Here is a 72089-nt window from a genome sequence, read left to right as displayed (position 1 = left end):
CTGACCTGATCTAAAAGGAATTCAGTTCTGTGTCAGTGGAGGTGACAAGTGTTGATCTTGGGGGCAGAAAATCCCACTTAAATCTTCCTTTTCTACCAGCCATCAGACCCAAGTCTCTACTGTGTCTACTAGCTTCATTGGTATATTATCAAGCTACATCGTTTAGCCAGGATGAAGATGTAATGTATTAACTGTGCTTTTTTACCATCATTTTGGAGACTTTACTTATTCAGTTTCTCTGACTAGCTTTTGAACCTTTCTCCATTGTGCACTGTTGTATAGGCTATGGCTATGATGGGCGCAAGCAAGAAGTCCCACAAATTTCTTCTTGCCTTTCTCGCTGCGTTCTCAATTTTCTATTTCCTCCAGTGTGAATTGTGTTCCTGCTAGCAAAACGAACAATGCTCTCTCAAATGATTTCAAGGCCAGTTTCTTTGTAATGACATGTAATAAGCTGAGCTATATCTCTCCAACTTCATCAAGACTGCTGGACTTTCAGTCAACATCCTTGGTTCATCTCTCCTTGTTGCTCCTCAGTGGACAAGTTGAAACAAATCCAGGTCCGCATACAAATGGTTCAGAACGAGTTTATCCATGTGCTATCTGCGGAGATTGTGTACGTGACAGTGACCCAGCGATTCTGTGTGACACATGCAACTCCTGGTGTCACATCTCCTGTGTTGGAATCTCAGCACGAAGTTATGATCAGCTTCTTGCAAAGTCTAGAAGTTTTGCCTGGAATTGTTTCCAGTGTGGATCCATAAACATCGGATCTAGCTCTTCTCTCCAAGGCCTTGATTTCACAGATACGAATAGTTTCTCTCCTCTCGATGACAGCCAGCTCGACTCTTCAACTTGTGATAGCTTTCCTGTTACATCTACACCAACTCGTAGCTATGATAGTCCCTCATCAGCTCGTCCTCACTTCTCATCCCCACAACCTCGCTTATCGAAGAGAAAACAGAAGGCTTTCAAGGTCATGACTTTAAATTGTAATGGCCTTAAAGGGAGTTCAAAAAGGTCAAGTTTTCATGCAGCAATCACTCAACACTCCCCGGACATTATATTAGGCTGTGAATCAAAGCTCAACACTGACATCCCAACTTACTCCATCTTTCCTAGGAACTACATAGTGTTCCGCAAAGACCGAAATCAGCATGGGGGAGGAGTTTTTATCTCTGTCCGTGATGATATTACAGTCAGCAAATGCCCACATCTTAATACAGACTGTGAACTTTTGTGGTGCACTATTGAGTTAACAAATACCAAAAAGCTTTTTCTGGGGTCTTACCACTGCCCACCTAATGACCGCCAAGCTAGCCTTACTGGATTGGAAAACTCCCTTGCTTCGTTGATGGGAAACCGACGCGCTCATCCTAACATCCTGATTGCAGGTGATTTTAATCATCCTGACATCGACTGGGATGAACAGACTACGACCAATCCTAGCTCTTCAGTTACTCATCAAAATCTACTCGACATCTTACTCACAAATTCCCTATTTCAGGTAGTGCGTGAAGTCACCCGACCGTCATCTGGAAATATTCTTGATCTGATATGCACTTCAAATCCTGGTCTTGTGGACAATGTTGAGGTGCTGCCCGGAATCTCCGATCACCATCTGCTGACTTACATCGTTAAATCATGTCCCAAGCTCCAACCAAAGCCACCACGGAAGATTCATCAATTCAACAAGGCAGATATCTTTCAACTTAAACAAGCTGCATGAGACTTCTCTGATGCGTTTCTCCTCTCAGATCCTGAAAAACGTTCTGTAGAAACAAATTGGATGATGATCTCCAATTTCCTCAGTAAATGTTTGACTGAGCTTGTCCCGTCAAAGATGAGCACAGGTAGAAGAAATCTCCCATGGATTACACAGGACATTAAACAGAAAATGAGAAAAAGAGACCGACTGTACAAGAAAGCTTGCCATCAGAATACTGTAGCTGAATGGGAAGTCTTCAGAAGGTTTAGAAACCAAGTAGCCAAGACTGTCAATAAAGCTCATGATGATTACATCAATAACATCATAGGAGCCAGCTTGAGTGATAATCCAAAAGCCTTTTGGTCTTACATCAAAAGCTGCCGCACTGAACAGATTGGAATACCTCCCCTGCGCACAGCTTCAAAACTGTGTTCCGTAGCTGCAGACAAGGCTGAGGCATTGAACAACTTTTTCCACACCATGTTCACTCAAGAAAATACTCAGAGTCTACCATCAAAGGGCCAGTCTCCTTACCCATCTATTGGCCATCTACACATTGACAGGAGAGGATTAGAAAAGCAGTTAAAGCAACTCAACCCGTCCAAAGCTAGCGGGCCTGATGAAATACCACCCAAGCTTCTTAAGCTTATAGCCTGTGAGATTGCCCCTGTCTGTGTTTGCCTTTTTATTTCAACAAAGTTATAATATAGGTACTATACCATCACAATGGAAAAAGGCTCTCGTTTCACCAATTCACAAGTCGGGCGACAAGAGTGACCCATCAAACTTCCGGCCAATATCCCTCACCTGTATTGCCTGTAAGATAATGGAGCACATAGTCCTCAGCCATGTTTCCAAACATCTTGCATCCAATAAGATTTTTAGTGATGCCCAGCATGGCTTCCGCCAGGGACTATCAACTACCACCCAACTGTCGTTAGCCGTTCATGACTGGTCTTTCATTTTACAGAAACGCAGTCAAGTTGATACTATCTTCTTAGACTTCCAAAAGGCCTTTGATAGAGTGCCCCATGGACGTCTTGGCATCAAGCTCCATGCAGCATTACGGCATCAAAGGTGACACTTTCAACTGGATAATGGCTTTTCTTTCAGACAGGAAGCAGTCTGCAGTTGTTAACGGCAAACAGTCTTCATGGAGGGATGTCTCCTCTGGTGTCCCCCAAGGCTCGGTCATCGGTACGACTCTCTTCCTTCTCTTCATTAACGACATCCAAGATAACATCAAATCCTCTCTTCGGCTGTTTGCTGACGACTGTGTCGTCTACAGAGAGATCGTGACTGATGAAGACTTTCACATCCTGCAGCAAGATCTACTACAGCTGTCATCCTGGTCTGCTACATGGCAAATGAAATTTAATGTCAAGAAAATGTGCTGTACTTTCCATCACACGTAAACGCTCTCCTCGCACCTATGATTATTTTCTTGACTCCGATGCGATACCTAGAGCCAACAACTACAAATACCTGGGGGTGACAGTGACTACAGATCTGCGTTGGAATCTTCACTGCCAGGACATCAGGAGAAAGGCCAGTCGTACACTGGGCCTCATCCGCAGAACTCTATCACCGTGTTCCAAAAAAGTTAAGGCCAGGGCATATACTGCGTTAGTCCGTCCTCAACTGGAGTACGCTTCTCAGGCATGGAATCCGCACACTGTTACAGCTGTTGAATCACTGGAACAAGTACAAAGATCTGCGGCCCGATTCGTTCACTGTGACTTCAGGAGAACAACATCCTCATCAGCCTTGGTCTCCAACCTTGGATGGAACAGCCTCCACACTCGTCGGCTCTTAGCACAATGCTCCCTTTTCCACCGGATGCACCATCAACTGGTTCGCGTGCCTTTGCCACAGGTCATTTCTCCAGCAACCTACTTTGGTAGGCACGACCATATAGCTAAATATGCCATACCCAAAGCTACAATAGACACATACAAATATGCAATGTTCCCTAGGACAGTACGGATATGGAACAGATTACCAGGACATGTCATTCTCCATGGAAACCCAACTACGTTCAGAGAGGCTGCACTACCTATCATAAGCATGATGCAGCCTCCTGTTGGGTCCCACATGCTATAAATGGCCCAATGCATGTTTTTACTCGCACCCCTGCATGCTCATTTATGTGAGCCAACCCGAATCCTGCACCTTGTCGCCTCCATTGGCACATGACATTATTGACATCCCAGTAAAGCTTCCAAGGAGCTGCGTTTTGGGATTATTGCGACAAGTAACAAGTAAAAGGGACATGTTAAGGGATTCATGCAGTTAGCCGTGAAGACAATACATGTTTCAACCAAGGGCGGTGAAACGTATTTTCCCTTTTTCTAGGGAGGAGCCAAAAAAGTGCACTGATATGCCAAAAAGTTCAAACGAATATTTTCAACATGATGTAATCATCTGTGTAAAGAAGTTGAGTGTTTTGTAGTAATTAAGTTGAGCAAAGTTTTTTTAATTGATTTCTGATTGATAATTGATTATCTTATTTCTATGCTTCATAATCTCTATACAAATGCTGACAAACAAAAAAACATCTCAACTATGGTGTTGACAGATTTTTCTAAGGCTTTTGATCGAATTGATCATAATATTCTTATTCACAAATTAATATGCTTGAACGTACGACCATGTGTAATCTCATTAGTCATTGATTTCTTGTACTGCAGACAACAGTCTGTAAAATATAATGGTCACATTTCTGATGTCAAGGACTGTAATGCGGGCGTTCCGCAAGGGACAAAGCTCGGCCCTGTGTTGTTCTTGATTATGGTAAATGATGCTTGTAACAATTGTCCCCTACCTTTCTATAAGTATGTGGATGATTTAACAATTGTAGAAGCTAGAAATCAAAACAAACCTTCTCAGATGCAAAGAGAGATTGACTCTTTGCTTGCTTGGTCTTTGGCTAATAACATGAAACTCAATCCTAGTAAATGTGTTTTTATGACTATTTCATTCATGAAACAGCCGATACACCAAAATTTCAATATCGACCAAATACCAATGAATGAGACCAGTATTGTTAAAATTTTGGGTGTTTTATTTCAACAAAACCTAAAATGGGACTCTCAAGTTAATGAAATGATAAAAAAATGCAATAGACGACTGTTCATGTTGCGTAAACTTAAACGGTTCAATTTACCCATGTATGATCTTATTACTGTGTATACTGGATACATTAGACCCATTGTGGAATATTGTGCTCCTCTGTTCCACTCCAATCTTACTAAAAATCAAACTGAAAACATAGAAAAAATACAAAAACGTGCAATTAAAATCATACTTGGTTCCAGGTACATTGCTTATGAGGAATCACTAGAAATGTGCAATTTATCAACTTTGGAACAGAGGAGGGTTAAGTTATGTTTAGACTTTGCTTTGAATTTAGAGAAACATCCTAGGTACTCATCTTGGTTACCTGTTGCTAGGAATATTGATTTTAACCTAAGACATGTAAAAAAATACTCACAATTACATTGTAAAACTGATAGATTTCAGAAGAGTGCAATTCCATATTTTATTAATATCCTGAATGAATATCATTCCAAAAACTCTTAATCTGTCCAGTTTTAAGTGATTCCTTTGTTCATATGACCAAGAATTCCTTCACTTTGGAATGGAGTGTGAAATGTACACTGCCCATGCAAATTCTTTAGGGCAGCAGTTTGATTTATATTGTGCAATAACAACTTACACTGTCAGGGAATACCAGTGTGTATGTATAGTTCACATCTCATTCATACATGTATGTCAATTGACATTATGCCATGACTTTGCAGGGATAGGTGTCGTGTGGGCGGTACCGGAGCGGCGGACGCGACATCGGGACTGGCCCCTATGGTTTCGGAGTGCTGCAGTTTGGGGTGTGTGGTTCCGGACGGCTGTTGCTTGGTTGGACGGGCGCATTAGACTTATGGTCGCATATCCGATCGGGTTGGGTGGCTGGGAGGAGTGTGTTTCCCTGGGAGTGATGGGTGTGACAAGCTTGTGCCATGCCCATTGCTCCCGGTGGATACATTTCTCTCGGCGCCTTTCTCGTCGTGTGTGCGACTGGTGGTTTTTTTGCGCCTGTCCAGCTAGGAAGTGGCTGTTTGGGACCGAGCATTTCTGGGCTGTAGCGCTTCGGGGGTGTAGGGGTATGTCTCGGAGTCGCGTCCGTTGCTCTGGTGTTGCCCATTTCCAGACCTGTCCTCAATTTTAATTCTGATTTTAATTTGCATTATATATTTATGAGTTATAATTTTATTATTCTAACTGAATTGGTTTGGAGGCTTATGTATGTCTGTATCTTTATGATTTTTGTATATTGATAGTTTACTTTGAAATTTTCATGTTGTTCAAAATGGTCTTTGTATATATCTTATCTTACATGTATATGTAACAAGATCTTTACAATGTAAAACAATGTAAATTTAGCCTTTGGGCTACCATGAATTGTTTTTTTTTAATAAAACCATTTATCTATCTATCTATCTAACATATATATTTAGGATTTATTTTTCGCGAGAAAGCGTAGCGAGCAAGCGGTTTGAAAAAAAATCAAATCTGAAGTTGTAAAACTCGCTTTTTGGTCAATTATGGACTTTAACATTTGTATTATTTACCAAGGGAAGCCACCTCATTTCTGAAAAATGTTCTCCCAGTGGGCCCTACTATTATTATTACCCCGGCTTTAGCTGGGCTGTCTAGGCACCCAAAGGAAAGCATTTGATTAATTTCTTTATACTCCATGGGTACCCATTTACCTCACCCGGGCTGAGTGCAGCACAGTGTGGATATATTTCTTGTTGAAGGAATTTACGCAATGGCTGGGATTCGAACCTACGACCCTCCGTTTTATAGTCAGATGACCAATCCACCGGGCCACAACACCCCACAAAAAAGTTAACATTCCGAGCATTTTTTGTAATAATAAAAAACGGATTAACATTGTTAACACTATAGGAAAACATCAATAAAATTTTATATTTATATTCTTTATCACCATTTTTGTATTATGATCATCGTTTGCAATTATTATGATCATCATTAGTATTATTTTTATTTTTATTACCAGCAGAAGCTGTTATCAAGAATGACATCCCCCCAATACAAATCCTATTATCTGGAGGTTACTCGCAAACGACCAACACACTTAATCCCCTGCATCTTGAAACCATTTGCTCAGATAAAATCGAAATTAAGCGTATGTTTGATCCGGGAGCATATTCTTAAATCAATACATGATTTGGCCACAACACACACACATATCATCGTTCGATATAGTGTATCATTGCATAATATCCTGTTATCTTGCAAGAACAGCACCGTTGTTGTTACCAAAATGAATTAATTTCATTTTCGGAAAATCGAACCTTATATAATTTTCGGATTAACGAAACTTATTTCGTTTTCGGATTTACGAACCTTCGGATTAACGAATCTTATTTCGTTTTCGGACTAACGAACCTTCGGAGTTATGAACCTTATTTCGTTTACGGATTAACGAACCTTCGGAATAACGAAGCTTCGGAATTACGAATTTCTAACAGTGTAAAAAATGGTGGAGTTGTAAATGGCAAAGGTAAAGATGGCAGAGGCAAAAATGAAAGAGATATGGGGTGCTGGTTTGTTAAAAAGCCGAGAGAAAAAAGTTTTTACTCCAAAATGAAAGGGGATATGGTTAATGGGGAAAATGACGCAAACAATTATTTCAACTAAATGAAGTTCTTTTGGGTCAGAAAAAGAATTACAAAAATAATAAGAATCAGATAATAAACAATGTTTTTTTTCTTCTGTTTGAACTTTTTTTGTATCAAATTTCTATATTTTAGCATACTAAGCTAATTACCAAGAGGGTGCTGCTCATGGTGTACAAAATACCCAACAGCACTTCAGCTCCCAAGGGTTATGACCATCATGGTGTTTATATCATAATGAATTGGATGTAGTGGTAGAGGTTCAGGGTCTTCTTTAATGCAAAGAATCTGAACCAGACGGTCTCCCTCGATCGACCCAAAATTGGTTTACAAGTCAAAACAAGATTATTATTGATTTTCATAATCAGTTACATATTCATTGCCAAGCCTATGAACGCATGCTTTTTGTCATTCAAATATTTGAAAAGAATAGTACAGACGACATTACAAATAAGGACATAATATTTAACCAGTATCATTCGTGACAATTTCAACGTCTAAGCTATGTTCTCTATGTTTTTCCCGCACCTAACCCTCTCTGTCTCTCCATCTCTCTTATGTCTACTCTTCCTCCTTTTTGTAACGGTAAACCTGGCAAAATTTAAGATATAAAAAAAAACAGCCAGAAAAAAAGGAATGTTATAAAATGATAAATGAGAATAGTGCAGTTTCAGTTTGGTCCTGATAAATTGAATGAAAAAATATCTGTCGTTTGATTTCTTTTTAAAAAGCTTTCACGGTACACCCCCAACGAATTCGTAAACAGCATTGTCAGGCCGATGAAGACATAATGATATCATGAAAAGCCTAACCGTGAAATGCACTTCTAATTTAATCTATGTACACGCGGGGGCGTTTTGACAATTCATTGCATGGGGGTTTAAGACTGGCCTTATTTTACCTAGAGCTGTCATTTTTACCTCTCCCATTATAACCACTGCCATTTTACCTCTGCCATTATTACCTCTGTCATTTTTACCTCTGCCATTTTTACCTCTGTCATATTACTTCTGCATTTTTACCTCTGCCATTTTTACACCGAACCTAAATTTTAGTCCCCATCTATCCCCTTTTCTTTGCTGTTCACCAATCTCGGTGCCGCCATTGCTCGGGGGCTCTCGTTATTTAGGAGAGAAACGAAAACAGGTTGTCAATACAAAATAAAGTAAGTAAATAAAGTAAAATATTGTAATGCCCGGTTATTATTTTAAATATTTATTTTTAAGAAAAACATACACAGATTTTTTTCTGTGAGGAGGGGATGCGGCAATGTGAAAAACGAATTTAAAGTGATATAAAATGACTTCGTGCACATTTTAGTGAGGTAAACTGTTCAGTAAGAAAAGAAGGTTTTAACTTTTTTTCCAAAATTAATGCCCCCTCCCGCTACGTACCTACATGTTATATTTATCACATGCTTCCCTTTCCCCCACGGGAGATTTGTATAGGACCTATTGCTTTGAAATTATTGTTCATAAGGTATATTCTGAGTTACACTTTCTTAAAATGTCATAAAAAACAATAAAATATCAAATTCTTAAAAAGTGACAAATCTTATGAATTCAATACTGCCCCCCCCCCCGTATTCGCTCCTGTCCCACCAAACACACTTTCAAAAACTTTCAGATGACAGAGATTGACTGCATGATTACTGAGTAATAACATATCTTATATCTTATCCGCAACTTGTTTCCTGAATAAAATACCGAGCGCTGCGACATTACGCGTTAAGACTTGTGACATTATGCTTTAGTAATTTGAGCTACGGCATTATTCGTTATACCAAAATCATCCAACGCATAATGTCACAGTCAACGCGACATTATGCGTCGCTGCGACATTCCCGCCCTTTCGTTGGAAGAACGCGAACGCTTATTTACGACGTTATTTGATTTTGGATGAGACTTTTGGGCCCGTCGTCATGGTCGTAAACTCTGTCCTGCAGTGCAAATCGTGTGACATGAGATTTTTTTTTTCGTTTCGCATCTGGAACGGAAACATTCAATTTGCGTTTCGTTTGCAAAATTCTGGTTGCTAATATGGTAACAGCGATATATCCGATTTAGGACGACTTGCCAAATCCTCATTTTGTTCCTCCTAGAGCTCGAGAGGCCGCCCGGTGATCCACTTCCATTGAAGAGTGGATACCAGGCGCAACCACGCGAAAAAAGGGGAAAGAGTGGGTAAGTACGTTACATATAGGCCTATATAAAGTTATAAAGGTGTCAAAAACGATGAATAAAATACTGAAAAGGGGATTTCCAATACTTGTAGTGTTTCACAAACCAAATACTTATTAAAAGATGCATTTTCATAATCTGGAAAAAACTTGCTTCCCCTGTTTAGGGTGCTTTTCGAAACCCCATGGTCGCGCCTGGTATCCACTCGTCAATGAAAGTGGTCCCCCAGGAATTTGGATCTGATCCCCCATTTCGGGGGAAAGTAAAACATAATGCCAATCACATTGATGTTTCTGTGCCCTATTGTGTTTTGTTCGCTGACGTGATAACATGCTTTCAGGGTTCAAAGTCACTATCTTTGTTCATCGAAGAGGTTATTTGTTTCGTCGGCCAACAAAAATAGCCTTATAGCTGCGACAGTGGCGTACAGTGGCTACAGTCATGACAGTCACGGCATAATGTGTGCTAGATGGCTTACTGTTTGTGAAGGAGGAGAAAGCAAAAGAAAACAAATGCAAATTCGGGTGGTTTTCAGATGGATAGGCCCATTACTTATGCTATATGTACATATCAACGCATGCGAAATGGTTTAGCTGCAGAGGTAATCTGATCCATGGAATAAATTGCCAGTGATCCATCAATAATCCACATTAGATGCAACATCGATTCGATGGACTGTAATGATTTATATCTAAGCCTGAATTCAGTAAGTTTTTCCTCACTCAATAAAAAAAACTTTCTTATCCATGTCAAAATCTACGATTCGCATATCTCCAGCTAGCTGCCAAAGTACTGGCACGCCTTGGGCTCAGGCGGGCATATTATGCTATGATGACCAGTCGTACATGCATGAAACTGGCGCCACTGGGATTCTACTGAACTTTATCTGGTGCATGTAAAGGGGGTCCCGGGGGGGGGGGGCACTTACATTGACGAGTGGATACCATGCGCGACCAAAAAAACACGTAAAAAGGATGTCTTTTTCACGATAGGGCACGTTACGTACGTAACGTGATAAGGGTGTCAAAAACACAACAATAATGAAAAAAGGGTATCTATTTCGCTAGAAAAATTACGCGTTTAGGGTCGACTTTGGGGGATGATAAAACAAAATTAAAATGTTTTATAAAGGATGTTCTTTTTGCCCCAACACTACGTGTCAGAATCCGATTTGCGCGAGGTTTAGAAGGTGGGGTCGTACTAAACCAAAGAAGGTAAAGCCGACGACCGAAGGACCCGTAACAATAAAGCATTCCTGCACTTGTTTAGGGGTTAATTTCAAGGAATATTGGCCAGTATCGTTTTGTTTCCAATACTTGTTAAGGGAAGGGTTTCACACGCCAATACTTGTTAAGGGGTTCATTTTCAGAATATGGAAATTACGTGTTTAGGGTGCTTTTCGAGACCCCATGGTCGCGCGTAGTATCCACTCGTGAATGGAAGTGCCCCCCCCCCTATAACGCGTAAGCACCCGGGATGGGAACTGAATCAGGAAAGTCATATCATCTGGTTTATCCCCAGCGAAGTTAGATTAAAGGAACTAATATTGTACTCGACCAATTCTACGGCCGCACCCCGGTTGAAGACTAACTGAACCATTTTCCCCAAGCTTTTTCCCCGGGATCATATGGGTCATATTCTGGCGACAACTAGGGGCCAAAATGTGTATATAAACCCGCGAAAAAAAAATCGTTTAGGGGGTGTTTGGAAATAATTTGGCCACGCGTGTGTACAGCTATACATTTGATTGCCCCCCCCCCTCCCGATGATTTTTTTCCTTGGGGCTTCGCCCCCCCCCCCGAAAGGTAGTAATACCAGTCCAACCTCGGATAAATAATTCCCGTTATAAGCCTGGGGGCGTTTCATGAAAGGACTTGTCGGACATTTTATCCGACAAATACCAGTTTATCCGACAGTTACCATAAGAACATTGCCTCTCAGCCAATCAGAATCAAGGAAAGACTAAGATCTCACAACTTGTCGGATGAAAATATTGATGACACTCCCCAGGTTTGTATTATTATTATGTGCATTTTTGTACTCTTCACCTAGAAAATATCACAGTTCACAGCCATACGCATATTCTTTTGTTCGCATGTTGAATAGTTTCTCTGGAATATCAGAACATAAAAGCAATAAGTCATGGTAATGATTTCGTTGCTGCATTATTTATACAGTGCGTATAAAAAAAGTTTACACTTAGAAAAAATCCTGTAAAATTACACATTTGTAATATCTTGAAGGTTTTTCCACACTTTAACATTGGTACATATCCATTTAAAGGGGTGGTCCAGGCTAAAAAATCTCTATAGCTTAATACACAGAGTAGAACTCACTGAGCAAAACGCTGAAAGTTTCATCAAAATCGGATAACAAATAATAAAGTTATTGAAGTTTAAAGTTTAGCAATATTTTGTGAAAACAGTCGTCATGAATATTCATTAAGCGAGCTGATGATGTCACATCTCCACTTTCCGTTTTCTTATGTTATTACATAAAATCATATTTTTTTCATTATTTCATACTTGTGTGAATAAAATGTCTCCCTTATGATGAAATAAGTTACAGCAATAAATATCTAATGCACGAAACCAGTTGTCAATCCAATTTTTTTAGTTCTTGGAGGAAAAAATTTGAATAAACCTAATTTCATATAATACAATACAAAAGAACAAGTGGAGACGTGACATCATCAGCCCACCTAATGAATATTCATGACGACTATTTTTACAAACTATTACTAAACTTTGACATTCAATAACTTTTTGCTATTTGTTGTCCGATTTTGACGAAATTTTCGGCATTTTGCTTAGTGAATTCTACTCTATTTATTAACCTATAAGTACTTTCAGCCTGTACCATCCCTTTAAGCAAATGACGATATAACTGTCAAAAAAGTATCTCTGCTTGAGTGAGCACCACCTACTTTTGGAAAGTTAGTGAAAAATGATTTTCGCAGAACTTTGAAATAGTTACTCGACAAAAGTAGACCTTAATCATGAATGGAATTCAGCTACTAAAATAGATTTCAGATATCTTTTCCCTTTTTAATTTGTTCCCTTGCCCAAAACACTTTGAAGAGTGCATTGCACCCCACCCCACTCCCCACATACCGAGGCTATCGTGACGATATTTGCTTTACACTGAGCTGTGATTTACATGAAATGGCTTAGGCTTGATTTTCATTTCGTTTATAATTTTCAAGCTTGGAAAAAGTGTGGAGAAACAGGTATTAATTGAAAATGAAATGTAAACCCACTTTAAATGATAAAAACTTAGTGAAAAAATGCAGGAGATGTCTGATTAAAACTTTTGTTCATATTCAGTTATGTCCTCAGATCCAGCTGGCACAAAAGGGGTAAAGGTTGTGCTTACTAAGTGTTGAAATTTCAAATTTGGGTGGCAAAATTGTTACAAAATGCTTGAATGTATCCGTTTCATTTCAATTGACTAAAAGTTCAAGGGAAATGTATGACAAATGTTTCGCAGGGTAAGTTTGATTTCGCCCTTTCCCCTTGACACATCGTAAAAAAGAGCATTTCTGCGCAATGAGATCTCTGCGAGCTTTACAAAAAATGGACAGTGCTTACTCAATTGTAACATTCTGTCAAAACTTACTTTCATTGGATAGATGAGACCCAAACCCAAGATTATATTTCCAAAAAATACCCACAAGTTGTATATTTTTAATTCCCAGGGCCTTTTCCAAGTGTAAACTGTTTTGATATGCACTGTATTAATTATTATTTATCTGGCAAAATGGAAATAACCTAAAGAAAAAAGATAAGATTCATGGATCAAAGAATGAACAATATGAATAGAAATTCACTTGAATGCCAGGAGCAGAAATAGTTAACTGAATAATTGTGGCAATACGCCTTCTGACCCACTCCCAGGGTTATAAATATATGTAATCAGATTTGGTTTATACAGTGCGTCCCACAAAATACAAAACCGCGAGATTTAGCGATGATTTATCATAACTTGATCACAGAGGCGTCGATTATGGGGGGGCAGGGGGGGCGATCGCCCCACCAATGAAAATATTGGGGGGGCAAACATATCATTTTGCCCCCCCAATAATTCCGCATGTGCTAAAAATAAAATAAGATTGTAATGTTACACAGAAATCAGCAAGCGAGATTGAGATACACAAATCGTTCTTCGTCTAAAATCGTGCTCAAAATGTCCACTTTTCAGATTGGAATATCAAAAAATTTCAGCTCGCGCTTCGCGCTCGCATCATTTTTGTAACAAAAACCCATACTTTCCATGATTAAATAGGTGAATATGGTCCCGTTGTTAGTTCTAAACCTCAAAAGAACTCCCACTTCGATTTGCAATAATCTTTTGTTGGATATATATATCTTGTTCTTTATTAAAAACGTCCATTAAACTCAATTTTTTTTTCAGATCGAAATATCAAAATTTTCAGCTCGCGCTTCGCGCTCGCATTAATCTGCTGATGATATATATATGTGTGTGTGTGTATATATATATACATATATATATGTACACATATATATAGGCATATGTGTGTGTTCGTGAGATCGAGCGCCTTTGGAAAATTGATTCATGATTTTGCCCCCCCAATCTGAAAAATGGATCGACGCCCCTGCTTGATCATGAGTGCAATAGAATATCATTGTAAAGCTAATCTCGTCCAATATATAGAACATTTCTCATTCTGGCATGAAATGAGTAAAACAAATTTCAAGAAATGATACCAAAAAGCCATTTGGCGGGAGGGGGGGGATCGGAATTTCAAAAAGAGAATCACATGCTTACAAATTTTAATATCTGCTCTTTATTTTAATGCCTCAATAAGAGGGAATGGTAAGGAAATAACAAGGTTCTGTTCCTTCGAAATAATGTTTGTATTGCCATAATTTCCTTAAACAAACGTCATTTTATCAATTTCCAAGTACGGTGGTAAACAAAGAATTTATGCATGGCTGATCGTCACAAAACGGAGTATATCCTCTTCGTTTTATGAAATTGTTTAAATTCAAGACATATTTCAAACAAACAGAAGTTTGTTATTCCTTGACCATTTTCTGTGATTGAGGTATTAAATTGAAGTGCAGCTTCTGAACGGTTAAAAAAAAGTAATTTTCTTTTTGAAACCCATATACAGCCCGCCAAATGATTTTTTAGTATCCTTTATTCAAGTTGTTTTTGCTCACTCATGCGTGAATATGAAATCTCCTTTGTTAAACCAGATGAAAGGAAGGGACTCTAAGCTTTACAATGATAGGCCATTTGTCTATTGTATTTATGATTAAGTTATGACAAGTCATCGCTAAATCTCGGTTTCTTTTTTTTTTTGGTGGGACGCACTGTATTGCGCCATTGTATGATGTGTTATCGCGCCGCCTTGTGACGCGACGCTAGCTAGATCATTGCCAAAATATTATTCTCGTCACTTTCGGCGCCGTGTTGTGAAAGACAATGCTTCCTCAATATATGGTAGGCACAAATGTAATTATTGTGATCGTAATTGTGTTATCCGTATTGTCGCAGTATCATTTCCAGTATGAGTCGTTTCTTTGAAGACAAAGAGGTTGCTATCAACTATCTCCAATATCGACCACATTATTCCACGGAGGTTGCTGAAACAATCGTGAACTACCTCGCTGAATATGTGAGTACAGTTAATTTTGGCTAAAGGTAACTACCATGCCTACAGGGTAGTATTTTCTTTCGATCACATTGCGTTCCAGCGAAAAGCAAGTTCAAAGTCAAGAGCATTCATGCCGGCCTATACTGTGACAATGTGCATATCGAAAATGTAATTAGTTGGGGTTTTGGGCTAAGATTCTGCCTGAATTCTTTATTTCATGTAATTTCAGGGAAACTACTTTTCTTTCAGTTGTTCTTGGGTGTCAACAGTCGCATGTAAATTCATATGAAAAAGGGCACAGATTCCACTTTTTCTCAAAACTTTGGTAAACTGGGAACTGATCAAACGTGAATCCTGCCTCACAAACTTAGGCTTGATATCAAAGTCCTCATAACTACACTTAAAGTGATATTTTTCTTGGGGCATAACACGGGTTGGTGGCCGGGGGGGGGGGGTGGACAAGAGCCCAAAATTTCCCCGTCATATCATGGTGTGAACAGGAATTTTTAATGATTGTACGCCATTGATTTGGAATCCAAACTGCATAACTATTTTCTTGTTTTCCGTCAAGTTCAAGTATCGTCCGTAATGGCCCAGTGTAAAAATGGCAAAGGTAAAAATGGCAGAGGTAAAAATGGCGAAGGTAAAAATGGCAGAGGTAAAAATGGCAAAGGTAAAAATGGCAGAGGAATAAATAGCAGCGGTAATAATGGCAGAGGTAATACTGGCAGAGGTAAAAGTGGCTGAGGTAAAAATGACCCGGGGGGGGGGGGGCCACTTCCATTCACGAGTGGATACCATGCGCGACCATCGGGTCTGGAAAAGCACCCTAAACACGTAATTTCCATATTCTGAAAATGCACCCCTTAACAAGTATTGGCGTGTGAAACCCTACCCTTAACAAGTATTGGAAGCAAAACAATACTCTTGGCAAATATTCCCTGAAATGAACCCCTAAAGTACAGGAATGTTTTATTGTTACGGGTCCTTCGGTCGTCGGCTTTACATTCCCGACCTTTCGTTTGAGGACGCGAACGCTTATTTACAACGATCGTTGACTTTGGAAGGGACTTTTTGGGCCCGTCATCATGGTCGTAAAACTCAGTCCTGCAATGCAAATTGTGTGACATGAGATTTTTTTTCGTTTCGCATCTGCGACGGAAACATTCAATATGCGTTTCGTGTGCAAAATTCTGGTTGCTACTATGGTAACAGCGATTTATCCGATTGAGGACGACTTTCCAAAGCCACATTTGAGTCCTCCTAGAGCTCGAGAGGCCGCCCGGGGGGCCCACTTCCATTGATTAGTGGATACCAGTAGCGACCACCCGTAAAAAGGGACAGAGTGGGCAGGTACGTTACGTATATAGGCCTATGTAACGTTATAAGGGTGTCAAAACGATGTTTAAAATGCTGAAATAAGGGATATATATTCAATACTTGTAGGGTTTCACAAGCCAAATACTTGTTAAGAGATGCATTTTCATAATCTGGAAAAGAATTGCTTCCCTTGTTTAGCATGTTTAGGGTACTTTTCGAAACCCCATGGTCGTGCCTGGTATCCACTCATCAATGGAAGTGGTCCCCCCGGAATTTGAATCTAATCCCCATTTCTGGGGAATGTAAAACATAATGCCCCTCACATCGTGTGCGAGAGGCATATCGTTTGTGTATAAGGAGTAAACAAAAGAAACAAAGAAACAAAAGGAAACGAGTTCAAAGGTATCGCATATGATGTGTACATATCAACGCATGCGAAATGTTCGGCTGGAGAGGTTGATCTTATCCATGAAATCAATTGCCAGTGATCCACCAATAATCCACATTAAATGTAATATCGATTCGATGGACTGTGATGATCTATATTTAAGCCTTCATTCAGTAAGTTTTTTCTCACTCAATATGTTCTCGATTTGTTTGAAAAACCACTTTCTTCTCCATGTCATAAATCTATTTTAGGTTCTGCATTTGAATATCTCCAGCCATCAGTCGTAATATACATGCATGTATGCGGTACGGGTGTCGCGGAAAGGGATTTTGCACACGAAAAGCAGATTTGTAGGGCCTGTAACCCCCTGTTACACAAAGCTTAGCATTGATCGTAGAGCAGTTTTCTACGTTTGATTCTATTGACTGTAATGCACAATCAATCTTAAAAATCAAGTGTATGATTAAGCGTTAACTTTTGTGTTAGGGGACCCTAATACTAGCGTCCGTGATGATTGCGAAAGGTCCCAATTATTTGGTTTAGTACGACCCCACCTTCTACACCTCGCGCAAATCGGACTCTAAACACGAAGTGTTGGGGCAAAAAGGACATCCTTTATAAAACATTTTAATTTTGTTTTATCATCCCGACAATTTCGACCCTAAACACGTAATTTTCCTAGTGAAATAGATACCCTTTTTTCATTATTTTTGTGTTTTTGACACCCTTATCACGTTACGTACGTAACGTGCCCTATCGTGAAAAAGACATCCTTTTTACGTGTTTTTTTTGGTCGCGCATGGTATCCACTCGTCAACGTAAGTGGCCCCCCGGGAAAAATGATAACACTTGAATTGGTATTTCTTATTTTTTCCTGGACTTACATGCACGACCTTCTCATGTCAAATCGCTCTCCTAATATTCAAATTTGAAGAACACTTTGAGTCACAAATATTTTACTTAATTCATCAGACTGAAATAAAGTTTATCAAAATGATATTGGTGAGGGTTTTAGGGAATCCATCAAAGATTTAAAAAGCTCCCAAAATTTTACGTTAATGGGGACGTCATTTGCGAACAGTTTTCCCCATATATGGTGTAATAAAAAATATCAATGAAATGTCATTTCTTAAAGAAAATGAAAATTGTTTTAATTGTAGGCCTACCTTAAGTATATTAAGATACAAATAATTTCACATCCGCTCCTGAAAGATTTTTCTATTAGCAATTATGAACCACTGATTTAAAAAATTGAAAAGTAGTCATTTTGGTGCATAAAACGGGGTAGTTACTAGTATATGACGTCGCAGATCAATTCAATTCAAGATTTTTTTTCAATTCAAGAAGTTTATTTTATTTCCAAAACAAATATAAATCGAATACAAATACAAATCAAAGTACGAATACAAAATAATTTTTAACTTAGCATTATTATATAACAAACGCTTGTATAAAAAAAGCGTATATGAAAATGAGGGGATCCACTAAAAAAACATTGCTTGTAGAGCGTGGATCCCCTATAGCTAGTTGAATAAATAATATATATAAAGCAATTAAGACAAGACAAAGCAATACAAATTGGGTAAATATGGAAATTCATTCGGCTGAACGAATATACAATATCATAAAATGGGAAAGTAAAATGTGATAAATATGATAGGAAAAACTATTTTAGAGTAAGAAAGGAAATGATAGCAAAAAATGGAAATAAGGTGACAGAAATTCGGGACATGTATTATCAAAGACACACACACATACAGACACGCGAACAAAGAAAAAATATAGTTACATTTTAGAGGATGGAGGAGAGAGAGAAGAAAAAAGAATGAGGCTGACCGATAGAGGGAGAGGGGGGAACAAGGTTTAAACATGGATCAACGAGAGCGCTAGCATGAAAATACAGATTTGGGATTGATACCCGGGTGATAAAGGAAAATTTAGTGTTAAATACAAGATGGATACAAGATAATCAGGACCTACAAACAAAACAACTTCGTTTGTAGGATACTAACAAAAATACTTTTAATTTTCTCTTAAAGGAGTTAATGGAGGGGGCCTGTTGAATATCATTGTGGAGAGAGTTCCAAAATTTAGGGGCTGTAAAAATGAAAGTACTTTGAGCAAAAATAGTTCTAAGCATAATGAAAACTATGGAAGCATGAAGTAACCGATTGGAGCGGAGACGCAAAGATTAGTTTCTTACATTCTTCGCTTTGTTCGAAAAATCAAAAGCTTTTTCGACCAAGACATCGCTAAGTAGTTTGCTTTCTACCATTTAGCAAAATAACCGATTGGAGCGAAGATACAAAGATTAGTTCTTGCATTTCTCGCTTTGTTAGAAAATCAAAGGTTGTTTTCGACCATGACATTTTGAATAGGTCGAATTCTTTCATCTATTATAATATAGATAGAAAAGAAGATGCAGTGAATAGTTCTTGTATTCTTTGCTTTCATTTAACAAAATACCGATTGAAATAGATTGAAAAATCAAAAGTTTTATTCGACCAACTAGGTTTATATGTATAGTTCACTTTCTACCATTTAGCAAAGTAACCGATTGAAGCGAAGAGGGAAATATATATCAATCTGTGTTAGTTTTTTTTTACATTCATTTTCGATAAATTTAATACAGATAAAATGGCTCGATCTTCAGAGGGTAGCATTTAGTTTCCATGAATTCGAGGCAACCTCGCCTCGAAGATATCCTTGATCTACGAGGATATTTTTCACATAAAGCGTTTTACAATCAGGGGCGGATCCAGCTTTCGCCAATAGGGGGGCCGAAAAATATTTTGATCAACATTTTTTTGATTGGCCGCTACAATCTGGCTTTTTTTGTTGGTTTTTCAGGGGGTAGTCCTAATTAAAGACTGAAGTTTTAAGTATATGTTAGTATTTATTACTATAAACAATATAAGGTATCTCATGTGGTCTTAATATATAATGCGAGCGCGAAGCGCGAGCTAAAAGTCTTTGATATTTTATGTCCTTAGAACTGAAGATTCAGAGCAGTATTTATAATCATGAACAAAGATAAGTATCCGACTAAAGAGCGCGAAGCGCGAGCCGAAATTTTATCATATAGTAACGTGAAAAGTGACTCTATTAGGACTGTTTTAGTGATTAATGAAGAGGATACAAGTATTACCAATTAAATAATGAGAGTGCGAAGCGCGAGTTCAAAATTTCTGATATTCCGACCTGAAAAAAATGAACAGTGTAAGCGCGTTTTTATTTAAATAAACAAGCTCTGTGTCTCAAACAATTAAATGCGAGCACGAAGCATGAGCTTAATTTTTTGATATACTGACATGATAAAGGAGCATTTTGACAAATTTTGGTAAGAATTTCCAAAGAGCATAGGTTTCTCACAAATCAAACAATGCGAGCGCGCAGCGCGAGCTGAACATTTTGATACACATTAACAATTTGTGTAAATCAAACAAAATAATGAAAGCTTGATGTGCGAGCTAAAAAATTGTGTGCAAATTGATATCAGAACTGGATATATTGTATATATATATTGGTTATATATTAGTGTCATTTAACCCTTTTGAATGGGATTCATTACACAGGCAGTGCGAGCGCGAAGCGCGAGCGAGACATTTTATATAAAGTCTATTTTCCAATTCTTCCCCTCACCTTTCTTGGGGTATCCTTCGGGGTCGGTCCGGTCGTTACGAGGCTCTAAATTACCCATCATGGGTAAAATACCTCTTTCTTACCTTTCTTTCTGTTTTTCGTAGTTTCTATCAAGATAAAGTGTACACTTTTTTCTGCAGGTTATCAAAATATAGGGGGCCGGGGCCGGCTCGGCCCTCTCCTGGATCCACGCCTGACAATAGCTGGATTTATTATCCTTTCTTTATCGCGAGTATATTAGAGAACATGATGACAGAGGGAGAAGCGTTTCAACATATGGGGGAAGATCCAAAATTAAGAGGAAAATCGATGGAAACGATGGAAAATCAAGGAGTTGCAAAGGAAGTAATTTGGGGAGATCACAAAGACATGCTGGACAGGTTTATTGAGAAGGATTGTGTTCCAGGGATGGCGTCGATGGAAAATCGTTGCGTAGCGAGACCAGGGTGTATCATCTCCAATCACTACGAAACTATGTCAGACCAAGAGAAATTCGAACTCTTACACAGGCACGGCATGCTTCACGAGTTGAAAGAAGATTGGTCTAAGGGGTGGAAAAGACGAATTCTTCAACGATTTTGTAATAATAAATTATTCATCGATGTCTATCTCAATCACATTGCAAGCACGAATATTCCAGCATCCTTCTACGAACATCCATGCTGGATCAAAAAAATACCTATAGATGAAGTCGATTAATTTTCTATAGAATATGACTTGTACATATGTATAATATTGCATCACTAACCTAATCTTCATTGTAAATATGTTTCACTGTAATATATGGACATGGAAAACTAGGTTTCGAATATTATGACAATGTTAATAAAAATCTACTTTAACAATAACACTCTTTTAATCCTTCCATTCAACTTTATGGTTGTTGATTCGTTGCCAAGGAGAATGCGCGTCTCGGCCTTCCAACCGATAAGTAACATTACTACGTCACTACGCTCATTGTTATTTAATGATCCCCTATTCAATGGCCATCCTATCTCTTCGTATTCACCATTGTTAGGGTAAACATCCCTATTCAATGGCTATCTTTCCAGACTACTCTTCCATTGTTATGCTAATTTCCCCCTATTAAACTCTTCATTGTTATGCTAATGATATTACGTCATATACTTTTGTGCGCGTGTCACGCTTGAGTGAACCTGTAGAATGGCCATATCGCCGTCATTATTCTCTGAGGTAACAGGAATAAATGTCTTTAACCTATTTATGATGCCTATGTTACGAGAGATGGTTTTGCAAATATCGTCGGCCTTATGCCAAAAGGGCCTTAACCCGATTTTAGGGGTTCTGAATATTTTATAATAAATCTAACACATTTCATGTAAAACTTATAACTTAACACGTTTATCGAAATTGGCTTCAAAAGCAAAAAAACGACCACAAACTTTTGATTATTAGAGAGGCCAAAACCTTTATAAACGCCATTATCTCGGAATGGCCAAAAGCAGTTAAGGCCCTTTTGGCATAAGGCCGACGATATGGTCGATGTGACATTTCCAGGAGAGTTTGTTATCTACATGGACACCCAGGAATTTGATTGACGAGACACTTTCCAGCTGAATATCTTCAATACATATATCAAGAGGCAACGAATCTATAGTATTACTGAATACCATGTATTTGGTGTTTTTAAGATTGATTGATAATTTGTTAGCTCTAATCCAACTCAAAACTTAATTAAAAATTAATTCATAATTTATTATTTCAGCAAGGGTAAGCGGATTCGTGTGGGAAAAAAAATAAATTTGTGTCATCCGCAAAAATAATAATGCTAAAGTCATTTATATACGAAATAAAGAGGAGTGGTCCCAGGATACTTCCTTGCGGCACACCACAGCAAATATTGCACATATTTGAGGGTTGATCATTGAAATAAATTGTTTTCTGTTGGAAAGGTAGTTCCTGAACCAATCCAAGGCCTTCCCACGAATACCATAATGCGAAAGTTTATGAAGTAGAATGTCGTGGTTTATTGTATCGAAGGCCTTGGAGAAGTCCAGGAAAATACCAACCATATGGGAAGACTGATCGACTGCATGAGTAACTTTTTCAACAAAAGATAATAATGCATGAACTGTACTATGCTTTTCTCTAAAACCAAATTGGAAATTAGAGAAAATGTTATTATCACAACAAAATTTGATTGTTCTGTTATATATTATTTTTTTCCAAAATTTTACCAAAACACGGTAAGAGGGATATTGGCCGATAATTGTTAATGTTAGATTTATCGCCTTTCTTAAAAATTGGAATAACTTTAGCAATTTTCATGGAATTGGGGACTTGTCCATGAATTAAAGACATATTGAAGATGTAAGCAAGTGGTTCTGCAATATATGGAATGATAGTTTTAAGTATTAGATTATTGATGTCATCATAGCCAGAACTTCTTTTATTATCGAGGTTTGAGACAATATCAGTAATTTCATGAGGGGAAGTAGGGCATAAAAATATTGAGTTCGGATTGGGTGGGGCAAGAAATTCGGCAAAATGTTTGTTTGAGGGCGCTATATTCTTAGCGAGGTTATTTCCGATCGATGAAAAATGGTCATTAAATATATTAGCAATGGTAACAGGCTGTTGAATGATCTCATCGTTAGATCTAATTTCTGTTATAATGTCTTTATTTTCTGAGACATTCATAGCTTGCTTGAGAATTTTCCAGGTGTTTCGCATATTATGTTTATGTAATTGTAGCTTATTTTCAAAGTATTTTTCCTTTTCAATACGAATAATTTTAGTTAAAAGTGTTTTTATAGGATGTGTATTTTGCTCTGTTTTTTGCGTTCCTTTTGATTTATATTTATAATACAGGTTATTTTTCGGATATATTGACCGAAGTATGGATTTTGATATCCATGGTAATCTAGGGGCCTTTTTGTAATTCATCTTATTGTTACTCTGTTTTGGAAGGTGAATGTCAAGTTGGCCTGAAAGCAAATCACAGAATTTATCATAACAAGAGTTGATGTCTTCTATATCATAAACACAGGACCAGTCGATATTTTCAAGACTAGCACTTAAAATTATTTGTATTAATAATACGCCTGAAGGAACCGACACCTTGCCGAATGTTTGATTGTGATATTTTGTAAGATGTCATGATTGGATAATGATCAGATATATCGGACAAGATTATAAATGAATCAGGATGGGGGGTGGTATTAGAGAAAATATTGTCAATGAGTGTAGCAGATAAATTTGCGACACGAGTTGGTTTGGAGACAAGTGGTAGGAATGAGGCCGCTAAAAAAGTTTCAACGAGTTCGTTCGCAATATTATTGTTTGTAGTTTTTAGTATATTTATATTGAAATCTCCCATGATAAAACAGTCTTTATTGGTAAAAATAGGGCATCGCAACAATTCCGACAAATGTGAAATAAATTCATTAGCATTAGAATTGGGAGGTCGATAAACGACACCTGCAATGATATTCCTGGCGCCGGTGACTTCAATTTCTATAAAAAGAGATTCAATAAAGTCATTGACAATTGAAATATTTTCGTGGACAGAGTAACGAAAACTATTATGAATGTATAGAGCAACGCCTCCACCTGTCCTGCCCTGTCTGTTTTTGTTAATGAAGTTATAGTTATTTAAGGAAAATGGAACGTTGGTGTCCTGCGATAGCCACGTCTCTGTAGGACCCATAACAGACAAAGGTTTGGGTGATGGGCTATTCAATAGCAATTGTAACTCATCGAAGTGCTTGCTCAAGCTCCTTATATTCAAATGAAGTAGGGAGAATGTATTGGAGTAAAAAATTCTTAACAATATCATTAGATTGGGAAACAGTTATGTATTTACAAAGGGAAGTATGTGCCGGGTCATTGTGATCAAAGTCAAATTGCAGCTCTTCAGCCGATGAACTAATGGCATCAGCAATGAAATTTTCATATGTACCTGAAGAACTTGTGAGGGTTACGTTAGTGGGGGGAGATCTAAACAAATCAAATAGTTCGTCATCTGTTAGAGTGTTAAAAGCGAAATTGTTGTCCACTCTGGCCATTAAGAGCTAGGAATTAAAACCTGTAGAAAAGAATAATTGCCAGTATTAAAATCAAATGAGACATTGTTCGTGCTCTCGTTGATAGAGGAGTAGTGAAAGGTGAAGACAGGGGAAAGAAATATGCAGCGGTAACAGAAACAGCGGTGGTGAATGACAGGCACACAAGAAATTGACAACAAGATGATGATCGCAACACTTAACAAGTCACAGACAATTAGGAGGGAGAGAGAGGGGGAGGGAGAAAGGGGGAAAGCATGAACAGGGGGAGTGGTCTTAGAATGAAAAGGAATAAGAGAAAAGAATGATGTAGAAAAACTAATAAGATGCAAAAAAAACACACTTAAAAACAAAACAACGTACGAAAAAAGGATGTGTAAAAAAAGAATGCAATGAATGCAACAGAGAACGAGCACGTGTAAATCTAAAATATCATAAACTATAAAGAACTAGCAGCAATTACCCGTGGCAGCACAGGGAGTAGGAGTCATTTTTCTTTATCAAAGTGTGTGGGGGGAGGGGGTGACATTCTTGTATGTACAGCTAGACTGCCTATTCACACTGAAAACCAAGCAGTTTATTGATGAAATATATTTAGACAACTGATTCATAGCAGACTTCTCTTTCAATATAGATAGGAGGTTCAATTGAAAACTTTCGATTGACAATAACATTTCTAGCTAATCATTTATAAGTTATTTCATATTGTATGACAGATCATTTAATGAAAAACTATACACTCGCCATTGAAGGGAAACAATCGATCGCTAGAACAAGTACCTGAAACGTAAATCATAATATCAAGATATCGCAGAAAATGGCGATGGAATCTAACACAAAGGATTTAATGGATGAGATGTTTGCTCGATTCCAGAAGGAAAACAAGCAATTTATTGGATCAATTGAAATAACTATTCAAGATGCAGTCAAGAAGGAAATTACAAAATTACTTGACCGCCTTGATGAACATCAGGGGAAAATTGTGGATTTGGAACTTGAAAATCAGTCGCAAGGTAAAGAGATATCGCGCCTAAGGAATGTCGTCGAGAAGCAACAGAATACAATCGACAATCTTCGTTTTTCTTCGGATATGCTCGAACAATACTCGAGGAGAAATAGTCTCCAATTTTTCGGTATTCCCGAAGCCCCAAAGGAATGCACCGACGAGTTGATATGTGACATCGTTAATCGTCGGCTTGGTGTTTCCATGTCAACGCAAGCTATTGACCGCTCACATAGGGTCGGTAACCCAAAGAGAGGATCTTCATCAAACAAGCATGATAAGAGAGGTAGTCAAGTGAAACAGTGGCCGCGCCCAATTATCGTCAAGTTCCTTTCATACAAAACGCGCAATCAAGTAATCACTAATCGACGCCGTCTGAAAGGCTCGGGTATTGTTATACAAGAGGACTTAACGAAGAGGAATCGCGAACTTCTTGGCTCAACTTCTAAGCATCAGAAAGTAGAAGCAGCATGGAGCAGCGATGGAAGAATTATTGCTAAGGTGAAATCAGAAAATGACAAGTCAATAAACAAAGTAATTCGCAACATCTCTGACTTGACATCCCTATGATCCTTAACATGTGACAATAAATCGCGAACCTTGTCTTTTTAACCGCATCGCATTTCATCATATTTTAACTTTTATTATGACTCTGTTTTATGTAAATTTTTTTTTGTGTGACATCCTAACTCCTTGGAGCCCCTCCCCTCACAAACCCCCCACCCAGCATGCCAGTAAAATACCCATGTTGTGTATGTAGCAAGGCCGTACGGAATAATCAAAATGCACTGAGGTGTGTCGGATGCGACTTATGGTCACACCTTTCATGTTCCGAAATGTCTTTTGAATTCTTTAGATCTTCGAACGATTGGTTGTGCAACAAGTGTATCTTTGGAGAAATGCCCTCACTCGACTATTCAACAATTTGTGAAAGTACGAAATCAATAGAAAATGACAGAGTAAATGTAAACAATTTGAACCAAGACTCAGTTGAGAAATCAAAGAACAAACTTAAAACCCAAAACGGGCTAAAGATTGCTCATCTTAATTGTGTATCACTTTTGAAATATTTAGACGAAATCAAACAAATTATACGTGAAACTGATCTAGACATTTTAACACTCAGTGAGACCCATCTTTGTTCTTATATTGATGACTCGGAAATTTTCATCCAGGGATACTCTCTTGTGAGACGTGACAGGAATCGATTTGGAGGAGGGCTTGTAACCTATGTAAAATGTAATATTCCATTTATAAATAGAAGTGATTTGATAATGAGTGACAAGCTAGAAATGGTAATATTAGAAATTAAGCAATGTAAACAAAGGTCATCTTTCGTTGTAAACTGGTATCGTCCACCGAAAGCTAGTATCGACGTTTTCAATGACTATGAATCAGTCATTAATAGACTAGATAATCTGAATGTCGATTTTATAATTCTTGGCGATTTGAACTGTGATATAAGCAGCAGAAGTCCTTTATGGCATACTGTTAAATTATTAGACATAATGGAGTCATTTAATTGCAAACAGTTAATTACTGAATTTACAAGAGTAACGCCAACCTCTTCTACTACTGTTGACCTTATTTTTACTAACAATGTTAATAAATGCTCTTTAAGTGGAGTTATCGAGATTTCTTTATCTGACCATTACATGATATTTTGCGTTCTTGGGAAACAATCCCACGATCCCCAAGAATCACACAGATACAAAATACACCGAAATTGTAAGAACTTTTCGAAGGAAGCATTTGAACTTGATATGGACAGAGTAACTTGGGAGTCTGTTTATCAAACTAAAAACCCACAAGAAGCTTACGATAACTTCACTTCAATATTATTGGATGTCATTGATAAACATGCACCGATTCGAAAGAAGAGGATCAAACAAAGTATATCTCCTTGGATGACTAAAGATATTATTAATCGGATACGTATACGAAATCGCTTAAAAGTCAAAGCGAAAAAAACAAACACTGAAACAGATTGGAATACTTATAGAAAAGTGCGAAATAATATAACCGCACTTATTCGGAAAGCTAAACGCGATCTTTTGACCAAAAATATTGAATCAAATAGAAATAATTCCAAGGAAATCTGGAACTCCTTGAAATATCTGACCTCTAACAAAAATAGAAAATCGCCAATTTCACGTATTTATGTTAACAACGAATACATTGAAGGAAAAGACCTTGCAGATACTTTTAATGACTTCTTCATCGATATCGGTGCTAATATTCAGAGTGAAATTCCAAACGTAGACTCTTGTGCGCTCTCTGAGTTCAATATAGTTGGATCTAAGTTTGCCTTCGAAAGTGTTACTGTACCCAATGTAATGAAAATTTTGAAATCGCTATCGGGTGACAAGGCAACTGGACCCGATACAATACCAGCTAGATTTATTCCTTGTATTGCCCATATCATTGCAGCTCCATTGACATATGTTATTAATCTGTCATTGAATGTTAGTTATGTTCCAAAACAGTGGAAGCTTGCTCGAGTAACTCCAATATTTAAAGATGGAGATAAAAATTCTTTAAGCAATTACAGACCAATCTCAGTGATATCGGTATTGGCTAAGGTCATGGAGAAAATTGTTTATAATCAGGTATACAAATATCTTGAAGAAAATGATATCCTTTCACAATGCCAGTCTGGCTTTAGACCGAGGTATTCTACACAGAGTGCCCTTTTGAATGTTACTGATAAATGGATGTCTGCTATTGATAAGGGAGAAATCGTAGGAGTTGTGATGATTGACCTAAAAAAGGCATTCGACAGTGTAGATCACTCTATTTTGTTTAAAAAATTGGAAATGTATGGCTTTGATAGAATAGCCCTGAAATGGTTTGAAAATTATTTACATGTCGAAAGACAACAATATACTCAAGTCAATGGTGTATCTTCCAGCCTTAGAAATGTAACCTGCGGTGTACCCCAGGGTACATTATTAGGCCCGATTCTCTTCTGTTTGTACACAAATGATTTACCTAACTTACTGAAAAATACTCAGTTGGCTCTTTACGCCGATGATACCTGCTTATTTCACACAGGTACTAACCCTTATCAAGTTTATGAAAAAATCAATAAAGATTTGAATATCATCTCGTTGTGGTTAAAACGCAACAAACTAGCACTTAATATTAATAAATCTGAAACTATTGTAATTGGCAGTAAACAGAGACTTTGCAAGTGGAATCAAGAAATCGAAAATCCTACCATTAAAGTTGATGGAAAGGTTATTAAGAAAGTAAGTGTTTGCAAATACCTCGGTGTATTCATCGATGAGAATCTTAGTTGGAATAAGCAAATAGAGCATGTTAAGGCAAAAGCTGTAAAAAGTTTATATCTTCTTAAGAGGATAAGACCTTACATCAGTAAAGCAATTGCAATGGTATTTTATAAATCGGTCATTCAATCATATTTTGACTATTGTGCCTCTGTATGGGGAAATACCTCAAAGACTAATTGTAAAAGATTACAAACCTTACAAAATAGGGCTCTAAGAACCGTTCTACAAGTTCACTATTTATTTCCAACTAAATCTATTTTTTCAACTTTAAACATTGACGACTTAGAAATTCGCCGAACTAAACAGCTGGCAATAGTAATGTATAAATTGTTACATGATTTAGGTCCCCATTATTTAAAAGAGATATTTGTTTACCGTAAATCCAATTATAATTCCAGATCCGGTAATATGCAGTTAACATTAAATTTGCCCAAAACCGAATTCGGAAAAAGACGTTTCCTTTTCCGAGGTGCAAAGGTGTGGAATTACCTTGCAAAACACATTCCATTCGAAACCCCATTAAATGCATTTAGACGGAAAATAAACACTCTAGGTCTATCAAACGTACTGAATGACCTCAAGGATTAACTTCCCAGTTTGCATGCCCCCCCCCCCCCTTTCCCAATTTTTTTTTTTTTTTTTTTTTTTTTTTTTAATGGTAATAATTTGATGATTTTTGTTATGTGTTTTTGAATTTTATTGTTTGCTACAATGTATTTTTCACGTATGTAAAGTATTTTTTTCATTTGTAATCTATCTACTTTGTATGTTTTTAATATCTGGACCCCTCAGAAGAACAGCCGTTAGGCTGAAGAGGGCTATCCAGCCCATGTGTTGGAAAATGAATAAATAAAATAAAATAAAAATAAAAATAAAAGTTAAGCATCTTGGGTTGAACTGGAGGAAGAACTTCAATAATCATTACAGAGTGAAATCCAAATCTAACTATAAAATGGAAAAATGTATTAGAACACGGTGTATTCAGTAAGCAGTCAAGAGGCAATTATTGTGATATAGAAATGTTATGATTACATGTATTGGGTCAGAAATAAATATGTAAGTACATTGCACATGTACCTTACAATGTACATTAGACTGCGGTTGTTTGTACTTTTTAAATTAAAGGTTGCTCAATCATATATAAGTATGGCAGGATGTCGAAAAGAAGTGATAGTGAGAGAAAGGGGGGTGATAAAATGAGTGAGACAGAAACAGTGGTGGGAAAAATGAGTCAGACAGACAGTGAGGAAAATGAGAGACAGAGAATGGGAAAAATGAGAGACACAGGGGAAAATGAAAGAGACCCACACGGGGAAAATGAATGAGAGAGAGATAGACAGACAGTGGGAAAAATGAATGAGAGAGACAGTGGAAAAATCAGAGAGAGATAGAGAAATTAAAGAATACAAAAGAGCGAGAGAGAGAGAGAAAAGGTTTTAGATGTTAATTGTGATAAAAAGATAAGATTTGTATGGCTTACATGGGCTTTTTAAATGTTTTTTTAGAGGTTTTAAATACATATGTACAACAGAGTTTTGTAGAATACATGTCAAACAAAATATGTGTAGCAAAAAAAGAAAAAATGCCAGTGTTGCCAATTTGCAGAAGAATGAAATTTGCCTTTAAATAAAAGGGTTAATAGCAAATCTATTTAAGCCAATTTTAATTTTGGGTTTTGGAACTTAGCACTGAGTTGATTATCTGACTCAACGAAACAACTTCATCATAATATTATGTTGGAATTTAGATTTACTGCGGCATCAATCATTCAATATAAATATTACATTTTACGTCAAAATACTAACCATGCACTGAACTGTGTACAACAGAGCACTGGCACAGTTTGATTTTGGACTGTTGAGTAGCAGGTAGCCCAATCTCTTAAAATATAGGATTAAATACAAAGGATGTGTTAATGAAACTGGGCAGAAACATTAGATGTAGACCCTCACCCCCCCCCCCCAGCAAACCCCCAGTCAACACTTGTTTTCAAAAAGCCAAGTCAGAATAGGGTTAACCTCTTTGTGACAACTGCCCACATTTTGTGCTCTGACTCAATAACTTACGATTCAGAGCCTTAAAAAAAATATATATTGGATGCATCAGCAGAAGGAGCTAAAATATCTGCACACAGTAAGCTCAATATCACTTGGCATTTAGCATCAGGAATTAAAAGAAGGAAATTAAGCACTGAAATCATTAGATTGGCAACACATGTCTGTAAAATCATTTTACCAATGCTTGTTTATTACGATCACACTACATTAGTATTTTGTTAATCACACAGAAATAAAGTTTAACATATGAATTGGCGAACATAATACTAAATATAGTTCATTTATATTTGTAAATGAATTTTAGAGACATCAATTTTGTTTAATGTGTGTAGCAAAGAAAGAAAATGCCAGTGTGACCAATGTTCCGAAGAAAATCTGGTCAAATTTGACCTTAAATAAAAGGGTTAATAGCAAATCTATTAAGAAATTTTTGATTTTGGGTTTTGGAACTTAGCACTGAGTTGACTATCAGACTCAACCAAACAACTTCATCACATGTTGGAATTTAGATTTACTGCGGCATCAATCATTCAATATAAATATTATGTCTTACGTCAAAATACTAACCATGCACTGAACTGTGTGCAACAGAGCACTGGCACAGCTTGGCCTTGGAGCATTGAGTGGCAGGTACTGGTAGCTGAATCTGTTAAAATACAGGATTAAATATAAAGGATGTTTTAATGAAACTGGGTAGGTAGGTCGTTGGATTGACCTAATTATCAAGAAAAGGTAACCTTCTCAAAGATTCATCATGAAGGTTTTATCTCCCGATTTCACTGATGTTGACATAGATTCTAGGCCTACAAATAATATTCTCACTTTATTCTCACCTGATCAGCAAGCAGGTGACAGTGAAGTGAGAATATTGTTTGTATGCCAACTTGAAAGAAATTGGGAGATAAAACCTTTGTGATGAAGTTCAGTTGCAACATGTACCGTCGCAAGAAATACACATCGCTTGTGAGTTGTGTTACGCGTTTGCGATTACTGCTGCTGCATCGAGTACAAGTAGTGACGCGTGTCGCGGTTTCCTCAGCGCTTTGTATTTCGCTGACCCGAGAGAGGTAAAAGGGACTGGGAACTTCGAAGCTATACTCAGGGCTGCGAAAAGGAATGCCAAAAAGTTACGAATTGTAAAAAAAACTTTGAATAATGCGACCAAAATACCACAAACAACCCCCCCTCATGACAATCTGTGAACAATTTAACCATGTTTAGAAAAAAACTCCAGCTCGATTGAGTGGATAACCACGGAGAAAAGCTGCTTCAAACAAACGGAAGGACACACAAGATTAGCCAAATTATAGTAAGGATGTGCAGAACAGTTACATAACAAACACAGAACACGGAGACGCGTGAACGAACACAGTACACAGAAAGAAGTGAACGACTACAGAAACACAATAGACGAAAATATAGAAAGGAAAATCTGGAGACGGCGGGAATTGCATAAATGACAGCACACACATAAACAAAAATAATCAGGCATTTGCCAGCGACCCTTGTGATTAAACACACAAACCAATAAGATCCAATTGAGAACCTAAACCAACTGATGGCACGTGAGTACTTATAAAAGCTGACGGCCACCTCGATCTCGAGACCAAAAAGAAATATACAACGGTTGAGCGGTTCCCGATAAAATCTTACTAGTATGTGAAATACGTTCAAATTACCAGTAACAGGTTACATCCTATCTTTATTTATTGCAAGATATTACACATTCAAAAACTCAAACTTCTAATAACTTTCTTAATCTTTCATGGGTTTTCCGCAAACCTTCACCAATATATTTTTCTGCTATTTTCACAATAAACCATTTGTCAGGGTAAATTTCCCCTTCAAAAAAGGTCGATAGAATGGCAACTAAGAAACACCTATAAATTTAAATCCCTGATTCGCTACACATTTCAATATTCGTGTGGTAACCGTTGCCATGGAAAGTGAAACTAGTTAAGGAACCTGATATCCACTTGGACTAGCTGCAATGAGGTATTACTCTGAAAAATGAACACTTTTGCTATCATTATATCATTTACATTAAACTATATACGAATCATATCAATATCTATTCGGATCCATTATAATGTTGAAATATGAAAAATCAGTTTTATTACAGAACGTTTTGTTATTTTCTGTTATCCAAGTAATGCAAGTGGTTCAAAGAAATCCCGAACTTGTCTATTTCGGTGTGTTGATGTACCTAGCGCACATTAGTGTTTACATTACGACTCGAAAGGTATGTATGTGATGAAGTGCTGTTCTACAATACGAACTGGCCAAGATAAATCCTTTCATCACTCACTAATTGAAATCATTTTGGCATGAAAATGCTTGAGTTTAATCATATCAACGATAAAGTATAGACCTAAAATGATTTTGAAAATCCAAATAATATCTCATCAGTTCATTATACTCATTTTGCCCATGCATAGGAGTCCATTCAAGGTCAATAACTGATGTTAAAGAGAAATGTCAGTAGTTGCAGTAAACACTGATTTCATGAGAAAGTCTGTAAAAACCAGGCTTAATTGTCAGTATATCATCGAGAATCTAGATCTGGTACAGTTACATAAACTTAACTTTTGAACACTGAAAAACGTTCACACTGAAGATTACCAACACAGATAGGCACACGTGGGACAGTGTATTATTATTGCTGGAATAAAGACCCGACGGAAGTGACCGAATCCGCGCTTATTTTGCTTATTTCTCAGCAATTACACAATTTCTCCCAGAATCCTATGACACATATTTTTCATTCATACAAACAGACACTAGGGTGGTCATTATATTAGATTCTGTAAAAAGTCATTTTGAGATCGTTACCAAAACTGGAATTTATCTTTAACTGGAAAGGCTCTATCTTTTCCAATGTCATGATCTTTACCTCTGATATTTTGCCTCTGCCATTATTACCTCTGTCATTTTTACCTCTGCCATTTTTATTCCTCTGCCATAATTACACCTGCCATTTTTACCTCTGCCATATTTTCCTCTACCATTTTTACCTTTGCCATTATTACCTCTGCCATTTTGACCTCTGCCATTTTGACCTTTGCCATTATTACCTCTGCCATTTTTACCTCTGTCATTTTTACCCGGCACCTCCGTAATACTGCATAACAATGATTATAAAAGAGGAATAAACATGTTTACCAGATACGTATCCACACCATCACTTACATTATATTTTCGTTCCTTTCTTCATAATAATGTTGTTCTGATGACTCCAACCCCCACCATTCGACCATTATAAGCTACAAGATCCCCAACTTATTGTTAACTCAGTATTTAGAATCGATGTAATGATTATGAGTTTGATATAATTTTCATAGATAATCATAATCGATATGGGCCTAATTATAAGAATTATAATTGAGTAGAATAACTCACGAGGGACTATGAGCGACCATCTCGTAATCGGTAGTCCTTCACGGAGAGGTTTTGCGCCCGCCAATAGCCCTACCCCTACGGATCCTGGCGACATATAATTAACATGTTGATGCATGCTGCATTTATTATAATGTTAAATCAAATGAATCATAATAAATAATTTCTTTGATCCAAAATGGACATTAGACCAAGTGTGAATTAGACCAAACGATCATTAGACCAAACGATCATTAGACCATATGACAATTAGCCGAAATGAAAACTAGACCAATTGACGATTAGCCCAACTGGTCGATAGACCCGATTTGGCTAATAGACCAAGTGGGCATTAGACTAAATGGAAATTAGACCAAGTGGAAATTAGACCAAATGGCCATTAAACCATATGACAATTAGACGAAATGAAAATTAGACTAAGTAGAAATTAGCCGAAGTGGAAATTAGACCAAATGATGTTAGACAACCTGGTAATTAGACTAAATGGTTTTAGCCCAACTGCTGGGTATTAGACTAACGTGGAAATTAGACGAATTGGATATTAGACGAACAGGTTGCAGACGGAATGGTTTCAGACTATGTGAAGTTGGACGAACTGATTGATAAGTAGACCAAGTGGTATTAGACCATCCGATAATTCACCTTGTCTACATTCAACACTCAGCATGAAAAAAGTATATTTCGTGGTGGGTTCACTAACTTTTGAGCACAACTGTTCTACCGACCATTTTCACGATTAGACCTCTGGCTATAATGATACATAACATTTTAATTTTGAAAGACAAGAAGAGTGTTAATTTTGATCTTTTCACAGAGAAAGAAGCCATTTGAGACTGCCCTTGATATCGGCTGTGGGTCTGGCCAATTAACACGGTCCTTGTCACCTTACTTCAATGATGTATTGGGAGTTGACATTAGTCCTGCGCAGATAGGTGTTGCAAAGGCAGCTCAAAACCCCCAGAATGTGTCTTTCAGGTAAATATATATTTTGGTCCTTATTATTTTGTCGGGGGTCTAAGATAGGTATGTATGAATAATCTGCATCATTCTTGAAAGGAGTGTGTTGCAGAGAAAAATTCTTAAATGCGCCCATCTGATTGGTTGAAAATCAACTTGCATCTGACATGTTTTTTGTGCAACTGGCCCTTCAATAGCTAGAATATTTTTGCTGTATTATTTTTATATATTTACACCAGTATTTCGGGTAACTTTAATCATAATAACGCTTGCCTGCTGATAGTTATCAACACGGTAATTCTCAATTCAATTCATCGAAACAATTATTAATGAAACAGAAAAATCCTGTTTGGCATTAAGGGATGAATTGGAATTACCACCTAGTACACTCGTTGACACGCTTGGTTGGGGACTGGGAAAGCGGGTCGTGTGGTCCAGTGGTTAGAGCATTGGACTCATAATCGCATGGTTGTGAGTTCGAACCCCAACTCTGCCATTGTCTCCACCTTGAAAAAAGGCCCGAGAGTGATATCTGTCGTCTATAACGTCAGCCACTATTCATAGGTAATTGGTTATATACCAGCTTGGCGTTTATCAGCAAAATGCTGTCCCGCCGAGTTCCTACGGGAGTTACCACAAACAGAAACAGAAACAGAAAGTATATACAAAATAGTCTCATCGAATGACAAAGGCAAAACTGTCATATTTCTTTTTAAGTGTTGGCAAAGCAGAAGATTTACCTGTTGCCGACTCCTCATTGGATCTTATTACATCGGCCAGTGCAAGCCATTACTTTGACTGGTCAATATTTCCCAAGGAGGTTGATCGCGTCCTCAAACCTAACGGATGCCTTGCTGTCTTAGGATTTCACCATCTTTACATCGACCATCCAAATGAAGCGATAAGGAAGAAACTGGATGACTGTATTGAGTCATATTTCGACTACGTAAGTTTGTTACACAATTTTGTTATTGCAATGTAAGTTCATTAAAGATAAAGCTGGACAATGTGGGCTTGTTACAAAAGGCCGTGTAATTTGCGCTTAACTTTCGGGTAAATTTATATGGGCAGCGGTTAGGGCCGAAATTAAACAGCCGGGAAAGTGGAATGTAAGCTATAGCCAGCCGGTCAATTTTTCTATGGTTTGGTACTAAGAACTTACACAAAAATGATGGAACAGATGATATGAATCAGGGTGCGATCAGGTATTTTATTTTACATGTTTTTATCTATAAATTACTTGTATGAATTAAAGACAGCACAATGATTTTTTTTCCAAATTCCCCCTCTCCCCGAAAAAAAATCATAACTTTCGAACTGGTTAGTTTGAATTTAACATTCTAAATTTCACATTGTACGTTTGTGTTATTAGCATTTGAATATTGTGATCACTAATGCTATGGAGGTCCTCCTACTGGCAATGCAACAAATATTTGTGATGTCACATGTCAACTTTCCCTTTGTTGGACTACAAAATACCCCGAAAATGTATAATTTTTGCTCTTTTTAGGGTGATACAAACTCTTTATCCATAATGTATTCTTTGAAAATGTGTATTACATGCCCTCCTATATAGAAAGAATACATGATCTACTGATGTATGTGATAAAAGAGGAATTTAAAGTGAATATAGAAAAGTAATGGGAAAGGTGTTCACGTGTGATAGCACACATCTTTGTCGCATTGCCAATGGGAGGATCTACATTACAATAATGATCTAAACTTCAAATACTCATTACTTTCTTATCATTCATTCCATTTTTCTCAAACTTTTATTTATCTGTTTCTTTGATTTTTCTGTTTTTGCACAAGCTTTCCTGTTTCAAGGGTTTCATTTTCATTTAAGATTCTATGTGGTCATAAATTCCTTATATTCAATATTATTTGTTATTGATCATATTGCACATCAGCCGCAATAGAACTTTCATTTCAAGTGTAAAAAAAAACACAATACGGTAATAAACCAAAATTTTCAAAGGAGTCAAATAAAAAAAAAGATGACCTATGTAATAGAAAAATAAAATTTTGAAATACATTGACATAATGCTCTGGAAATTACAATATTTATTTCTTCCTATTATTTGATTTACTCTTTTTTTTCTTGGTTGCAATTTATCTTTTTTCTTTGGGGGGGGGCATGGTTCCCAGGGTTCCTCTCTCCCATCTGGATGCACGTGGTGTGAAGTGATTATAATTTATGAAAAATTACAGTCTTAGTATTCGGTTTTTACCTATATTCTTTATAGGAGAACAATGTACACTTGAAGGACTATTCACCAATCCAGTATCAACATACAAAAGATGGATACAGCACTTTACAAGTGCCGTTCGATGACCAAAAATGGTAATTATTGGGCTTAATGTAGTGTTATTTGAACAGATGAAACGTAATAAGAGAAAACACTGAACATTTTCATCAAATTCGGACAAGGAATAATAAAGATTTTGCGGTATTTCAGAGAAACGGATGCATGTCTTCATGAATGTGCGATGATCAAGCCCTAAACTACTTCCTCCCAGCTGTCACGTGACGGTAATTTTTAATACATTTGCTATGTCCTTGAATTCGTCGTGGGTCACGGAGCTAAAACTCTCTATTGCGACGCTGCGACACATACTGGTTGTAACCATAGCAGGGGCAGATCCAGCTTCCGCCAATGGGGGGGGGGTGTGAAAAAAAATCACCCATATTTCCTCGATCGGCCGCTCAAAGATGATTTTTGTTTGTTTCTTTGAAGGGGTAGTCGTCACAGTTACTTCTTATTAGCTTTATTTCTGAATGTGTGCTAATATAATGAGCCATATTTAAACAGTGCGAGCTACGGGCTTCTTGACACCATATTTTCTATCACCACAGCCTTAATATTTCACCTTCTTTTTTTAATTTGGGTTAGGTTGAAAGGCGGAAGTTCCCCACTTTCGTTTCATATGAAATTAATTGTGTTTATGTAGTTATAGGCAACTAACCAAATAGATGGTTTCAAAAATTTTAAACATTCAATTGCGTTTTACTCGAAACATGAGTTTTTGTATCCGCGCGCATTTGTGCCACTTCATGAAATGAGTGACGATTTATTAGACCCCATTTTTTAAAGCCATCTTGGATTTTCAACATATTTGACCAGTGGCGTAACTACGGGGGGCATGGGGGCACGTGCCCCCTCCCCCCATCGGCTGGCCAAAAAAAAGGAAAAAAAACGGGGGGAAAGAGAAAAAGAGGGAGAAAGTGAGAGAAACGTAGTGGGAAGGAAGAAATTATTGTTAATTATGTTATATTACATTATAATTATATGTTATATTACATGAAAAAAAATATAACTTTATGAAACATAATTTGCTCAGGGCCTTTTTCTTCATTGTTCCTGATGCTCGCATTGTCTGTTTAACGAGATATATAATCCTGTTGAACTAAATCCTCCCGTTTTCAAGTCAATATACACCAAATATATTTCCTCGCACTTCGAATTATTATTGTTTTATGTAGTGACATATAATTTTAAGGTCTTAATGTAAAATACTTCCCGTCCGCGCTTACGTTCGCAATAGTGGATTAATGAGATATGTCTGCTCTTCATGAATTCCTAATATCAGTCCTTAAAATGTCCCTTTTTTCTGATCTGAATATAAAAAAATTTAGCTTGCGCTCGCATCGTTTGATTAGGAAATACGCATGGTCTACATGAATTCCTACAAACAAGCCTTAGAATGCCCCTCTTCAGGTGTGAATTTCCTAATTTTTCAGCTCGCGCTTCGCGCTCGCAATATTTGACTAGTGAAATGCGTATGATAATCATAACTACAAAAAGTATGTCTCTATGTGTAATTCTAACTAAATCAGCATGCGCTTGACACTCGCATTTGATGACTATGGTGAGATATGTGCACTCACAATGGATTCTTTTAAAAAATAATCCTTAAAATATTCATGTTTGCGGTCAATTTGTACAAAAATTTCAGCTCGCGCTTCGCGCTCGCTTCATTTGGTTAGTGAAATATGTATGGTCTTCGTGAATTCCTACAAACAAACCTTAAAAATGTCCCTCTTCAGGTCTGAATTTCCTAAATTTTCAGCTCGCGCTTCGCGCTCGCAATATTTGATTAGTGAGATGCGAAGGCTAATCATGATTACAATTACTACAAGTGCTTTATGTGTTTGGATGCATTTAATTAAAAAAAAACAGCAAGCGCTTGGCACTTTATATTACTATGGTGAGATATGTCTACTCTTAATAGATTCCTAAAATATAGCCCTTAAAATGTCCGTTTGGGGTCAATATATACAAAAATTTCAGCTCGCGCTTCGCGCTCGCATTGTTTGTTTAGCGAGACAGGTCATATCATGATTACAAAATTTGCTTATAATGTCCCTTTTTAGGTCTGAATATAAACAATTTTCAGCTCGCACTTTGTCATCAGTGACATACATATTCGTTTAATGACACTGTCCTTAAAATGTCTCTGTTAGATCAGCAAACCTAGCAACTAAGTGCGCTACAGGCGCTCACTAGGTGACTCAAAATTTTTGCTGGTGCCCCCCAATGCCGTGACTCACGGTACGCCACTGTATTTGACACCTGACTCTCCTTGTGGTTATCACATCTCCCAGGCCGATGTGTACGTTTTAAATATCAGCAGCCAATTTAAAATCAATTTTGGAAGCCATCTTGGATTTTTTGTTAAACCAGACCACTGAATGTCCTTGTAACGTATCCTATTTTTTTCTTCAACACTTTATTCAGTATTCAGAATGGAACAAAGGAACATAGATGCATGCATAATAAAAAAGAGGGGTTATATTTCAAAGAAATTTACAAACACATCATTAGGGCATGTGCGATGAAAAAAATACAAATTTGACTGACAATATATCTCAAGTTGTGTCAATAATAATACATAATAGATAACCTTAGATTTAAAGGACAAGTCCACCCCAATAAAAGTTGATTGGAATAAAAAAGAGAAAAATCCAACAAGCATAACACCAAAAATTTTATAAAAATCGGATGTAAAATAAGAAAGTTATGACATCTAAAAATTTTGCTTAATTTCACAAAAGAATATATATTCACATCCTTGTCGGTATGCAAATGAAAAGACTGATGACATCACTCACTATTTACTTTGTATTTTACTATATGAAATATAAAATATTAAAATGTTCTCCCTGTTGTCGAGTGCAACAACAATTAATTCCTCCCTGAACATGTGGAATGAGCATTGTTAAATACTTAATGGTTCAATCAAGTTGGTCCATATCATCATATCTGTAAAAATTAAATATTGTATATTTCAAACAATAAAAACACAAAAGAAATAGTGAGTGAGGGACATCATCGCATGTCACTGCATGTCACTAAGTTGTGCATATCACTGTTTTGTGAAAAGTAAGCGAAACTTTAAAATGTCATAACTTATTTTACATCCGATTTTGATGAAATTTTCAGCATAATGCTTGTTTGATTTTTCTCTATTTATTCAAATCAACATTTTTCTGGGGTGGACTTATCCTTTAACTGCAGTTTGTAATGTAAGTACAAAGTTCAATAAATGTTGAATGGCAAGACATGGCAGCATGAATATAAAATGGGAAACACAGAGATAAATTGATTGACCCTTGAAACCATTTATAGACGCCGTAATCGCATCTCCCAGGTCGATAGGAAATGAGCTATGTCCGCTTTAAGATTTAGCAGCCATTTTGCAATCAATTTTTGGAAGCCATCGTGGATTTTTTAACATAACAGACGACTGACTTTCCTTATTACTTGTCCCAATGTATTATTTGACCCATGTAACCATGATACAGACACAAAAATCATATTCCTGGATATTGAGCAAACTATGTCGGGGCTTTTTAAGTAGCAACAGCGATTTTAGACTCCATTAAAAAAAAACATATTGGACCACTGACAGTCCTTGTAACTTGTCCCAATAATGTATTTTGACCACTGAAACCACGGTCTAGACACCCAGATCATAACTCCCATGTGGATTTGAAGTGAGCTTTGCCCATTTTAAGTATATAAAAACCATTTTAAACTCCATTTTTGAAGCCATCTTGAAATTTTGGACCCACTAGACCACTGACTGTCCTTGTAACTTGAATAGAAACCAATATAACGCCACTTAAAAAGAAATTCCAGTAGTTGCAGTAAACACTGATTTCATGAGAAAGTCTGTAAAACAAGGCTTAATTGTCAGTATATCATCGAGGATCTAGATCTGGTACAGTTACATTAACTGAACTTTGTGAAATCTTGAAATCTACGCTGAAAAATGTTCACACCGGAGATCCCCAACACAGATAAGCGCACGTGGGACAATGTATGATTATTGCTTAGGGCGTCGGGCCCGACGCCCTACCCGATTCCTGCGCTTATTTGCTGATTTCTCAGCAATTACAAAATTTCTTCCAGAATTCTTTGGCACATGCGTTTTATTAATACAAACAGACACTTTGGTGGTCATTTCATTGGATTCTGTACGAACTCATTTTGATATCGTTACCAAAACTAGCATTTACCTTTAATTAAGTAATAGATGAATTGTGGATTTTTAGCCCACGGCAGCCTATATTCACTCACTCTAAGCTGTATCAACAAATTATTTTAACCTTTAGGCCATGGAATATGAACCGAAATAGGATTCTAGGGTGGATAATGAGTGAGTTGTATTCATTTTCAGTGAATGGCAGCAATATTGGACGCCATCTTAAAAATAACCACTTTCCCAGATCTGCAGACGGGGATTTTGGTAAATGTATATTATGTAATTCCTTGGCTCAAATAGTACCAAAAAGTGTTGAAAAACCATTCCAACTTGTTCCGGGTATTTTTGGCCGTACATAATCATGATAATACTGACTCGTCTGTTCAAGGAGTTACCAGCACCTTCGTCTGTTTTAGTGTCTACTGGCAGTGAACCCCTCCTGGGATGATCGGACTTTGCATATCTTATGCTCAGCCCACAGCCCTAAAAGTTTTTTACAAAAGAAAACAGAGGAAGAAAATTCAGTTTTTAGGCACATTTTCAGGCCAGAAATTCTCTTCTTTATCAAAATATTGTATACAAAATAAATAGATAATATATCTCATGGTGCATTGATATTTAATTTGACTTGTGGTTAACGTAGGTAAATTCTACGAGAAATAAAATCTCATGAATCTCGAGATTTTGTAGGGAGAAGGATTCAGCTATGGGATGATTTGGATTAATCTGGCCTATTTGCTCAATAGCACAGGGACCAGTCCTGCGATCTGACTATTGGCACCACGTTTTACAGACTGCTTGCGTATACAATTCACCAATATCACACAAAGTGCACATCTCAAGTTAGAGTGAACTATATACCCAAATCACCTTATTTCATCATTATTCTTTAAAGCTCGTACATTATATTCGTTAAAATTTAATTTAGTGGGTTATTGTCGATCAACTTCAACAGGCTATTTAACATTTTTGTTTAATATCTTTATTCTATCAACAGCAACAATGTTACTGTTTATTTCTTATGTTTTATCTTTCAGCGTTAACGTAGAATTGCAATATGATATCTCGATTACGGATTATATTGAGTGTATTAAAACTTATGCCGTTGCTGTTGAATTCATAAAGGACAACCCAGGAACTTCATATTTTACTGACTTTAAACAGAGGTAAGCGGGCAAATCCGGCAGAAGTGCGGGAGCTGCACTTAGGTATTTTTTTATGGAGGGGATGGAGGCAAAACGAAATGTGTCATTTCAATATCATTGTGAAAGTAATTTTTTGTGTGAGGAAAAACGTAGGGCCTGTTACAACCGATAATGTCGCAGCAACGCATAATGTCGCAGTCAACGCATTATGTCGTAGTTTTTCTAACGCATAATGTCGCAACAAATCGTCAACGCATAATGTCACATCGAATCAAGCGTGACCCCCGGGGGGGGGAAGGGAGCACTCGACCAAAAAAGTGGTTGGGGTGTGCCGCGGGCGAGACAAAAAACGGGGTCCTAGGAACGGATCGCCAGCGTGTCAGTGCTTATGCATCCCTGTGGAACGGACATGCGTGCATGATGGAGCTAGCCCGGCGGCACGTCCGCCGGGTGCGCTCGCGCAGAGGTGAAGGTCGGACAGCGCTCTGCGGCCGCATTTCACCAAAATTGCAGCTCATTGTAGCAGATCAGTGCGACCGGAACGGCGTAACAAAAAATATGACAAGCTTTGGAGCGGATTTCTTTCTTCTTTTTTCTCGATAAGAAGAAATTGCTTTGCTTTGGAGCGGCTTTCTTTGTTCTTTTTCTCAATAAGACAAAGATGCTATGCCTTGGAACGGATATTGAGTGTAAAAATGGGGGTCCCCTCCGCGGCAAATTATTATATACTGAGTGCCCCCCCCCCCGGGCGTGAACCATTGTAACGGTCTTGGTCGGTGGCACAGGTTTTCAATATATTTCTACTTTATCTTATGTTAATAACTTTCTCTCTTATATCGCTCTTTCTCCTTTTTTTTCTCTCTCCCTCTCTCTCGTTTTCTTCTTTTTCATTTTTTCTTCCTTTTCCGCCTTTTTTCTTCTTTTTTTTGTTTAGCAATGCCTTCTGCATCATGAAAAATGGCGGTGGGGGCTTGCGCTATATAGCTACGCATATGTACATCAAAAATGTGTAAACTGGCCCACATAATAAGTTTTCATAGAACAATTGAACATTCATGAGAAGACACGATTAGACATAATAATCACAAATGCCTAATTTCTCTGATTCCAACTGATCTGATTTTTTCTTTATTCATTTGGGGTTTAATTTCAGGAAAATAGATAAAACGTTAAAAAGACACCTTCACAGGTAGACACCTTCAAAGCTCGGTAACGCAACCATCAATACTACTGACAAGAAGAACCTATAAACCTGTTATTATAAAACAATTCATCTAACAAGAAGCTAAGAATTATGAAACAATCGGTGCACATTCCAGATTAAGATGTGGCTTTAGTTTTAATACAGTAAGCAAAAAAAATATGCAAAGATAATATACACAAGAACGCCTTGTAATTTTACTATTTAGGCCCTGACTCTGTGCACTCCCTTTGTCTAGGGGCTTATTGTCCCCGGGGCAGGGTAATTGTTCCCGGTGGTAATTGTCCTCGGGGGGGGGGAATTTTCCTAAGGGGTAATTGTCCGGGGGTAGTTGTCCGGGGGTAATTGTCATCGGGAGGTAATTGTCCGGGGGTAATTGTCCAGGGCGTATTGTCCGGGGGAAAGTGTCCTAGGGGGTAGTTGTCTGGGGGGGTAATTGTCCTCAGGGGGTAATCGTCCTCGGGGCTAGTTTTACAGGGGGTAATTGTCCGGGAGTAATTGTCTAGGGGGTAATTGTCTAGGGGGTAATTGTCCAGGGGGTAATTGTCTGAGGGGAAATTGTTCTCGGGGATAATTTTTTGGGGGGTAATTTTCCGGGGGTAATTGTCCGGGGTGTAATTGTCCTCGGGGGGTAATTGTCCTCAGGGGGTAATTGTCCTCGGGCGGGTAAAATTGTCAGGGGTAGTTGTCCGGAAGGGTGATTGTCCGGGGGTAATTGTCCTAGAACCGGTGATAGGACCTAATGGTGATTGGACCCATGGCAACGATACCAAATGATTGTTAGCCGAAATGGGCTGAGACAAAGTCATAGCGAACCAACTGAATTTAGACCAAATGGAACATGGGCGAAAATGAGAGTACACCAAGTGGTTATTAGACCAATTGGCTATTAGACCAAAAGGTAATAGACGTAATGATATTGGACAAAATGGATATTGGACCAACTGAAAAAAATACAATTAGACTAAATGATAATAAACACAACGGCTATTAGACCAACTGGCTATTAGACGAGATGGTAGACGAAATGGTTATAGGACTATGTTGATAGTTGACTAACTACTGTTGGACGAAATGATATCAGACCCTGTGAAAGTGGGGAAAAGGCAGTAGACGAAATGGCAATAAAGCGACAAATATTCATACAAAGAGTAATCTTGATTTCAAAATAATTTAATTCTCTTTTTCGTGCCTCAAAATACTAAGTAAAAGCATGTTTTATATCTTATCTGAAGCTCGAGTCCTGAAGAAAATACTGCTGTGACATTATGCGTTTGCGACATGTGACATTATGCGTTGACGATTTGCTGCGACATTATGCGTTGCGACATGTGACATTATGCGTTAGAAAAACTACGACATTATGCGTTGACTGCGACATTATGCGTCGGACGCTCTTGGCATAATGTCGCAATCTGCGACATTATGCGTTGCTGCGACATTATGCGTTGGTGCGACATTATCGGTTGTAACAGGGCCTAAGGCAAAAATGAAATAACGAATATCTTAAACATTCACTTATGAGTACCTGTAACGCTCGGCCTTGCAGGAGCAATATTTTGTATTCACATGAGTTTGATAACATAATGATCGGGTGTGTTTCACAAAGATTTAGGTATGACCTATAATAATTCTAGAGTCGCACCTTCATGCTGACGCCTTCACGATATGAAACGCGAACTAAATCTGATCAGTTAAGGCCCCCATCTCACTAGGATGGCGATCATGGCGACCATGGCGATCTGTCTAAATCCCGCAAAGCGTAGCAGAATCGTCCTCGAATTCTATTTTTAGCCTGCGAGGCGATTGCACTACAACTTCACTGCGACGGACCTGCGCTGAAGGCGATGGTAATACGCTGGTAGTACGACGCTGCCACTCTCTTGCCACGATTTGAGGCAGATGTGATGCGCTGCTTCTGCGAACAAAACGACCGTACAACGAGGTCCTAATTCGCGTATGGACCTCGGTACGGTGGTGCTACGAATGGAACGATTGTGTTACGTTCATGATGGGCTCTTGAAACGATTTCAAGCAATCGGCATATTGATCGCGGCACATGAGACATTTTTCAGTCGATTGCCAACCTCCGACCAAGATGGATGTCCAGAATTTGGTTGGACTTATACATCTTAGCATTATACAACAACTTCAATTAGAAGTTGAATACGAGGACCTGATACGAGGACAGTAGAAGGAGGAGGCCAAAAAGATACTGGGTCCGATCCTGGCTGTCACTTAAGTCATAATATACAATATATATTAAAATTTCACTCAAAAGATGTCGATGAGCCTAATAGTTAATATGAGGGATGCATCCAGAATTTCATAAAAGAGCATAAAACGTTTTATATTTTGTTTATTTTTTTTCCACAAAAGTTTGTCACTCAAAATTGTTAGGTAAATTCCTTTCAAATTTGCTTTCAAGAAGTAGTCTACTGATGTGAGAGCACTCATAAGGGGGGGGGGGGCACAATGCCAGAATCCCCATAAAGTGTGCTTTCCCAATCAATACATCAGTGATCGAATCATTAAAATTTTAATATTGTTTACTGTCACTGTAGTTAGAATTCATTCTATTTTTAAAACATATTCAATTTATATATTTTTGCGGAGGTAACCCATTTCGTCATCAAGACATGCGAGCGTCTTTTTTTTCTCTCTTTCAAGCTGGCTCAGCAGTTAGATTTTCATCCTCCTACTATACCTCCTCCTCCTCTTCCTCCTCCTCCTCTACCACCACCATAACCTCTTGTTCGCTTCCTCTTGGACCGCCGGCATAACAGATTGGGCAGCTTCCCTTTTTGGTCCTTTTTCTGGGAAGTATATTTGAAAACGTCGTGGTGTCGCCTCGTAATCTGTTGAAAATGTGATAATCCGCTACCATCGGCACGTTGTTTCATAGCAGCGCAGACGGTCGCTGCTCAATCGCTGGCCAGTCATCAGCGGCGCAGCAAAAGCGCAACGCGAATGCCTGCAGCGGGCTGAGAACGTGTGCCACATGCCACCCAAAGGGAAAGCGTCGTGGTGGAAACGGTGTGAAGCGTGTCGAGCGCAAGGCAGTCGCCTCGTAAACGGAAGCAGCGTAGCAGAATTGTCTTGGGAACGGGCCTGAAAAACACGGGCGATCGGTGCCGCTTTTAATGCGCTTCTACTACGCTTTGTGCGTTGGAGCTTCGTTACAGCTACGAATATGTCGTTTGTAATACGCTCTTGACTCGATTATGATGCGCTTTAGCACCTCCGCGATCTCGCTACGTAATACCCCCATCTCACTAGATGGCGATTCCGCTGCGATCGTCAAAAATCGACAAAGCGTGGTATATCGTAGCTTGAACGTGGCTTGATCTTTTCAATCTTCTCCGTCGTACCTTGATCTTTTCTGAAGCGGCAAGGATCGCCACCATCTTCCTGGTCGCCACAAAATTTTGAACATGTTCAAAACTTACGTAGCGAGATCGCGGAGGTGCTAAAGCGCATCATAATCGAGTCAAGAGCGTATTACAAACGACATATTCGTAGCTGTAACGAAGCTTCAACGCACAAAGCGTAGTAGAAGCGCATTAAAAGCGGCACCGATCGCCCGTGTCTTTCAGGCCCGTTCCCAAGACAATTCTGCTACGCTGCTTCCGTTTACGAGGCGACTGCCTTGCGCTCGACACGCTTCACACCGTTTCCACCACGACGCTTTCCCTTTGGGTGGCATGTGGCACACGTTCTCAGCCCGCTGCAGGCATTCGCGTTGCGCTTTTGCTGCGCCGCTGATGACTGGCCAGCGATTGAGCAGCGACCGTCTGCGCTGCTATGAAACAACGTGCCGATGGTAGCGGATTATCACATTTTCAACAGATTACGAGGCGACACCACGACGTTTTCAAATATACTTCCCAGAAAAAGGACCAAAAAGGGAAGCTGCCCAATCTGTTATGCCGGCGGTCCAAGAGGAAGCGAACAAGAGGTTATGGTGGTGGTAGAGGAGGAAGAGGAGGAGGAAGAGGAAGAGGAGGAGGAGGTATAGTAGGAGGATGAAAATCTAACTGCTGAGCCAGCTTGAAAGAGAGAAGAAAAAGACGCTCGCATGTCTTGATGACGAAATGGGTTACCTCCGCAAAAATATATAAATTGAATATGTTTTAAAAATAGAATGAATTCTAACTACAGTGACAGTAAACAATATTAAAATTTTAATGATTCGATCACTGATGTATTGATTGGGAAAGCACACTTTATGGGGATTCTGGCATTGTGCCCCCCCCCCCCTTATGAGTGCTCTCACATCAGTAGACTACATGTACTTCTTGAAAGCAAATTTGAAAGGAATTTACCTAACAATTTCGAGTGACAAACTTTTGTGGAAAAAAATGAACAAAATATAAAACATTTTTATGCTCTTTTATGAAATTATGGATGCATTCCTCATATTAACTATTAGGCTCATCGACATCTTTTGAGTGAAATTTTAATATATATTGTATATTATGACTTAAGTGACAGCCAGGATCGGACCCAGTATCTTTTTGGCCTCCTCCTTCTACTGTCCTCGTATCAGGTCCTCGTATTCAACTTCTAATTGAAGTTGTTGTATAATGCTAAGATGTATAAGTCCAACCAAATTTTGGACATCCATCTTGGTCGGAGGTTGGCGATCGACTGAAAAATGTCTCATGTGCCGCGATCAATATGCCGATTGCTTGAAATCGTTTCAAGAGCCCATCATGAACGTAACACAATCGTTCCATTCGTAGCACCACCGTACCGAGGTCCTAATTAGCGTATGGGCCTCGTTGTACGGTCGCTTTGATCGCAGAAGCAGCGCATCACATCTGCCTCAAATCGTGGCAAGAGAGTGACAGCGTCGTACTACCAGCGTATTACCATCGCCTTCAGCGCAGGTCCGTCGCAGTGAAGTTGTAGTGCAATCGACTCGCAGGCTAAAAATAGAATTCGAGGACGATTCTGCTACGATTTGCGGGATTTAGACAGATCGCCATGGTCGCCATGATCGCCATCCTAGTGAGATGGGGGCCTAAGTTTTGAACATGTTCAAAATTTAGTGGCGACCAGGAAGATGGTGGCGATCCTTGCCGCTTCAGAAAAGATCAAGGTACGACGGAGAAGATTGAAAAGATCAAGCCACGTTCAAGCTACGATATACCACGCTTTGTCGATTTTTGACGATCGGAGCGGAATCGCCATCTAGTGAGATGGGGGTATTAATACGCAGTAGGGTGCGTCCTCTAGGCTCTCGGCATTATCTGTCCAATGCGATGATGTCTTTTATACCGCATCCATCTAGGCATTTAAAGGACAAGTCCACCCCATAAAAACTTGATTTGAATAAAAAGAGAAAAATTCAATGTTCCGGCAAGCATAATACTGAAAATTTCATCAAAATCGGATGTAAAATAAGAAAGTTATGGCATTTTCAAGTTTCGCTGTATTTCACAAAAACAGTTATATGCACATCTCGATCGGTATGCAAATGAGGAACTGATGACATCACTCACTCACTATTTACTTTGTATTTTATTATATGAAATATTTTTATTTTCTCGTCATTGTCATGTGAAATGAAATTTCATTCCTTCCTGAACACGTGGAATTCAATTATTTTAACATTTTGTGCTTCAGGCAAGGAGGTCCTAATCGTCAAATTCGTAAAAAATGAAATATTGTATAATTCAAGCAATAAAAACAAAGAAATAGTGAGTGAGTGACATCATCAACTCTCTCATTTGGATGTAACTGGCTCGTTCATATAAGTATTTTGTTAAAGTAAGCAAAACTTTGAAATGTCATAACATTCTTATTTTACATCCGATTTTGATGAAATTTTTACCATTGTGCTTGTCAGTTTTTCTCTATTGATTCAAATCAACATTTTTCTCAGGTGGACTTGAACTTTAAGAGTGACTCTTAAGTCATACTTAGCTCTTTGTGAAACATCCCTCAGCAGATCTCTCTCTCTCTCTTTACAGCATTATGTCCATTCTTGGCGCCGAAGAACCCGATGTCACCATGGTGAAGTCTAAAATGCCTGCCTTTGTAAGACTCGCGAGAAAACCTGATAAACATTAATTAAACATCTTAATTTGAAAATAATTGCAAGCTCTAAATTCCAGCCGTCGAGGCCATCCAACAGCACTTTTATTAATTGTGGGATATTTGTGAAGAGATTTGTTTTTGTTAAATGAAGAATTAAATATGGGTGGTAACATATTATTGTTTAACTGATACATATTATTGTTTAACTGATTAACTTATGTTTATATATATGGTATACAATTTGTTTTTGTTTGATGGAAGTGAAATGAATAAAATTGAATTGAATTGAATTGAACTGTTTTTTAGAATGTTATTGTTAAAAAACAACTCATCTGTGTGAGATCTCCAGCACATGTGGAAAACACGCAATGCCTTCTTTTGTAAAAGCAATATTCTATCTAGGTAGGTTGAGTGTGTATTTCCCCCATATTTGGGGAATTGCTCCGTAATTTAAATATGGTAAAATTAATGTTGAATAAAGCATTTTTAGGGAGGAAGTTGGAAAAAAAAAATCTTTGTTGATAAAACCAATATTGTGTGATATTGTACGACAATAATTGTAAGTCAATGTGTGTTTTCCAAGATAATTTGTTGTCTATTATGAGACCTAAAAATTTTGTTGTAGTAACAACTTTAATGTCTATATTGTCCAATTTAATGTTAAATGGCAATTGTTCCAAAGAATTGCTAAAAAGCATGCATTTCGTTTTTTGTACATTAATTGACAATTTTTTAGCCCTAATCCAATGTACCAATTTATCCAGTTCAGTGTTCAGTACATTGATTTAAATATCGCGGCTAGGATGAGAGTAGAGTACATTTGAATCATCTGCAAAAAGGACATAAGATATTTCAGAGGAGTTCTGGATGTCATCTATATAGATTATAAATGAAAGAGGGCCTGGGAGGCTGCCTTGGGGAACACCCAGTTAACATTTTGTAGTGAAGGATTTTGTTCATTTATGCTCACGAATTGTTTACGATTTACGAGGTAGTTTCTGAACCACTCCAAGGCCTTCCCAAAAACTCCGTAATTTTCAAGTTTGTAGAGAGGTATTTCATGATTTATAGTGTCAAAGGCCTTGGAGAGGTCCAGAAAAACACCTATTGTATGTTCAAAGTTGTCAATAGCTTTTCTGATATTGTCAATAAATGAGAGAGTGGCATGATATTTACCGTTTTTTGCGAAATCCAAATTGAAAATCAGAAATTATATTATATTTATTCAAAAAATTTAATAAGTTGTGTAGATCACCCTTTCCATATAACTTTAGACAAAGTGCACTGTGCACTGGTATTATCTTTGATATTTTCATATTGTTAGGCATGACGCCATTACTTAAAGAAAGGTTGAATATGTATACTGATGGATCAAAAATATATTCTATAACATTCTTTAATAAAATATTGTCAATACCATGGTGACCATTGCTTTTTTGTTTTTGTTTTTTTTTAAGTAGTTCACTATACCTCTTATTTCATTTCTATGTACTGGTACTAAAAATCAAGAATTAGGGTTTGGTTGGTAAATGAAATCCGTATATTTCTTTTGTGTTCATGGTATATTGTCTGCAAGACTTTTTCCGATTTGTTTAAAGTATTGATTAAATATATCAGCTATACGAAAAGAATCATGAATTTCAACATTATTGTGCTTTATTGTTTTATGCGTGCTTGTATGCTTTGTTTATTTATGACAGTGTTTGTTGTTTTCCATGTTTATTGATGTCGTTTTTGAAACGAATTGATAGATTTGTGAAATATTTTCGTTTTTCACTCCGCAATAATTTAGTGAGGGTATATGTAGTATATTTACGATGTGACTTTTCTGAGCGAGTAATTTTATCGGCATAGTATAAGTTGTTTTTGCGATTAATTGATCGTAATACTGATTTCGATGTCCAAGGAAGTCTCGGACTCTTTTTATTATCATGATTATTGTTACATTTACTGACCATTGGTACATGTCTATCTAAATGTGAAGTAAAAATTTTCATGAATATATTATATGCTGTATTTGTATCTTGAGAACTGAACGCCTCAGACCAATCCGCATCTTCAAGACCATCTTTTAACCCTAAATAGACTGGGCTATTTCGATGCCTAAGAAGACTGGGGGGCTGATTCAGCCCCCTCCCCTATGGAAGCAGGAGACCGTCAAAAACACGGATATACGTCGTGTCGTAATTCAATTTACTACAGGACGTAAATAATTACGTAGTGTAGCAATTCGAATTACTACACGACGTAAATAATTACGTAGTGTAGTAATTCGAATTACTACACGACGCAATTCCGAATTACTGCCCAACGATTTAATGTCATGACGTTAAATGAATTAGTGTCGCTACATCAAATAATTAAGGTCGTGTAGTAATTCGAATTACTACACGACGTAAATAATTACGTAGTGTAGTAATTCCAATTACTACACTACCTAAATAATTACGTCGTGTAGTAAATAATTACTACACGACGTAATTCCGAATTACTGCTCAACGATTTAACGTCATGACGTTAAATGAATTAGTGTAGTGACGTTAAATCAACCAATGAGACCGTTCGTTATATGAGCGCAATGCGAAGAGCTGAGACTACAGAGTATTGTACAGGAACGTACCGGCAGGAAGTTAGTTGGATGTCCTGACTAATCTCTTGGTGCCGCCAGTGGATAGAGTAAAAAAAAAACAAGGAGAGAGAGAAGCGAAAGGGGGAGATTGGAAAGAAAAGGAGGGGGAACGGGAGAGAAAGAGAAGGGAGAACGGAGGGGTCATATCATTGTATGAACAGGATGTTTTATGATTGTGCCCCGAGCAATAGGGCGAAGCCCCAAGCTCAGTGCGTTATAAGAACAAAAAGAGGGGGCACATGATGGCGCATGCAGCAAAAATTTGCTTAATAATAAGTCTCGAGCCAGCGAGAGAAAAAAACTTTAACTTTGAGATTGATTTTGACATGGTATGCATAAAATGACGTATCTTTCATCTTTCTTTCCTTTCTTTCCTATTATCATTTGCTATTCTCGGTTGTAGAACTTTTTTTTTTGGGGGGGGGGCAGTGCTATGCTGATCGGGTCCGTGGCATGTGACGGCACCAAGGTTTTTAACCTAGGAGGAGACAAAGTAACATTTTGGGGCCAGGGGGAGGGTGACACACATTTTTTTAAAAAACAGAGCGTGGGGCGCAAGCTAAATTTTATTTTAAATGTAGTCTCTAATCAGTGACTTGAAAAGGGACCTGTTAAGGACTAGCAGTTTGCATAATTAATTGGTCCATGAAGATGATATCTCACGAGCCGAAGAGCTTTGATATCTGGACGTTCTAAGCACTTTTTGTAATCATGAACACGATGGGTATACACCTATACAATTGATGCGATCGCGCTTGAGCGGAAACAAAATGGCGATTTCACACAAAAAAAAAATGGTCCAGCTTCACAGGCGTTTGCATATCGAACCTGAATATCAAACCAACTTCACAGTTTGAATATCGAATATCGAACATCCAACTAACTTCCCTTCTCTTTCTCTCCCGTTCCCCCTTCTTTTCTTTCCAATCTCCCCCTTTCGCTTCTCTCTCTCCTATTATGTAATCTCTCTCTCCTTGTTTTTTTTTACTCTATCCACTGGCGGCACCAAGAGATTAGTCAGGACATCCAACTAACTTCCTGCCGGTACGTTCCTGTACAATACTCTGTAGTCTCAGCTCTTCGCATTGCGCTCATATAACGAACGGTCTCATTGGTTGATTTAACGTCACTACACTAATTCATTTAACGTCATGACGTTAAATCGTTGAGCAGTAATTCGGAATTACGTCGTGTAGTAATTATTTACTACACGACGTAATTCTTTAGGTAGTGTAGTAATTGGAATTACTACACTACGTAATTATTTACGTCGTGTAGTAATTCGAATTACTACACGACCTTAATTATTTGATGTAGCGACACTAATTCATTTAACGTCATGACATTAAATCGTTGGGCAGTAATTCGGAATTGCGTCGTGTAGTAATTCGAATTACTACACTACGTAATTATTTACGTCGTGTAGTAATTCGAATTACTACACTACGTAATTATTTACGTCGTGTAGTAAATTGAATTACGACACGACGTATATCCGTGTTTTTGACGGTCTCCTGCTTCCATACTCCCCCCCCCCTTATGATCTCGGCCGTCGATCGCGCGATCGCGACGAAAATTGGCACACGCATTACCCATGACATTATCTACAAAACTATAACATCAAATTCTGCAAAAAATCTCATGTCTCATTAATTATGCTAATTTATGCGTAAAATCATAAGTTTGCTCTAATTAATAAAATAATGCCCCTGAAATGCTAATTTTTGTTTTACCTACTCTAGATAGGCATCTGATCAAATTGATTTTTAAAAAATTTCAATATCACATTTATTTTCTTATGTATTCTATTGTTTTCTAAATTTCTTATGTATTTCTGTGTTTTTCGACTTTTTGTTTTTTATTGTTTTTTCAATGGAAATTGTCAGGTACTTTATTTTGACCACAAAAAATATAAAATTAATCGATTTTAAGCAGTAAAAGGAAAAATAATGATACATTTATGAATTTTGGCTAAAAACACTATTTGCATTGGATTTGTACACAAATTAACGTTTTTGAGTAATTTTGGGTCTGCATGCACTTACAAAATGTTGCGTAATTTCGGAGCCGCGTACCCGGGGGGGGGGCACAATTTTTATCTCAAAAGTTGCGCAAGACTTAAAAATAAAAAGTCAGCGAGCGACGCGGTCAAAAAATTTCGCACGGCAGAGTTATCGCGAAAAATGTCGAGGGGGGGACTGAATCAGCCCCCCCCAGTCTTTTTAGGGTTAAGCTCTGTAAATTATTTGGTGTTAGTCGTCGGAATTTATGTTGCGGGTATCATTTTTTGCTAACCTAAACGGAGTTCTTGAACATATCGGGAAATGGTCAGAAATATCAGATAAAATTATTCCAGACTCGGGTAAGGGAGAAACATTACGAAAAACATTATCAATTAGGGTTGAATATTGGTTAGTAACCCTGGGTTTTGTTATCAATGGTAAAAAGGATGATGAAAGCCTGATATCCAAACATTCGTGTGATCTATTGTGATTAGATTTAGATATGTCTATATTAAAGTCACCTACTATATAACAATCTTTATTATAAAAAACCGGATTTTGTAGAAAATCTTGCAAGTATTTAAAAAATAGAAAAATCTTGCAAGTATTTTAAAAAATATATTGATTTATTGTTAAGTAATTCGAACTTGGATAATTATTTACGTTATTTTCATTTAAATCTGCAGCTAAATTCATCTCCATTGATACGAGATTTTCAAAAGAAGAATTGTAGTTAGTATTTTGGGTTTCGTTGTTCGGCCTAAACAAAATGTAAAACTAATCATCATTCAACACTAAAAATGGGAAATTTTCAATCACTGGGAATTGAAAGAGAAAAAAAACCGAAATGTAAAAAAAGTCGTTTCCTGTAGAGACCGTGTGCTCGTGAGTGTCTGCGAGGGAATGACCTGGAGAGAAGAATAATTGGATAAAGAAAAACTAGTTATACACATTCCTATGAAGAAAAATAGCACAAACACATGAAAAGTCATCAGGTAAACATTGGCATTTATCTATGATGTCCATTGCATCGTAAATATTTTGTACTACAAAATGTTAACTAAATATTTGAAAGGTTGGAGGAGTGACAACATTTTCTAAATATTGCATTTACCACTTTAAATGGTTCTACCCAACACTTAAAATGTTGGATTCAGCTTTATAAAAGGTTGGACATTTGGAAAAAGTTGTCACTCCTCCAACCTTTCAAATGTTGATTTAACATTCTAATTTTCAAAGTGTAAATAAGCATCAAAGTGTTGGGTGAGCTCCCGTGAATAAAACAAGCTGGGAAGCCTCCCCTGTATAGAATAGGATAATGGTGACCACAAATTCAAATTATTCAGGGCATGCTTCCCAGAAAACTGGGTGAAGGTGAATAGGCATTCGAATGTAGTTGTGGTGTTCGTACATTTAAATAAACCTGGGGCCGATTGCTTGAAATGGTCTTTCCAAGGACCGTCTTTCGTGTCGCCCATCTTTTATGATACGCTATAGGCGGGGTGTTTCTGAAATTCATAATTAAGAATAAGATTTGTTAGTTTGCTTTTAAATCAAATTTTATACAATTTCATGATATATCACATCAGGTGTTCCACAAGGATCTATATTGGGTCCATTGATATTTTGTATTTTTATTAATGACATGTGTAATTTGAAATTGCATGTACATTCTAAAATGTCTCTTTATGCTGATGATACCGCCATTTTTAATCACGGTGAATCAATTAAGGAGGTACAAAAGTATTTGCAAGATGATTTTGATTCAATATGTAAATGGTTAGACTTAAATAATATGCATTTACACCCGCAAAAAACAAAAGCCATGGTATTTGGTCAAAAGAAAAAGTTGAGGGGTGCTCATTTGCCAGTGAAATTCAGGAACATACAATTAGAAAATGTAAAAAAGATTAAATACTTAGGTGTCATGCTCGATCCGGGCTTGACTTGGTGTGAACATATTACTAATATCGTTTGTAAAATATCTCGAGCAATAGGTTGTATAAGGCGGATTAAGCATTTACTGTCCTTTGATATCATGAAGAAGCTGTACTTTTCTATGATTTTACCTTACATTGATTACTGTAGTACATCTTGGGGAAGCAGTGCAAAAGTACATTTAGATAAGATACAAAAACTTCAAAATAAATATGCCAGGATGCTTTTGAAAAAAGATTATAATACATCACAAATATCTCTGTTGCAGTCACTGAAGTGGCAATCAGTAGATCAGCGTATAAAATATCAGTATTGTGTTTTTGTATATAAAATAATGAACAATTTAGTTCCAAATTATTTAAAACCTTTAGTATGTAAACGGCCCGTGAAATACAGGACACGTTTTTCTTTGCGATGCCCCCTTCAGCTTCCCAAAGCTAGAACTGAATATAAAAGAAAATCTTTCGCATATTTCGGACCCAAATTATTTAATGCACTTCCTTCAAATTTACAAGCCTGTACGTGTACCTCCTTGTTAGTTTTTAAAAAAATTATGCAAAGCCTTTCATACGAATTGATGAAGAGCGAAATAATATTCCATTGATTTACAATGCTATGTACTTGTATGTTTAGATTGTCACTTCCCACTCTAAATTTTTTTATGTTAATTGTTTCTGATGTTAAATAGTTTGTATTTTGTATTTTTGACGTTGAATGTTTTTTGATGATATATTTTATATTTATCTTGACATGTATTTTAAACTGCAGGGCGCCTTTGTAAAGCAGTTTTAAGAACTGAACAGGCCTACCCTGCAGTATAAAATAAATAAAACAAAATGAATAAATAAATAAATAAATAAATTTTATAAACAAATATTTTGTTTAATCAAACGGACGAATGAAAGATATTTGCAGATGATTTATTTAAAATGTGTTTCACATGGCGCATCATAAAAGATGGGCGACACGAAAGACGGTCATTGCAAAGACCCTTTCGTGCAATCGGCCCCTGGTACTCTTACACCTGGTATGCAGTTTGTTTGGCTTATTCAAAATACCGGTGAATTGATGAATAAAAAGAATGATCGTCTGAGATCCAGATCATGATCACACATTACATTAATCATAGTTTATTTGTCAAAACCATAAATTAACTAAAGCTATCTTTTTCTTATGTAGAATGGTTACTGCTTTTACAAATAACTATGTCCTATATATACGTCCTCAGTGAACGACAATTACAAAGTTTTTTCCTCTTTTTGTCCTTAAAACAGCAATGTACACGTATGATTATGGTTAATAATGATTTTTTTTCTTCTTCAAAACAGAAAGGAAATTTTGCAGTTAAGAATAAGCCTTTGTAAATAATGCACAAGCATGGCATTAACATGTACACAAAGGTTAACACAAGATTGTCATTAAATCCAAAATTCCCAAATAAATCCAGAATGGGCAGTTTACTGGATAATTTAGAATTCATCACAGTCACATGTCACAGGTTTGTTTGTTCTTTTTAATCAATGGAGTTACTATAATAGATTCTTTTTTTACTCCGAAATGAACCGCGAGATTAAAAAAAAATCCTTAATCTTGCTTATGTATATACATTTCCGGAGAAATGAATAAAAGGAATATTTTACCGAGATCCAGGTCATGTTCACACTTAAATAATCAAAAATAAGTCTAGAGTAACCAAGCACAAACAGATCAATGGATCAATTACAAATCCTCAAAGATTTTTAAAAATCTTTTTTTTTAAATCCAGATTTACAATCTATATTTCTGTTTGAATTCTTAAAAAGATATATATATATATATATATATATATATATATATATATATGAATATATACCACGAAGTTAGGAACCAATTCCGAAATTTGACCGACACCTGTAAAACACATCGTTTATCATTTTAAAATTACCGGATAGATCATTTAGACAAGAAGAAAGCTCTAATGGCGGCAGGTCATGTTCATACTGTAGAATTAGTAAATAAATCTAACTCAATTCATCATTGAACTAGCTTACGTCCTCTTTCCAATACTGTTAGCAACAACAAGAATGAATATTACTTTAACATCCTTCGAATTTGTAAACAGGAAAATTAAAAATGAAAAAACAAAAATAATCTGAAATAACCAGGTTCTTTCCTCCAATGGTCTAAAATAAATGTACCATGATTAACATGATTATAATTTATACTTTTATCAAAAAGAGCTTGTGTTAATCATGTTAATGACTACGTCAATAAAAACTATAAGCTCGGCAATTGTAATACAAAAGGTCAAACATTTCTATGCACATGATGATAAAAATGAATCAAGATTCAAAATCGAAGGCAATTCTAGAATGCACATGGCCATCCGTTTATTGGATTGTGAACCCCAATTTGGAATCTTCTATTGACTATATGATAAAAAAACATATTTCAGATTTCAATCTCACTAATTTTCACAAATTGTTTGGTGTATCAACGGATAGATTTGTTACTTGTCTTTTATTATTGGCCAAATATTATATTTATATTTGTAAATTCAAGAACACCTTACCAAATGTGGATTTTTTTAAAAGTTTTGTGAAGAAATAAAAGGAAATTGAGCATCACCTAGCCAAGAAAAGAAAGAAATTCACTGTACACTTTAAGAAGTGGCGATTTGATATATGATTTTTATTTTAGATACAGGTAGTTCCCCCTTTTCCATTCTATTTGTTTTTGTATCTTAAATTGAGACTTGCACAATGCACAGAGTAATAAGCTACAAATGATTATACATATAAATTCATCACGATGTGCATTCCCTATAGAGTAACCTGTATCGTCCAATGTTTTATTTTGATTTATGTCACCCTTTTTATTTTTTTTCCACTTATTTTTTTATTTCATCTTTGTTTTGTGATTTTACTGCTTTTGAACTGTTTCAAATCATTTCCAATTACCTGTAAATATTGTGATTATATGTGATTTTGAATACCAATAAAACACATAATTAAAAAAAAGGGATTGTGAACCCATCATGCCCACAGAGCATTATTTTGAGAAATTAAAACCACGAAGGTGAAAAAACAATTCCAAGTTTCAACCGGCACTAAGCACGTCCAAATTTTACTCAGTTTTGGTATTGAATCTTAATTCAGAGGGTGTTATAATAAAAGATCTAGATGAAAATGTTCTATCTTAAAAAAAGTTCATACAGTCATAGTATTATAATTTCTCTCCCACTGTATATTAAGGCATACAAGCTTTCATGAAGAGCAAAATAAGGAAATGTTATTTCCTCTACGGCCTATGTTAAATTCTAAGTTAGATCTTACAAAACCATTCACCTCTTTACAATGTTTAATTCAAATAAAAATGTCACGTATGAGTTGACACTTGTTTGTTGCTTTGAATCATATTTCAGCAGAAAGATTGTGATATTAAATGAAAGCATGCTTGCCAACAACGATGAATGAAAAAGCGGAACGACCGAGCAGCAGGCCTACAGCCACAGCTGACATGCGTACTTATAGGCCTATATAAGCCCCTCAAAAAAAAGTTTGGAAATCTGACTTTGATCGATAATCTCTCCTCGGTTTTAGTGATTATTAATGTCTAGTTGATACCAATGGATAGGCCATTTAATTTTCTTCAATATGATACCCTACATGATATGATTATGGTTCGCATGGGGGTGCAGTGCTCTCAATGTGGGGCAAGGTCAAAATTCAAAAGTTGCAAAATGACACAATATTGAAAGTCACTGTTTTTTTTTCCTTGTGGCAATGTAAGCAAGTTTCTCAGCGGTTTCTTTTGTTTTCATGCAACATTGAAACAGAGATCTGCGAGACAAAATAGTTTTAGTCATGGTTTGAAATACCCAGGCATGTTATGTGTTTGCTTGTGCAGATGTGTGTTTGAATCCATATTAATATCAATGTTAAGGTCCATGAAAACAAAAGAAACCGCTGAGAAAGTTGCTTACATTACCAACAGGAAAAAAAAGAACAGTGACTTTCAATATTGTGTCATTTTGCAACTTTTGAATTTTGACCTTGCCCAACATTGAGAGCACTGCACCTCCATGCGAACCATAATCATATCATGTAGGGTATCATATTAAAGAAAATTAAATGATCTTTTGAATGATATGAAATATGCATTGTGTAAAATTTGGCGAAACTAATGGCCAAACTAAGATTTCCAATTTTTTAAATAGAAGTTTAGATGGCATGGGGCATTGGTAATACCTAACTTTATTTCGTTTTTGAACCAATTCACAGTCTGACTAATGAACCTTATTTCGTTTTCGGGCCAATGAATCTTTGGACTAACGAACATTCGGAATAAAGGACCCATCGATTTAACCTTCGACGTATTCGAACCTTCGGAATAACGAACGCATCATTTCATTAAAATGGGTGTGTATTTTGGCAAAATATTAAATTTGGTCTTTTATGAAAGAAAGCACAGGGCCTCCGTGTAACACCAACTTAATAAAATTCAGTACAAGACAACATCCATGATAGCATTTGACTTAATCAACACTAAGAATCTTCGAGATGAGTAAACAGCGGTGGTAGGGTGATAGTGGATGGGAGGTGAATATATCCAATGCAAGCATTATGGAATGATATTTGATTATCATCCCTTGTTGATATCATCCCAATCTATATTTATGAACAGAAGTTCAAGTTTTATTTTCCATTTCCATTATCAACATTATAAGTAAATACAAATCAAACACACATTATAAATTTAAACAAATACAAATGAAATATGATAAAAATGAATATACAAATCAATTACAAGTTCCACGATATTTGTAAAATAGTTTTAACAGAATCTGATATGGAAATGAGGGGGTCCACTAAAAAAGCATTGCTTGTAGAGCGTGGATCCACTAAGAAAGTATATCAAACATTTGAGTAATGGGACTCATTCGCAGGTATAAATATACAGTATACATATATATAATACTCTTTAAATTCCGAAATTCGTATACGAAGTATTATTAAGGGAATGGTATATTTTCTGCACGTTAAACCATAATATAGCATAGCTCTTGCGTTGGTAACCCCTCGATAACCCCCCTCTTTTATCATTCCAGAGGATTTTACCTTTAATTGTCATGTTGTTGATCTTGTTCTGCTCCGATACGCCCTTACAATGTAACCCTAGGTATTTTCCATGCGCAAAATATGTAATTGTAAAGAACACATTAACCATGCGTAATGCAACGTTTACTTTGCTTTTTTTGTTATCTGTTTACTTCTGAATCCGTTATTTACATCCCTTTCCACATGACATTTTCTTAATTTGGGGCTTCATTATTTTTTCTAAAATACTTATTTAATGATTTGTTATGTTCAATAGATTTGATTTTCTGTTCAGTTGCTTATCTTCATGTTATTATTTGCACGATTTTAATTAGTCTGGGTAAGCATAATTAAACTCATGCAGAAAATGACAAGGGTGTTTCACAAAGATTTGAGGGTGGCTCAAAGTCATAATTGCCGACGCGTAAATGATATCAAACACACACTCTTATTTCTTAATACCACTGGCGGATCCAGGGGGTAGGCACAGCGGGCATGTGCCCCCCCCCCCCCTTCAGAAGCAAAATCAAAATTGCCATGAAAACAGAAGTGTGCCCCCTCTTTTGAAATTGAAGACCTTTTTGGGGGGGCTTGTCAATTTTTTCCTCCGAAAAATTCCCCCCTCCCTTTGGAAAATCCTGGATCCGCCCCTGCTTAATACGGAGCATGCGCGAGAACTCTGAACATGGTTTGCCAAATGAGATTATAAAAATGCACGCAAATTGTAATCTAAGAGCGATTCGAAGTGCATACTGGCATGAAAGATACTGGTTCGTGAATATGGCAATGATCAGTTAAATTCACTTATGTTGAAAGATCTTTTCTAATTGTATATTTTATTTAGCGTCTCAGATTGACAAACATAAACTAAGCCAAATCAATTTTTACTCGTTCTTTTGTCAATGTTGTTTGTCATTGATCTTTCTTTTACTATGGTTTCAAGGCAGGATAAAAGCGAAAGATGACAAGAAAGCTGTATTATTTCAAACACTTGTTTCTTTATCGTTTCATAATCGCACGTGTGCATATAATGTGCATGTATTGAGTATTTGATTATGCAATTTCTCCCGTTTTTCTCACTAGCTAAGAGATAGAACTACAAGTTCACTAGATTCTCAGTATATAAGCCAACTTACCAGTAGTTAGGTCTCTATACATCTGGAATTACTGCAAATAAAGAAAACAAAGGTCGAATCATTGTACTGAAAATGATACAACTCGGTGAGTTTAATATGAACAGGCACCGAGGACATTTATTAGCTCATCTTTTATCTATATTTTTGTACATACCTAGCTTTATTCTCCTTGTTCTTTACGTCGTAATAATTGAAATACGTTAGTCTTGGTCTTGGCCTTGATGTTTTCATCCATTTTTTCACGCCCTATCCAGGCCTTGACCTTGAGGGTTTGACTGCAAAAGTGATTGTTATGGGAACAGAGCGTGTATTCTGTTTCTGTTTCTGTTTGTGGTAACTCCCGTAGGAACTCGGCAGGACAGCATTTTAGCTGGTAAACGCAAAGCTGGTATATAACCAATTACCTTGGAAACATTTAACGTCTAGGTTTATCAGTCATAATGGCTGACGTAATAGACGACAGATATCATTCTTGGGCCTTTTTATCAAAGTGGAGACAATGGCAGAGTTGGGATTCGAACTCACAACCTTGCTATTATGAGTCCAATGCTCTAACCACTGGACCACACGACCCGTATATAGGGACCAAGCTAACAAAAATCACATAACAAAATATTCAAACAGTCCAATGAGACTTATATTTGAATTATTTCCTGTGGGTTTCAACCAGGGACTGCAATGCTATAGGGATAAGATGGGAAAAGAGGAGAGGGTCTGCAGGCATTTTAGAAATATGTATGTGAGCGAGCGTTGCGAACGAGCGAGAGAAATCCCCCGTTTCAAGAGTTGAATTTAGAAGTTAAAGAACTTTGCTTTATGCAATCCAGTGGCGTAGACAGGTCCTTAGACCTGGGGGGGATGATCCCTGGCTGGGTCATATATATATATATATATATATATATATATATATATATATATATATATATATATATATATATATATATATATATATATATATATATATATATATATATATATATATATATATAATATATAATATATATATATAAATATATATATATATACATATATATATATAATTTATATATATATATATGTATATATATATATATATTACAATAGATTCAATATACTAACAAAGGAAATAGTTGTATGAACTATTATGAAACGCCACAATATTTATGTTTTACAGCTTCAAACCTCTTCCAACGTTGCGTCTTAGCTCCAAGAAAGTAAGAAAACAACGCTAATTATTATTAAATACATCGTGGCCAAAGAACTTATTTATTTCTCCAAAATTGGAAAAACATCCATATACAATCATGGAATAAGTGTAGGTTTATATACTGCCAAAGGTTGATGGATAAAATGAATAGCCCATGTTATAATCGCTGATATCATCATTATTATCGTTATCATTATTATTAGTGTTGTTATTATAGACATCATCATCATTATCATCATCATCATCATTATCATCTATGCACAGTGAAAATATAAATTTCTTTTATCTGACGTATGTAAAATATAGATATAGACACCCTGCTTCGTCTTTCGTGGAATGTAAAATGATTATCGATCTCTATGAATCATTAAAATAAAAGTATTTTAAAACTTATATCACGGTATTGTAATGTATTTTTCGTGTGGTATTCTATTGTTTTTAGATTTTAAATAGCTTTAAATCATTTTTAGCTTTTTCAAACTAGAGAGTGATTTTTTAAAGAGCAGTCTTAAAGGATCATTGAGAAAGAATATTTTGAATAATAATTTTGACGTGCATAAGAAAGGTATCTCACAAAGATCATCTTGAAACCGAATCCAGCGTCATTGTCTTTTGGTACATCGCTGGAAAAATAGTCGAATTCAATGATAAGATCGGATGTTTAATTGTGTCATTTCTAGGCCTTTTTGTTTTTATTCTCCTAAATGAAACCGCGAGCCTGTAAGATTCATCAAACTCTCTGCGTTATCAACTGTATGATAAAATAAGACTTCTGCGAGAAAAATGTGTATCCCATTGTGGCGACATTTAGCTCGACTCAAACCACCGTTTTCAACAGATTGCCTCTCCATTATTCATTGTCTTGTGACCGGAATTCTTATATAATGCTGTCATGTCCGAAATCAAAATTTCTAGATAACTTTCCCAATAAAATTATTGTCCATGAGAAAGAAGTATCTATTATTTGGGTCAAAAGGAGAAAGGGGATCGCACCTCAGGGAGTACAGGAGGGGCAACAGCCACTTGCCATTTTTGAAGCAGTGAAAAGAAAAAGAAGAGAAGGGGAAAACGGGGAAAGAACAACAACATCAAAAGATAGTTAATTCTCATTTATTCATCTACTATTTGACAGATTTCGGAGTTTGAATACTTTCATATTTTTACATGATGTCTCTTTTTTTATTTTCATCTTTCCCAATTCCTCTGTAATATCCATTTCTATAAACAGGTACTTGCCTCCGGGACTTGCCTACAAAGTCTTCCCCCCTCCTTTTCTCCTACACATAACTCAACTTATTATTTTTTCCACATCTCTCCCTCTATCTCACACCCTCTAATCCTCACTCTCACACTCGATTTCTCTCCATAACTCTCTATTTACCTATCCTTTGAACTTGAGCCATCATGTACCTTGGTAAATATTTTCCCAATTTCTCATGTCTATTTATATCGAATCAACATCATTCATTTCATTCTCAACCCTGTCTTTGCCAAAACCTCTTACACTGCTCTCCGGGAGGATTTGCATGTGCAGTATACCTTTACCGTCTCGTCAACAGATATCGTTCCGTATATACATTTCTTTCGCTTCACTTGGGTTTTAATTCTCATTTCATATTTTGTGAATTCGCTCTGAATTTCTGGTCAATTTATATCAAGATGACGAGTAACAATCCAACAGTCGTGGTGGCGCCCGCGCAACCCCAGACAGTAGTTGTTCATCAAAACACCAGGGAACCCAATGCTTGTCGTGCTGCCATACCGTCCATGCACATCGCCCTATCCGTTACATGCTTGATTATAAATATCATTTTCCCTGGAATTGGTAAGTAAAATATTCTCTGTATATATTTTCTCTCTAATAAGTTCTACCTAATGTCGTCATTGGAACCGTATACAAAGACCAGACCGCACGAAGTGCATTAGTCCATTTTCTAGTGTTTTTTTCATTTTCAAATCTGTGAATTTGACCTAAAAATTAGACCAGATTAACAGTATTGGCCAAGTGAAATTCATCATCGCCATCTGATAATCAGACCGTCAGAGCAAGTGGATAAAATCTTTTTTTTTTACGTAAGTTTTTTGTTCCATGAAATAAATAGCGAGTAAAAATGTTTACATACATGCATGCTTTTTATGGGTAGACCTTCCCCTTTGATCATAATTATTAAAGACCGTAAAGTCCAGGCGACGACTTTTGTTCAGAAAATGCTACGAGCATGAAACCTGGCACAATTATTCTTCATCTCATACTGATGATTTTCAAGGGTGGTGCCAAAAATTACCAACACATTCCTCAGCAACGGTTACAAAGTAACAAAATTGCCCTAACAACAGGCATTTTGAGGGCAGTTATCCCTCTGTTGCCACCCATGCAAGAAATAAACCAAAACAACTTTATTAACTTTCCTAGATGTTAACAAAACATCCAAGATGACCCCCCCCCCCCCAGAAAAGAATGGCCTGAAAAATGTCGCTTCCAGGTGGCTACTATAATAATTTCCATGATAGTATTCTGTATACTATTGCAACATAAAAATCATTGGTGAAATCCGATCCGAGAAGTGGGGGATATCATATTGAACTGGTAATTCCTAATTTCGGGGCATCCAATCATCAACTTATGTGGGGTAAATAAATATGTACATAATGTTATCATCTATCACATTTGGTGGTGATAGTGAAGGCCTATATCATATTTTTTTCGAAGGATGTTTTAACGGTTTTAAGTGTGACATAAAATACTGAATTACAGTTGGCTGACCGCGCACAGTAATATGCGAGCGAACAAAGCTAGCGAGCAAATTTTCAGTAGTTGGAAGACTGAATGGTGTCTAAAACCATGTTTCTTTTCAAACCAAGAGGAGAAAAGGGAGATTAAATATTTGAAATGTGTTCACTAAAAAAATCATTTATTCATTGGTTACAGTTGAGATAAGAATGAATAAAGTTGTCTTTATAATGATTAGGAATAGGGTGCCTTAAGCAAAATTAATATGCCATCCCAGACCACAATAAAAACTTCCCAATCATGGAAAAAAGTACATTGATGCAAATGAAATGGAAAGTATTTGCTGAATGGAAATATTTTCAACAGTTTTTTTTAATAAATTCAGAGATTAAACGACATCAAAAATTGTAAACATAAATCAATTCACATTTGAAATACTTAGTACATTGTTTGCTAATAAAAGTTATTTTAGATGTCAAATTGATAAAATCGTAAAGATAAGTGAAATTCTGGTCTGGTGTATTATAACAAAATTAATTTGATCAATGACAAGTGCAATAAGTCAAACATTTTGAGAGGCAGACATAATGTATGAGGCAACATTTTATAAAAGCTGAGAGTGAACGAAGCGTGCAAGCAAAGTTGTTGTTCTCATACAAAAATTTATTTTTTAATAGGTTTTGGCAGAATATTCAGATAATTATACCATATTTCACCCTCCCTTTCTTGCATTCGTCGGCGATGTAAACGGCGGCGGTGGCGACAGGAGCGGCAGCGTCACTTAACCAATAGAGTTTTTTTAAATGGTGTTATTTGTGAATAATTATTCATCTTTTCAAAGCATGTCTTTACCCCCAAAGATTAATATGTGTGCTATCTTCCATGCATGAGCTCTGGATGAAAACTGGGGAAGTAATTTTATCCGCCATGAGTTTTCCTGGATTTTTGGCTATATTATATGGTACCACGGCAACATAATTTCTGAGAAATGAGGAAATAGTGTCTTGCACATCTTTTGCTTAAGACCTACAGTATGTACATGGGCCAAATTTTTGGGAGCATAGGTTGTAAAATGAAGATGTAGTTCCATCCTCAAGATGTTTACACACTAATTGTGTTATGATATACCGTTACCATGGCAACACAGTTTCAAAATAGTGTTGATATGAAATATGAAGTTACAAATGCTAACACGGATCATAACCATTGAATATTTTTTGGTCCATAGCCATCATATGCATTGGTTGATAATGAAAATATGTTCCCTAGCAATCGTTGCTATATTAGTTTGCGTTAATTTCGACACCATCCCTGGATTTTTTTTAGGATTTTTTTTTTATCATGTGTGCCAAGTTTCATGTTTCGCGCACAATGTGAACATTTTTTCACCCCTCGCATAGACTACAATCATATTTTGAACTCATTTATAACGCTAACTTTATGAATGGAAGTGATATGATTTGTAACACATACGTATGTTTCTTAAGTGACTACATGGTTGCATGGTGAATATTTGCACCACCAAGGAATTAAAGCGAAAACAGAATTTTTCGAGTTAAGAGAGTCATGATCATAGACCTTCAGTGCTCCATAAAACTGAAAGCTTAGCGATTGATTGTACATACTCTTATGATCACCATAGCAACACAGGGATAATGTTTCATTTTTGTAAAGACCCGCCACCTGACATGGATATTTTGTCCATTCTCAGTTATTATACATGTTGTCCTAGAATAATTTTGCACATAAATCAAATCTATACAAAAACACTTTTGTTATAGTCATTTTACATTCTGTCAAAACTCATCTTAAGATCGTTACCATAACTGGCACTTTGTTTAAGATTTGTATTACATGACTCTGATGGGTTTTTATTTTATTTGATTTGATAATTCTACAAGAGAAGGGGGCGTGTCAATAACCTATTGTTAACAAATATTCAACCATCATAATAATAAAAACAACAGTAACAATAAAAGTAGCAAGAATGATAATAGAGATGATGGCATGAATGATGGAGAAGGTGCATACATTGTATGCGGGCATGCAAGGATCCGATGACCGGGGTAATAATATGTCTGTAAAGCGCTTAGAGACGTCGTTCCGATGTGTTAAGCGCTATATAAATGCGGAATATTATTTTTATGATAATCATTATGATGATGACGATAGTAACAACAGCGACAACAACAACAATAATGATAATGATAACAATGATTAATGCTACGGAATAACTTGAAACGTTGATCTTCCTGTTCACAGACTCGAGAATCGTATCTAGATCCACAGCACTTGTACTATTTTGCAAAAGATATATCTTTATAATTTCAAATTCCTTACTTGCAAGAAAGTATACACTGTAATTGTCATAGAGCTATTTGGCTAATTTGCGAATAAAATGAGTCCGCTTGGCGTGAACAGTGGATTTAAGGTCATTTTGTAGCTAAAATTCACTCTAAACGGATTAGCCCCTATTATGAGAGCGTGATTAAGGACCAGATTCTATTAAGAGAGAGAGAGAGAGAGAGAGAGAGAGCGAACAACCTTATCCCTTCTTAATTTTCATATCTCTTTCTTAATTTATATATACAGGGACTATTGTGGCTGGTTTCGCGGTCTTCTGCTGCGCCAACCCTGGCCAGAGTGATGGGGGTAAGGTGGGTACCTTCTGCCTGAACTTCTGGGTTGGAATCCTTCAATTGTTCCTCACTTTGTTCATCGTCGGATGGATATGGGCTATCATCTGGGGTACTATCATGGTTGCTATGTCAGGTAAACTCACTTGAATATACACACACATCGTTACATATTAAACGTTAGAGCTATATAGGCATTTTGCCAATCAAAAGGGCCCTTTGCAGCTTTGCTAAAGATTGCAATAATTGCGGAGTGTCTGCAGGAGTGTCATATCTGACAGTCGTCGTGAGCGCTCTTCATTAACCCACTTTCATTATTATTATAAAAAATATAATTATGCATATATCATAATGTAATTGTGATAACCGTTGAGGTGTATTTGATAGTGAAAATATAAGCCAACGTTTGAATACAATATTTACATTTCTTGTGAAAATCTATCACTAAATCTTAATTGCTTAGCCAGAATATAGCTTTCATTCAAAATTTGTTTGGCCAGTTTCAGGTATTTTTTTTCAATGATTATAAAGTTATCCATATTTTGAATTATAGGCCTATTTTTAAATAGAAATTATTATGTAATCACAATGTTCCCCATGCCTTTGTACGATGTTTATAATTTGGTACATTTGCGTTAATTCATAAATGTGTTGAATTATTATGTCACAGCTGAGTACCACAACCCTGGGTCACTCACAACAGTGACCCAGGGCAATTCCGTAGTCACCACGTCCACTGTGATTAACACACAACAACCACAACAGATGCAAGTCGTTCAACCACATCAACCAGGCTACAACCAACCCCCACAACAAGGCTACAACCCTCAAATGCAACCACAAGGTTACGGTCAACCGAGCGGGCAAGCGCAGCCACCATACGGCGCACCGCCTTCTTACAACATTGAGGAAAAACATTAGAGAGATTTAACACAGTGAGGCAATATTTTCTCATTTTCTCCCGATTCGTTTTGGCGTGGGATTGGAATTAAACATGCTTTTAGACCTGTTTATAGACACCACAATGAAAATCTGTTACTGTAGATTTTGAGTAATTTATACAATATTAATACAACTAATTATGGAAAATTCTACAATCAAAGAGGCAAATGTATGACATTATTGGTGTCCCATCTACCTAAGAATTAAGCTACTGAGACCATTATCATTATCATGACTTTGATAAGATGAACAGCTAGTAGACCCATATGTATTCTTTCAGGGTATTTTGGTTTGGTTTGGTTTTATTTACCGTATAAAAATCACAATAAAATACATTGCACAAGATATGATATTAAATATAAATAAAAGAGAATCTTAGATGAGACCTCACATTAGATATATGATGTTCTCTTTTTTGGTTTATATTTGTAGTTTTATGATAGTCTTGACAGCAATCATGATGATTTTTATAGTTCAAAGTTCCTCATGTCTACGAGACACCAAGAAAAATTTGACACCTATCTATGGAATTAGCCTTAAAACTCTTTTACGAAATAAAAACCTTAAATTGATCGTACATTTTGTTTGTAAGATTTATTGCACATAATAAGCAATGCAATCAAACGCTCTATAGGCATTGTATTGGGCCCATCAACTTTAGTTTACATTTCACTGGAATGCTGTGCGTCATTTTGTTTGTCAATATTCATGAAAAAAGATGATATACTAAAGAATTGATTTCATGTTCCTTACCTTTCTATTTTCATCTATCCATCTCATAATTCTGGGACATTCTGCACCGCATGAGCAATGTTTTGTACTTAGTGAAACGAGTGACGTCATAATCATATCCGGCTAAAATCGCACCAAAGTGTTGGTCACTTTACCATTTTATCATCACATTATATGAATGTGTATGTCCTAAAAACTATCATGGCGTGGATAATATGAAATTGAATTTTTTTTAGAAACGTAATTGCGATTTAGGAACGAAATATGTTTTGGTCGGAATCCCAACCAAAATGCTGATATTTTGTATACTTGCTCTTTTAGGTATGATTGATATAAAGTCATTTATCAAGCATAAACCTTAAATTTCAGGGTAAAATCTTTGGAGCATTCTGATGTGCCATAACTTGTAAGAAAAGTGTCAAAAGGATCCCTTTTAAGAAAAACAAAATCATTTCAGGGAGAAGCACTTGACATCTCAAATATAAAATTCGAATTTCTAACAGAATTGACAGGTACAAAAAATTGCACATTCTTCAAAGTTTTATGGCCTTCACATGTTCCAGGGATGCCTTTAAAATGTCTTTCATCTATCATGAATATGTCGCTTTCTCGGATATTTTGCTAATATAGGCCTACATGTAATTGTATATTTTTACAAACGAAAACTACATATAAACTTTATATATAAACCCTTTTCAAAAGTTTTTTAAAAATATTTTTATCCATTTGGAATTTTGATAGTCTCTAACACTTTTCATTAGCACGAAATGACAATAATTACTAAAGTTAAAATGACTGTATTTATATAAGTGTCTTTCATTTCTGTATCAGTAATTAATTAATTTCCATTTTTGTTTGATTATACAATGCAAGACCACCGATGACATACACTGTTTCTTGATCA

General features: G+C 36.8%; 2 protein-coding genes across 2 annotated transcripts; both read left to right on the top strand.

Moving 5' to 3' along the window:
* The first annotated feature begins 14989 nt into the window (after window positions 1-14989).
* Window positions 14990-50381, top strand: LOC121419061 (putative methyltransferase DDB_G0268948). Its single transcript, XM_041613353.1, has 6 exons — window positions 14990-15234; window positions 35152-35312; window positions 36012-36240; window positions 37541-37638; window positions 42821-42949; window positions 50108-50381. The coding sequence occupies exons 1-6, from the start codon at window positions 15127-15129 to the stop codon at window positions 50205-50207; spliced, it is 825 nt and encodes a 274-aa protein (XP_041469287.1). The 5' UTR covers window positions 14990-15126; the 3' UTR covers window positions 50208-50381.
* A 15258-nt stretch (window positions 50382-65639) lies between these two features.
* Window positions 65640-70735, top strand: LOC121419060 (protein SPEC3-like). The gene is made up of 3 exons (XM_041613351.1): window positions 65640-65969; window positions 69468-69647; window positions 70182-70735. The coding sequence occupies exons 1-3, from the start codon at window positions 65804-65806 to the stop codon at window positions 70430-70432; spliced, it is 597 nt and encodes a 198-aa protein (XP_041469285.1). The 5' UTR covers window positions 65640-65803; the 3' UTR covers window positions 70433-70735.
* Window positions 70736-72089: the final 1354 nt, after the last annotated feature.

The sequence above is a fragment of the Lytechinus variegatus genome, chromosome 7 (genome assembly GCF_018143015.1).
Source record: "Lytechinus variegatus isolate NC3 chromosome 7, Lvar_3.0, whole genome shotgun sequence".
Lineage (NCBI taxonomy): Eukaryota > Metazoa > Echinodermata > Echinoidea > Temnopleuroida > Toxopneustidae > Lytechinus > Lytechinus variegatus.
Note: the sequence above shows the minus strand (reverse complement) of the source record. Positions and strands in the feature narration are given on the sequence as shown.

What these genes read in the sequence shown, in the direction of transcription:
- LOC121419061 (XM_041613353.1), top strand. Translation starts at nt 15,127, where the DNA reads ATGAGTCGTTTCTTTGAAGACAAAGAGGTTGCTATCAACTATCTCCAA. An exon ending in TTGAGTCATATTTCGACTAC is followed by an intron (nt 36,241 to 37,540) that starts GTAAGTTTGTTA and finishes TATTCTTTATAG; the next exon opens with GAGAACAATGTACACTTGAA. An exon ending in CCGTTCGATGACCAAAAATG is followed by an intron (nt 37,639 to 42,820) that starts GTAATTATTGGG and finishes TTTATCTTTCAG; the next exon opens with CGTTAACGTAGAATTGCAAT.
- LOC121419060 (XM_041613351.1), top strand. Translation starts at nt 65,804, where the DNA reads ATGACGAGTAACAATCCAACAGTCGTGGTGGCGCCCGCGCAACCCCAG. An exon ending in TATCATTTTCCCTGGAATTG is followed by an intron (nt 65,970 to 69,467) that starts GTAAGTAAAATA and finishes TTATATATACAG; the next exon opens with GGACTATTGTGGCTGGTTTC. An exon ending in TATCATGGTTGCTATGTCAG is followed by an intron (nt 69,648 to 70,181) that starts GTAAACTCACTT and finishes ATTATGTCACAG; the next exon opens with CTGAGTACCACAACCCTGGG.